General features: G+C 36.6%; 1 protein-coding gene across 2 annotated transcripts; it reads left to right on the top strand.

The window, feature by feature from the left end:
* The first annotated feature begins 609 nt into the window (after positions 1 to 609).
* LRIF1 (ligand dependent nuclear receptor interacting factor 1) lies at positions 610 to 37438 on the top strand. 2 transcript variants are annotated; one of them, XM_082365949.1, is made up of 4 exons: positions 610 to 7861; positions 18652 to 20161; positions 21395 to 21667; positions 22482 to 37438. In XM_082365949.1, exons 1-4 carry the CDS (start codon positions 7794 to 7796, stop codon positions 22917 to 22919), a joined length of 2289 nt encoding a protein of 762 aa, XP_082222075.1. In that variant the 5' UTR covers positions 610 to 7793; the 3' UTR covers positions 22920 to 37438. The 2 variants fall into 2 exon arrangements, with proteins under 2 accessions (XP_082222075.1, XP_082222076.1); XM_082365950.1 differs by lacking the exon at positions 18652 to 20161 and having other exon boundaries at positions 2221 to 7861.
* The last annotated feature ends 34651 nt before the right edge of the window (positions 37439 to 72089 follow it).

Raw genomic sequence — 72089 nt, forward strand, 5'->3', positions numbered from 1 at the left:
TGTTAAACATTTCTTGCATCTTCTTGATCTTTGCCTCCATTCTTTTTCCGAGGTCCTTGATCATCTTCACTATCATTATTCTGAATTCTTTTTCTGGAAGGTTGCCTATCTCCATTTCATTTAGTCGTTTGTCTGTGGTTTTATCTTGTTCCTTCATCTGGTATATAGCCCTCTGCATTTTCATCTTGTCTATCTTTCTGTGAATGTGGTTTTTATTCCATAGGTTGCAAGATTGTCATTTTTCTTGCTTCTGCTGTCTGCCCTCTGGTGGTTGAGGCTATGTAAGAGGCTTGATGGGAGGCTCTGGTGGTGGGTAGAGCTGACTGTTGCTGTTGTGGTCAGAGCTCAGTACAACTTCAATCCACTTGACTGTTGATGTGTGGGGCTGGGTTCCCTCCCTGTTGGTTGTTTTGCCTGAGGCAACCCAACACTGGAGCCTACCTGGGCTCTTTGTTGGGGCTAATGACAGACTCTGGGAGGGCTCACACCAAGGAGTACTTCCCAGAAATTCTGCTGCCAGTGTCCTTGTCCCCATGGTGAAACAGAGCCACCTTCCACCTCTGCAGGAGACCTTCCAACCCTAGCAGGTAGGTCTGGTTCAGTCTCCCCCGGGGTCACTGCTCCTTCCCCTGGGTCCCAATGCGCACACTATTTTGTGTGCACCCTCCAAGAGTGGGGTCTCTGTTTCCCCCAGTCCTGTCGAAGTCCTGCAATCAATTCCCACTAGGCTTCAAAGTCTGATTCTCTATGAATTCCTCCTCCCATTGCCGGACCCCCAGGTTGGGAAGCCTGACATGGGGCTCAGAACCTTCACTGCAGTGGGTGGACTTCCGTGGTATAAGTGTTCACCAGTCTGTGAGTCACCCACCCACCAGTTATGGGATTTGATTTTACTCTGATTGCGCCGCTCCTACGATCTCATTGTGGCTTCTCCTTTGTCTTTGGATGTGGGGTATCTTTTTTGGTGAGTTCTGGTGTCTTCCTGTCGATGATTGTCCAGCAGCTAGTTGTGATTCTGGTGTTCTCGCAAGAGGGACTGAGAGCACGTCCTTCTACTCCGCCATCTTGGTTCCTCCCCAAAATTTCTTTTTTTAAAAATTTATTTATTTATTTATTTATTTATTTATTTATTTATCTGGCTGCACCGGGTCTTAGTTGCAGCATGTGGGATGTTTTTAGTTGCATCATGTGAGATCTTTTTAGTTGTGGCATGTGGGATATTAGTTCCCCAACCACGGATCAAACCTGGTACCCCTGCATTGGGAGTGTGGAGTCTTAACGACTGGATGACCAGGGAAGTCCCAGAAAATTTTTATTTCTAATTTCTTTTTTTTTAACATGTAGCAGTCCAGTTTTCCTGGCACCATATATTGAAAAGATTGTCTTTTCCCCACTGTATATTCTTGCCTCCTTTTTCTATTAATTGACCATGTGTGTGTTATTTCTGGCTCTGTATTCTGTTCCATTGATATATGTGTCTGTTTTTGTGCCAATACATACACTTGATTCCTGTAGCTTTGTAGTATAGTCTGAAGTCAGGAAGTTTGATACCTCCAGCTCTGTTCTTCTTTCTTAATATTGTTTTAGCTATTCAGGGTCTTTTGTGTTTCCATACAAATTTTAGAATTTTTGGTCTAGATCTGTGAAAAATGCCATTGGCATTTTAATTGGTATCATGTTAAATTTATATATTGCCTTGGGTAGTATGGTCATTTTAACATTATGTATTCTCCTAAATCAGGAATGTGGCATATCTTTCCATCTGTTTGTGTCATCTTTAGTTTCTTTTATCAGTGTCTTATAGTTTTCTGAGTACAGGTCTTCTACTGCCTTAGGTAGGTTTATTCCTAGCCAGCACTAGCCTCAGGACCTGGCTTCACCCAACAGTTGTTGGGCACCAGCCCCAGAGTCTCCTGGACCCTGACTCCACTCACCATTGAGTGAGGACTAGCCCAGGGGCCCGCCGGGATTCCACAGCCAACCACCTCTTGACCTGGCCCCACCAACCAGTGGTCAGCAGCCTCTACACAAGACAACTAACCAAGCCTACCAGAGCACTCATAGAAATCATCCTGCAGCAACAGAAGGAAACATGCAGCCCACATGAGGGGCACCCCTATAATATAGAGCACTGGTGACAAGAGGGGAGTGTGCTGCTGGGACACATAGGACTCTCCTACAAAAGGCCACTTCTCTAAAATTGGGAAACTTAACCAACCTTCCAGATAAATAGAAATAAAAACAGCAAGTTAGGCAAAATGAGGCTACAAAGGAACATGTTCAAAATGAAGGAACAAGATAAAACCCAAAAAAAGAACTAAATGAAGTTGAGGTAGGCAATATACCTGAGAAAGAGTTCAGGGTAATATCCAGAATCAAGCACACAGAATAAAAGATAGGAAATATTGAATAGAGCATAAGAGACATATGAGATACTGATAAATGGTCTAACATATGTGTAATTGGATACAGTAAGGTGTGTGGGAGAGAGAGGGGAGGGGGGATTGAGAAGCAATATTTGAAGAAATACTGGTGAGCAATTTTTGAAAATTAAATTATCAAAATACAGATTAAAGAAGGCCTATAAATCCTAAAGAAGATAAATACAAAGAAAACCATACCTAGGAACTAACATCTTACATCTAGTTTTGCTTGATTGATTATTTTCATTACAGATCATATTTTATTACCTCTTTGTATGCCTGATAATCTTGAATTGGATTCTAACGTTGTCACTATTACCTTATTGAGTGTTGGATATTTTTGTATTGCTAAACATTTTCTTGAGTTTTGCTCTGGGATACAGTTATTTTATTTGGAAACAGTTTGATACTTTCAGGTCTTGTTTGTATGGTGCATTAGGTGGATCTGGAGTGTAGAGATACTATATTCAGCACCCATGAAATATGAATTTTTCCAGTCCAGATGTGAGAACGGGTACTGATTCCAGCCCTGTGTGTGTGTTAGATAGTTTCCCTCTATTCTTTTTGGATGGTTCTTTCCCCAGTTTTGGATTGTTTCCTTACCATTATGTGCTTATTAGTACTCTGCCAAATACTCAAGAGGGACTGTACAGATCTCTGGGATTCTCTTTCTATGCAATTATTTCCTCTAATAGTCTATCTTATCAACTCTAGCTGCCTTGTATCCTGGACCATCAGCTTCATCTTCACAACTTAGCTAGGCTGACATGTTCTTCCTCAGTTTCCCCTCCCTGAGCTGTTGTATGGAAACTCTCTCAAAGCAGTAATCTGAGGCATTTGTAAGATTTACCTCATTTGTTTCCCATCTTTCAGGGATCGCTGTCTGATGGGAATTTTTGCATCCCCCTAAATGTTTATGTTGAAACCCTACCCACCCCCCATGTGATGATATTTGGAGATGGGCTTTTGGAAAGTAATTAGGAGAAGGCATGAGAGTGGAGTCCTCTTGAATGACTAGTGCCCTTTTAAGAGTCAAGAGAGAGCTTGTTTCCTTTCTCTGTTCTCTTTCATGTGAGGATACAATGAGAAGTTGATAGTCTGCAACCCAGAAGAGGGCCCTCAGCAGAATCTGACCACACTGGCACCCTGATCTTAGACTTCCAGCCTGCAGAACTGTAAGAAATAAATTTCTGTTGTTTATAAGCCACCCATTTTATGGTACTTTGTTATGGCAGCCCAAGCTGACTAAGACATTGTTCATTATTTGATTGTCTTGAAAAGTGTTGTTTCATGCATTCTTGTCTTGTGTTGTTATTGTCATTGCTTCAGGTAGGAGGGTAAATCCAGTCCCTGTTACTCTGTCTTGTCCAGAAGTGGCTTTAAAAAGTTTTTGACTATTTTTGTAGTCAGTTCTGATATAACATGACATATACATTCCTAAAAATCACCACACTATGCAAAATTATGCAATAAAAACCCATTTTACTCAAGGGAAAATGAGATTATGAGCACAACACCAAAAATTTCTGACATATTAAACAAAAGACAAGAACTAAATAAAAATGGAAGTACAGTTTCTTAACATGTTAAATGACTAATAAATACATAAATACTATAGTAAACGTGGCAGTTTACCTTGTGAAAAACCTGACATTTACTTGTGGAAGGGCATGCCCTTCCTGCCAGCCTGCCCACCTCCCACTCCCACCATGCTGTATTTGTGAGGAAGAGAACAAAAGAGATTTTTAAAAAGTGAAAGAAATTGGAGATTAAAAAGAAAAATAACAAGTCTGGACTGTTCCTTAACTTTCTTCTGAGTGGACATTGATAATCCCAGGGCAATGTGGGAGAGAGACAACAGAAATAACTTAAACCTGTCTTTTTCCGACCTATTCTTTCCCTGTTTTCTGTGCTTGGACTGCAGCTACTTTCTTCCCTACACATTCATTTTAAGACAGCCTTCAGCTCCCTCAGGAGTTTTCAAAATTTCTCTTAGTTCTTAGAATATATGTTTCCCTTTTATAATTTAGAGAAAGGAACCAGCAGCTCATAGTATTTCATCATCGTAGCAGGATTCAGCAAATGTTGTATTACAATTGTTATGTATAATACTTGCAAAGAAAAATCTCTGCTGTATTTGTAGTTATTTCTCCTTTTCATTCTGTATTTTGCTTACTTGCATCTTTCCTCTTTTTTTGCTTGATTAATCTCGCTAAAGGTCTATTTCTATTATTGATTTTATCAAAGAATCAGCTTATGGTTTTGTTAATTTACTACATTATTTTTGTTGTTATATACTTCACTTACTTATTCTTGTTTCCTTTGGTATTCTCTCTTGCTTTTTAAAATACTTCTAAATTGGATGCTTAACTCATGTGTTTAAACATTCTTATTTTATGACAAATGTGTTTAAATCACTTAATTTCCATTATGATTTCATCTTTAACCCAAGGATAATTTAGTAATAGGTTATTCAGTTTCTAAATATGTCTTAAAGCTATTCTTAATTATCTGGATAGCTAATTTTAATCAATTTATGGTTGGAAAACCTAGTATGTATAGAATTAATCCTTCAGCACGAGTAGATCTTCCTTTGTAGCCTATCACATTATTTTTATACATATTCTATATGTGCTCAAAAATAATGTGAACTATCCAATGAGTGGATTATTTACACATCTGATGTCTCAACCTGGTTTACTGTATTGTTTAAAATTTTGATATCTATGCCTATCTTTCCTCTGCTTCAACTATTAATTTCTCAGAGATGTACGTGTGTAAAATAATCCTCTACATTTGTTGACTTATTAATCTATTCATTTCTGTCAGTTGTTGCTTAAATTTGTCACTCTTTTAGCTAACAAGAACTCTATTTTAATATGCTCTAATTTCTTTTTGGTCTCTTGTCCCTTTATCTGTGCTGTTATGCTATTCTCTGTGCATCAGTTTCTTCATCTGAATGTAATATTTTTTACTAGTTGTTAAGAGTAAACAAGTTAATATTTGTAAAGCACTTAGAATAGTACTTGGCATGTAGTATTACGTGTTTGGTTAGTATAAAAATGGCTAGAGGTGGTCATTGAAACCACAGGCATGGTTGAAATCACTTGAGGAGACAGGATAGTTTGAGAAAATAAGAGGATCAATCATCAAGATTTAAGGAACTCTTCTGTTTAATGGCCAAGTGAGGCATAAACCTTCAAAAGAAACTGAAAAGGAGTACATAAAAAAGTAGGAGGAAATCCAAGAAAGTATATTACCAATGGCATCAAGAGTGAAGAATTAATTAACAGCGCTGCTGAATAAAGATTTGAACAAATCTTTATACTATTTGTGATAAATAGCATCAATTGAAACAGCTAAATGAGTGGTTTAATGAGTACAGTGGACACTCTGATGCATCTCCCAGACCTCCCTTGAGAAATGAAGGTCTTATTCTGCCAGTTACTGGGAGTGCTGCCAGCAGACATGCCTCAGCTATCAGCCTCCTTGAGGAATTACTTTGGCTAAGGAGATCATCCTTGCCTAAGGTCATGCACCCTTCCTTGGCAAAGCCTGCATCCTACTGGGGAAAACTTCAAAAGTTCATCTTAAAAAAAAAAAAAAGGTCATCTTAATTTTAGAGCTCTATGTGGGATAGTCTAACGCCTTTGTTGAGACTGGGCATCACAACCCAACATCTTCCTCTGCCCAGTTTTGCTCCTTTTTCTTCCCTTCTACAGATACTGATCCCTAATAAACTTCCTGCACACCAAAGTCCATCTCAAGAGTCTGCTTCCCAGGGAACCCAATCTGTGACAATGAGTTTCATTTATTAGAAGTGCTGATGGATATGAGGAGAAGCCAAACTGCAAAGTTAAGAAATGAATGGTGAGAAAATGTAACAAGCCAAGAATAGGCAACTCTTTCAAGTAGTTTTGCTTTCACAGATAGGATGATGATCAGAACCAAGACAGTATTAAGGGTTCACCACTCTGCCCCCTCTTTAGTATGGGAAGTATTTGACTGAAAGATAAATGTCAGTTACACACACAGGATTCGACATCGCTAAAATTTACCTTTAACAAAGGGTGAACAGTAGTTTAAAAGTATTACTTTCTGTATCAGAATATCAAGATCTTTCATCAGTACTAGCTGATTAAGGAGTTAGGAGAATGAGTACCCAGCATTTTTTTAAAAACAAAATAAACCGTTTAACTTGGCTACCATACATCAATCTCCTAAATTTGAGCCAGTTTACATTTTTACTGCCTCTAGCTGATAAAACTGGATCTCCTAAACCACTCCTCCCGCAACTTCCTTCTAGTCCCAGCTGAAGCCAGAGACTTAACCTGTTCCTCCGATAAGAGATTTTAACAGCAGGAATCAAGAGACTTCTGCAAAGTTTTTCTCTGGAGATCCAGATAAAGATGCCAAAAAGTTAAGTCTATATGGGGAATTAAACTTTTAGAGAATCAAGTAGTTAACTATATGACAAAAAGTAATTTCGAGCGAGGATTAAGGGTGGGGTGGAGAGAGAGATTAGGTTAAATCTCGAAGCAAACCTTCAAGAAAGGAAAAAAACCAAGAAACCCTCAGGAAGTAGCAATAATACAGGCGCTTGCCACAGGCAGGCGTCTAAAATTTTCTCACGCCAGGAGTGCATATGGCTTCAAAAGAGCCCTCCGATGTCTTTTAAAGCACTGGCGGGAGAGGAAACTTACACTTACACTTACAGCGGCGAATACAAAGGAAGAAACTTTGCGATTGACCCCGGAAACATTTTATTTTCGTAGGTATCTGAAGAATTTTCTTTTGCGATTCGTTACTTGATCCGGAAGAAGAGACAGCAAACGTCACCTGCGATTGGATCGCAGCATAAGGGCGGGGCGTTAGCGAGCCATTCACCTTGGCGACCGGATGTGACGATACCGGAAGCTGCTAGGCTGAGCTTTGCTCTCGCTGGCGGCTTTGGTGGGCGGGGTCGGCCGAGCCCGTCTGGCTTGGTCTTCACCACTGACCCGGCACCGGTAGGGGCGGCGCCATTAAGGCCACGCCTCCCGCGCTGATTCCCGGTGACTCTGGAGCGATGTGCTAGGCGCTGAGGAGGCGGAGACTCAGGGCTGTTTTCTCAGAGGTTAGGGACGGACCCGCCCCGTCAGCCTCTTCGACTCTTCCGGTTTCTGGCGGCTGCGCCGCCTCCCTCCGAAGCCTGAGGATACGCCCTCTCGAGAGCCCGCCGTCGCTCTCCTTTCAGCTTCTAACCCCTCTGAGCTGCTACGGGGCAACTCCAGCCCTACATTCTCTCGCTCTGGTTCTCGCCACTTGGAGGACCTCGGCCCCGACACTGCCCCCTTTCCTGGATGTACTGGCCCCTCCCACTCCTCTAAAATGTCCAATAACCTACAGAGGGTCTTCCTGAAACCTACAGAGGAAAAGTCAGGCAACGCCTCGCACTGGTAAGTACCGGTTTCGAATCTCCCTCGACATGGCCGCTCCTCGCCCGTCTCTTAGCAGGATGTCGAGTCGGCCGTCGTTTCCTGACGTTCTGCAATTCAGATGCCTTTGATCCCGCTGGGTGAGCACTCCAGGGGAAGTGCGCGGCAGTTTGGCACTTAGAGCCCTTAGAGCACGTCCCTTTCGGAAACGTAAAACCTCTTCAGAGCCTGACGCAGTCAGCCTCTGCCCTGGCTCCGCAGGACTCCAGCGTCTGAAGTTTCATAGGCTGACAGAGTAGATCTCCACGGGAGAGGAAAATCAACATGGCCGGCGCGCCTGTGTGAGCAAAATCTTCTGGAAGATTCTCGCGCACTCGCAGAAAAACACGCAGCAATCCGCGCGGATTAGCAAGTGCAGCTCAGGTGGCGCTGGACCTTCAGGGAAAATAGCTGTAATTTAAGAGAGTTAGTGAGAAGGAAAGGACATACTTTTGTGTAATTGATAAGAGTATATGAATATAGAAACTGAAAAATTATTCTGGATAAGGGAATCGATTTTTTTTTTTAAATTTCGAATAATAGCTTTATTTGAAGATAAAGAAAAGTGAAAATAGAGAAATTATCATGTAAAATTAATCCCTTCGAACAGCATATTTGAAGCAGGTGTAATGAGAATGTCGTCTCGAATTGGATGTATATGTAGAGGAACTACATTTGTCAGGGGGAGATTCTAGTATTTCTTAGACAATTATTTGTAAATTTAGACAATAGTTTATCACTAACTCAGTGGTTTTTTTAAGCTCATATTAATCAAGAAGAAATAAAACTGGAACAAAATTATTAGCTAAGGTAGAATATTCTAAGGTGTACTCTCCATGGTTTGTGGGTATATAATAAGTGGCGAGAAGAAAGTTAACGAGTCCCTGCAGAAGGAAAATGTGAAGAAGAAAGCATGGAAATGGAGATGTAAAAATCATGGAAGAGCATTTATGATTGAAGAAAATCGGGCTCACTAGGTTTAATGCTAGCTTTGCTAGTTACTATTTGTGAGGCCAAGTGACCTGGTTTCCAGTCTGTAAATAAGAGCACCTAGAGGTATTTTAAGGATTAAAAGAATGAATATACTAAAATACTTAATGTAGGAAAAATAGAAAAGCATTATTTAAATGTTAGCTATTATTATTATCGTAAGGATACAACTTTACTTCTGTACAAATTTTAGCCCAGGAAGTAGGTAGTTACAAGTGGATATAAAACCTAATTGTAATAAACACTCTAAAAAAGTATGCATAATATTCTAGAGAGAAATGGTCACCAAAAGTGTTGAGCTAAAACCATATGGAAGAACTGCCAAGAAAGAACCATTGTATTTCAGATCTTAACAAGAGCCAGCTTTTGTGCGTGTATGTTTTTTGTTGGCTTCTTTTTGGTGGAAGTTGAGGGGGAAGGCAGAGGTAGTGCCCTGTATAGATATGCAAAAATAGAATTAGTCTTTAATGATTGTTCATTTCTTCTATCTTGTTTTAGTACCTGGATATTTGATAACATCTGATTTACCCTAATTTAACACAATTTGTTTCAGGATTGCATTCTTTTTCAATATCAGAAATTAGATAGAGTAAGAACCTTACTTTTTGTGTATTGTGTAATTTAACTCTATTATCCAGTTTCTACTTCTTTTGGCTATCTATATTTTTAAAACATTACAAGTTGAATTCTGTTTTAGTTACATTCATCAGTTATCTGGAGTTCATTAACTTATTGGTTTATGCATTATTTTTATCATTTTTGAATGCATTTATTTCTTCAAATCCTCTAGATTTTAAATCACATACTTCGGACATTTACAAGATGCCTTTCTGAAACTATTTGACATTTACTTTGGTTATTGATTGCATATTTGATTCTATTCTTTTTTATAAGTAATAGTCTGCATGATGTCCAAATATACTTTTGCAAATAGTTGGATTAATGTCATCTATTTAGTTTATTGGAAGCCTCATTTTTTAATATTTCTTATATTTTGATGGTACAAAATCATTTTTTTCATAAGTGTAAAATGACTATATGATTTTATTATTTTCTGTAGATACTTGAATTTTTCTTGAGTTACTTCTTTCCTGCTGTAAAGTTTTTCAGTACTGTGATACAGAATGTTTATTGTTTAAAAAGTATCTCTTCATCAGTGCATAAAATGTAAAACCCAAATTTAATCTTATAGTACAAAGGAAAAATCTGGAAGATATTTGTGACAGTAAACATTAAGTTTATTTAGATTTGGACTTCATATGCAAAGAGCAAAGCAGAAGTCAGAATGGTACAGTAGAGTTACAAAGACCTTGGTAGAGTTATAGAGACCTAGGTTCATATTCTAGGTCACCACTTATTATCTGTATCGTTCAAACATTTGGTTAAAAAATGTTCACTGAGTGCCTGCTATGTGACAGACTGTGCTAAATTGAGAGACTGACTAAAGAGTAGGATATGGGCCATGCCCATGAAAAACCTTAAGTCTAGAGGTGGATATGATGTAATACAGTTTTTAATAGTGTTATGCACAGGATGATGCTGTGAGGGCATACAGAAAGGGAATTGTAGGAAAGGTTTCTGGAGTGGCTGAGTTGGGGAATGTAAGTCTCAGCTATCCAATTAAAGATGAATGCAGGCTATGCCCAGGAAGAGGGAATTGATTAAAAAAAAAAAAAGCAGCAGTATGACTTATTACTAGTAATAAGTAGGATAAATAGAGAGCTCTTAAGGGTTTGCTGAAAAGATTAGACTTCATCTGTTGGAGAGGCTTCAGAGGATTTTAAGAAAAGAACTGTCATAGTCAGGTGTCGTTTTAGGTAACTGATGGCAGTGTGGATTTGGGGGTGAGGGGTCTGGCATATAAGGATTCTATTTCAGTTGTCCTTTCAGATATTCTGAGAGCCTGCACTAACTAATGTAGAGCAAGGGTTGGATTCAAAGAAATATAGAAAGGAAAATAGGCAGACCTTGTCAGTGAATTGGCATGAAGAAAAGTGGATCAATTATGATGCCAATTTTCTGGGTAGATATTGGTAAATTAATTGAGGTGAGGAATACACCAAGAAAGCAATCAGCGAGATATTTGAATCTGAAACTCAGGCAGGGTCAGAGCTGAAAATAGAGAGTGATAGGCTGTTGGCTTCTATCTGCCTTTGACCCTTTGTTCTTAAATAGGGAGCTAAAATGGGTGTCTTCAGCAGGGGGCTTGGTTTGGTTAGACAGATAATGTTTCATTGTCAGTTTAGTGTGCATTTAGTTTTGTACAGTGTGAGTGTTATTATCTTTGCTTTTGTGATTTTTGTGTGTGTGTGTGCGTGTACGAGAGGGAGAGAGAGAGAAAGACACACATACCATATGGCTAACTGAAATCTATTTCTCATTAATCTCTCAGTTTATTCATGAATTTTTGGGACTCTGTTATATTGGGGTTATGCTAAAATAAATACAAGAAAATGGATGGGATTGCCCAAGAAAGCATGTCTCTGAATAAGTTATTTAATATTACTAAATCTTCGTTTACTCAACTATAAAATAGGAATGGCAATACCTACCTTGTTGGACTGTTTATTAGGGTTAGAGTTAATGACAACTGTTTACAATAACATTTATTATGTATATAATATTATATGGTAAATATTATCATATATATTGTTACATTATGTACTTGTGTATGTTATGTATGTACATAATGTTGAATCAGAGAGAGTAAGATGGAAAAAAGTCTCTTAGTTGAAAATTTTGCAAAATTATCTACGAAATGTTTAGTAACCTGCAAAATTTTTATCATTCCATATCTAATCTGTAAATGCTTCACTCAAAATTAGAATAGTCAAAAATGTCAGAAGTTATATAATATTATAAGTATGTTTAATATATCTTTTATTAAATTTCTCACATTTTCAAAGGATCACTTGATTCATTTACAAGTTCTTGGACACCAATTATATATTTTAGTGAAAGATGATATCTAAAATATATTGGGAGCTTATTAAAATCCCAACCAGTTATAGCAAACCTTTACAAATGAAGAAAGATTCAAAGAGGTTAAGTAAATTTACCAAAGTCAATCAACTAATAATTGGAAGAGCCAGGATTAGAAGCCCATAATCTTTCTAATGTATTCCTGTGTTCTCTTTTAAAGCCTTAAACTGTATTAGTTTTCCAGTGTAGTTTCTCAGTTCAAATCCTAGTTGGTTTAAAATAATTAATATGTTGATTACTCTTCTTTTTAAGTGACTTAACCAGAGCATGGGATGCAAAGTCTGGTTCTAGTTTTAGTTCTAACCTTAGCTAACAGAATATGATCTTTAAGAAAACAGAATCTTTATAGGGTTTTAGTATGTTAAGTGGAAGGTCTCTTCTATAGCTGAAAAAAAATATATATTGATTGAAGAAGTATGAATTTCACCCTGATTTTATCACTTCTTTCCTTAGCATTCTGCATTTCAGTTTAATTTTTAGAACTCATTCCATTTGTTACTAGGAAATCACAGATTTTTAAAAAAATTAGAGCTTGTAGGATTCAATTCAGCTAATATTGTCTACAGTGTGCCAGTCGCTCTATTAGGTTTAGAGAATATAGATATGAATAGGATAACCTACCCTTAAGGAATTTATGGGCTCTGGTAGATTGTATGAATCTCTACTGATATACTGACATAGAAGAAACTATTTTCCTTCCCTTTTATGGAGGGGAAATGGAGAAGAGAGGAAAAATCCGTGATTAGATTTGAAAAGAGTTTGTGCAATATAAATGTTTTTTATAAAGCGGAAATATAGGGGCCATATAATAAAGTATGTGAATGACGTATCAGAAGCCTGTGTGATTTGTTTAACTAATATGCCAATTACAATGTGTTTGCCCCATGCAAATAATTAATTATAAAAGCGTGTGTTCTGCTCTGTTGAAGCTTCTAATCTGTTAGCCAGGTGTTACTGACAAATGAAGTACATAAACTAAATGAGACTAAACAATAAAGGTATTGAGACATTTCAATATGTTTGAAATATTTGAAAGAGCTGCCTTATTTTTTATATAATTTTTTGAGGGCCTACTGTGCTTGGTATTGGAAGAACAGTTACAGAATAAATGATATAGTCTCTGACCATAAGGGGTTTCAATCTCACTGAGAAAAAAAATACTTTACTCATTTTTTTAAATTAGCTAATAGATCAAAGGCCATATAGAAGGCATTATATAACTCATTATATATAATGCTATATATAGCATTAGTGGCACCAATGAGAGTGCTTTAGGGATTCCAAGTTGGAAGAAATTAATATGAGTTTGAGTGACTAGCAGATATTTCATGGAGAAGATAGATTGATCCTCAATTTATAACTATGTTTTAAATTGTTAGAGAAGAAAAAAAAAACTTAAAGAATACTTAGAGTAAATAATGTACATGAGACAATCCAGAATAGTAGAGACCTTTCTGGTAAGACCAGAGATTTTATGCTGAGACGTTCTAGGCAGTACTGTTGTAGAGATTGGTTGGGGCTAGATTGTAGATGATTTTCATGTCAGGCTGAATTGGCAATGATGAATTACTGAAACTTTGAGGAAGGAGGTAACAGGATGAAAACAATGATTTAGTCTGCCAGAGATACATAATAATAATGGCCACAGTCAGAAAAACTAGTTTAAAAGTCAGAGCCAAACATAGGGATGAGATAATGAGGACTAGATACAAGGTGATGCAGGTCTGATCTAGGAAGTAGAAGTGGCAAAGGTAAAGAAAGAGAATATGAGTAAGAGCTGTAAAAAAGAAAAAAAACTTTATAGACTTGGTGATTCATTCAGTATACATTTATTGAATGTTTATCCTTTGTAAGCATCTATACAAAGTACTGTGGGTGAATTAAAGGTGAATAAAGAGGGTGGTAAAGATAGAGATTACTAGGTGATTTAAGACCTAAGTGACCTGGAAAACAGTAGTGCTGACACATGACTGGATGGTAAGATAGAGTAGTAGTTTTCAGTACAGAGTAATTTTAACTTTAAAGTAATGGTATTAAAAGTGAAAATGTTTGGTCAGACATCACAAATATGGAATTGAGGTCAATATTAGGGGATAGAATAAAAGGATATAACATGAGAGTCATTATTGCAGAAGAGATAGTTGAAGGTAATAGTTGAAGGTTTGAACTGTTACCTTGGTGCAGTCTTTAAGGAAGAATGCCTTTTTTAAATTTTATTTTTTTATTGAAGTATGGTTGATTTACAAAGGAAGAATGTGTTAAAGGAAAAACAGGGTCAAGAACTGTACTTTGGGGAGAAGTCATAGTTGGATACTTAAAATGCAGAAAATGAATAAGAAAGGGAACATTGAGAAAGACAAGAAATATTGTACACAATGGAAATCGTGGTAGGAAGAGGTTCAAGATGGAGGGATAATTAGCTACCAGTGTTAATTTCAGCAGAGAGCACCTAGGGAATGAGTATAAAGCCAGATTTAACTGTGAGGACATATTTTGTAATCTTTGAGAATAAGGTGTCGTAGAATAATGGGAAAGAAAATAGATTGCAGAAGACAGTGGGCTTCAAGACAACTTTTTGGCATATCAGTGACAGGAAGTTGGTAGGTGGTCCTAATTATGGTTCATTAACACCATCTACCAACTTTCTGTCACTGAACTTGGCACCCACATCCCAATCTTCTCTCTAATCCTACATGACTTTAGCATCTGTATGGATAACCTCTTTGTCACCTGGTCTTTCAGTACAAAGATCTTTTTCCTCAGTTTTTTCTCCATTCTATCACCAGCTATCCAATTCTGTAGTTCTTGTTATCAGATGAAATTGCTGCATCTACAAAATTCTTGATTTAGGCATCCTGCTTTCCAAACACCAGCTCCTATATTTTAGCTTAGTTGTTTAAGTATTCCCACTCTGACTGTTCTTTATCTGGCCCTCAGTCCATTCCCTTTATTTTCTCCCTATACATTAGCCTTTTATGTTCTCATTTCCTTCCCATCTAGTATAGATTCTGCATTTCATCATCTGATAATTTTTTTCAGTACCCTAAAATCTTTTGCTCCTCTTTGATTTTTGTTATACCCTTCTGAAGCCACCCCAATCTTGGATGAACTCAGTGATTTACTTTCTCTGCCTATACCTAGTGAAACAAGGAGGCTCTCATGAGCACAGGTTGGTATTACTATGAATTCATGATCATTACCTATCTCCCTGGGCCATCAACACTGCCTGATGACTGATATTTTCTGAGGTCAGCTTATTTTTTCACAAAGACTGTTTCAAATCTTTTTGATTGTCCTCAAATCTCTCCCTGTTCTTGCTCTTCTTAGCAAATGATGTCATGTCCTTATTTCATAGTGCAAGTAAGAGCCACTAGATCAGAATTACCTCAACCTTCTAACGCCAAAGCTTTAAACTTACCTGCAAATGCATCTAACCTCTCTTCCAGTTCTGATGAAAAGAGATACTTCTCCAGCTCTCTTTAAGGTTCAGTCCCTTCAACTGTCTTATGGTCTCAATTTCCTACCTCCTTTTCAAACTTTACATTATTAATTACCCCTCTTTCTCCTTTATTACCAGTCTCTTCCTTTCATTGGCTCACGTGAGTATTTATGCTCTAGTTCACCTAACATTAAAAAAAAAAGAAAGAAGAAAAGATCTTTTCTTTGACCCCATTTAATTTCCAGCTGCTTGCCAGTTTTTCTCTTCCTCTTACAGTCAAAGTTCATAAAAGAGTTGTCTGTCCTTGCTGTCTTCATATTCTTTCTTCATATTCACTCCTACCAACTTCTTTCCCCACCAAACTGCTCTTTTAAAGCCATCAATGATCCTCATGCAATTCATTCCAGTATACATTTTTAACCTGCATCCTACTTGGCCTCTCAGAAACTTTCAATAGAATTGCCCAATTTTTTTGAAATTCTCTCTTCCTTTGGCTTCCATTGCACCAGAATCTCTTGGTTTTCTTTCTACCACTCAAAGAAGGTGGGAAGCTGATGAAATGTTTTAAGCAAGGAAGGGCTAGGGTTAGAGTGCTGAGTAATTTGAAGAGGAGATGGTAGACTGAGGAAAAGACCAGTTATGAAGCTACCATAATAGACCAAGCCAGAGATGGACTAGAGTGAGAACAATTGATTTGGAAACGATTGAATAGATCAAGAGAAATTTAGGAGTTAATATCAACAGGATTTTGTGATAGGTTGAATACAGATGATAAGAAAGCTAGAATTACTTGTGCAGATTTAGGCATCTAAGATAGTTTGGATGCCATTTACTGAAGGAAAAACACTGGAAAAGACCATGTTGAGTTTTAGGTGCATTTGAGGTTCTGAATGGAAATGTCAAGAGGGAAGTTGGACATATAAGCCTGAATCTCAAAAGAGCTAAGATATAACTATTTGAATTGTTGATAAATAAATGGAAATTTAATTGAAGTCATGCATATAAAATAAATCATCTGGGGGAAAGCTTACAGAATAAGAAGAGAAGAATTTACTCTAAGCTTTGGTGAATTCCAACATTTTAAGGTTGATTCAAGCAGGATGAGTTGGCAAAGAAGACTGAGGAGTCACTACAGGGATAGAAGTATGTCATATCTAGGAAACCTTGGGAAGGAAATGTTTAAAGAAAAGGAGTGAGCATTTTTGTACTCTTCCAAATACATCATTTATCTCAATAAAAATTGCCTATTTACATGTCCATGTACCTAGCATTTTAAGTTCTTTTAGGGATTGTGGGTTGAACTAGCTTACAGGCTAGCAAACATTTTCTGTAAAGGACCAGATAGTAAATATTTAGGCTTTATAGGCCATGTGATCTTTGCTGCAACTACTTAACTCTGTTGTTGCAGCAGAATGCAGCCATGTACAATACATCAAAAATGGGTGTGACTGTGTACTAATAAAACTTTATTTATGGATACAGAGTTTTGAAACAATTTTCATATATCACAAAATGTTATTTTTGTGATTTTTAAAAATTAAAATATAAAGACCATTCATAGCTTGTGTACTATACAAAAACAGGGAGGGGGCCAGACTTGGCCCCAGGCTGTAGCTTACTGAGCTACATAACTGAGTCTGGTGCCTAAACCATAACAGACACTCAGTAAATTTTGGTTTAATTAAGTTCTGATCCAGTTTTTATTTGCTTTTTGGGGGATAGGGAGAAGGTGAAGGTGGGTTTTCTTCTTCAAGCTGTCAAAGCAAGAATTCATACTTTTCTTTATGTTCATACTTCTTTAGAGATTAACTTTTAATTTATTGAAAGTAAATATAACATTTTGAAGTGCTATCAAAGGGCCAGAAAACTTTTAAATATTTATAAGGATATAATTATGTTATTTGGGGTTGCAGAAAGGTAAAACTGAATCCAGTGCTTCCTAGGATACATAGAATTTTTGGCTTTGATTTGTATTAATACCTGAGGCTTTAAAAACACCTATAGGCAGTAAAACACACCTTTACACTACTGAGAATTCTAATTATTATTATTTTTCATTCTTAAATTTTTTTCATTTAATCTTAGTCATGTAAGGCCATATTGGGTCTAAAGGACATGGACTCTGTACCCATATTGCTGGAATTTAGTATGAGAGAGAATATGTAGACCAGTGGAAAAAAAACATTAATATATGATGACAACTTGTGATATGTACCATGAAGGAAATTAACAGATGTAATATTATTACCTGTGAAGGAAGAGCAAGGGTAGTTAAGATGGCCAGAAAATGTATCTTCTGGGAAGTATCATTTATGTTGAGAGTTGAGTATATGGGTAGGTGAAGAATAACTAAGTAGCATGTGTAGTCACCCTGAGTCCCATGAGGGTTTAGTATTTTCCAAGAACTGAAGGATGGTTTCGGGTATGTATAACTTGAGATGTCTGCATTTAAGTAATCTACAAATAATTGATTATACAAACAGATACAGATTATATTGGATTTTTTTAAAAAAATTCAGACAATCTGTACTAAGTAATAGCTGATAACTACTAATAGAACCAAAGTAGGCTAAGTTAAAAAAATTATTGACTTTCAGTGTATGCCACATTCACTGAAAACCATTCAGCTGAAATGATGTTGCTATTATAAATATGGGTTGACCGACAATTGGAACTAACATGAGTAATTGCCATACCAAGAGCTGTTTAACACCAAACATCAAACATGCTGGAACAATAAATCAAAGAAGAAACTGGTTCCTACATGAGTAACTCAGTTTAGTCTCCAGAAATGTGGCAAACTAAGGTATCATCTTAAGAGATGCCTTAAGCACAAGAATAGCTGACAGTAGAACTTGTCATTATCAGTGGGAAGAATACAGAACAGATTGGGTAGGGGGAGAAAAGAGCGAGGGAAATAGAATAAGCATACATGGAGGTAAAATAAGAATCCTGGTCAATAATAGTAAAGGAGAAGGACTAGAGGAAAGAATTTAAGGAAAAGAAGGAAGGATGCTAATAGTTTAAGAGGAGCATATTCTAGTAGCTGAAATTTTATACAGGGTAAAACTTAGAAAAGTCTACTTTTAGGAATAAATGCTGATATCTTATACCCATTGCCTAATCATGTGAGGAGATCTAAATCAAAGCTGACCATATCTTTGATTATCTATTCTACTTCTTCAAAATCTTTCTTTTGCAGTATTTCACTTTGAAAACTCAAAGTGACAAATTACATACTTACGTTATTATATTTTATAAATTTTTATTTTTAAAACATAGTATTTGCAAATACTTGTTTTTAAATAAAATGTATATACCGTGTAGTATGTTGTATTTATTTACGCAATGTTCTTTTAAGTGTTTCAGGCTGCATGTACCAAGTAGTTCAGACGATTGGCTCGGATGGAAAAAATCTTCTGCAATTACTTCCAATTCCTAATTCCTCTGGAAATCTTATACCACTAGTTCAATCTACAGTCATGTCTGATGCTTTGAAAGGGAATACAGGAAATCCAGTTCAAGTTACTTTTCAGACTCAGATTTCCAGCTCTTCCACAAGTGCATCAGTTCAATTGCCCATTTTTCAGCCAGCCAGTTCTTCAAACTATTTTCTTACAAGAACAGTAGACACAGCAGAAAAAGTTAGAGTTACTTCTGTGGGAACTGAAAATTTTACCTCATCAGTTTCTAAAGTTCAGAGTCATGGTGTGAAAATTGATGGACTCACCATGCAAACGTTTGCTGTTTCTCCCTCCTCAACACAAAATGATTCATCTTATATTTTAGTAAATACCCAGAGTCTTCCAATGACTGTGAAGTCTCCGGTTTTGCCTTCTGGGCATCATTTACAGATTCCAGCCCATGCTGAAGTGAAATCTGTACCAGCGTCTTCATTGCCTCCTTCAGTTCGGCAAAAGATACTTGCAACTGCAACCACAAGTACCTCAGGAACAGTTGAGGCCTCCCAAATACCAACTGTTATTTATGTATCTCCTGTAAATACAGTGAAAAATGTAGTTACCAAGAACTTTCAAAACATTTACCCAAAACGTGTTACAGAAATAGCAAAGCCAATGATACTAAATACCACACAGATTCCAATGAATGTTGCTAAAGAGACACAATTAAAAGGTGGTCAGCATTCTCAAGCTGCTCCAGTGAAATGGATTTTTCAAGAAAATCTACAGCCTTGCACTCCATCTCTTGTTCCTGTTAAATCTTCAAATAATGTGGCTTCAAAGATTTTAAAAACTTTTGTAGATAGGAAAAGTTTGGGAGATAATACTGTGAATATGCCACCATTGAGTACCATCAGTCCTGGTGGGACACAATCCAAAAGTATGCCTATTAAAGATAATGCTTTGGTTATGTTTAATGGGAAAGTCTATCTATTGGCTAAAAAGGGGACAGATGTTTTGCCATCACAAATTGACCAAGAGAATTCTGTTTCTCCTGATATTCCACCAAGAAAAGATACATCACAGATAGTAAGTTCAAGTCCAGTCACAGAAATATCCAGAGAGGTTGTAAATATTGTTTTGGCTAAAAGTAAATCTTCCCAGATGGAGACAAAATCACTTTCAAATACCCAGCTTGCTTCCATGGCCAATCTAAGTGCAGAGAAGAATAAGAAAGTGGAGAAACCATCTCTTTCTACCCCAAACCCACATAGTATGAACCAATCCATTAACTACTTAAAGCAGAGTAAGACTTTATTCTCAAAGCCAGACTTTCCAGATGGATTTAGTACAGGACAAAATTCCCCCAGAAAAGGAAATATCATCCACAGCATAGAGAAAATAAGTTCCTCTGTTGATGCAACAACTGTTACTTCACAACAGTGTGTTTTCAGAGACCAAGAACCAAAGGTAATTTTCCCATGTTAGGGTGTTCTTTTTATCTATGTATATAGAAAATTTTTCTATCTTAATTCTCAAAGTTAGTTATCTATGATACCTCTCTGTCCCTCCTCTCCCATCCTCCTCTTCATCACACACATACCATATGCACATGAATGCTTAATTAAGTCAAAGCTTTCATCTGAAGGAAATGTTTGAGGAGTGTAATAGAGCTGAAGCAGTATTTTTCTCTAGAATCATTTGGCATGCCAAGTCTTCAAAGCAAAATTAAACAAACAAATCACAGAGCAACAAGACTTAGAAGAGTTGGAGAAGGATAATGTGAATTCAAAGCTCAGTAAAATTGTGTGTGTGTGTAGATATATATATATATATATATACATGCATACATATATTTGTATACATAAATACATATACATGCATACATATATACTTAAGAGCTTACTTTTAGTATATGAAGAGATTAATATTATGCACAGAGCAGAGCTGGGATTTGTTTGTTTGTTTTGTGGTGGTAGGGAGATATCTGGCAACTTTTTTAGGTAGATGGTAGAAGGGGCAGTATATGGCTAATTAATACCCTTCAGTCATTTGTGGAAAAAGAATTTATCAACATCTTGATTGGATTGTTTGGTTGTTTTTTGTTTTTTTAGTATAAAAGTCTCCTGTTCCTCTTTTTAGCCCTTCTTTCTGACTCATTCAATTACTCAACATATCCACATAGTTATCCTTCTGTTCTACTTAAGATATGTGTATGTGTAATCACTAAATATTTGTACCCACCTTTTCCTTCTTAGAGGTCTACTTAATAATATTCAGTATTTCTCCCCTTCAGTACAGAATTCAATGAACTCCAGAGATGTAAGGAGGTAAATTCTGATTAAGTAAAAGATTGATTAAAGCTATGAGTTTTCCAAAAGATGACAATTTCCAACATAATGTTATATTGATTATTTTTAACTTATCATTAGTCTGTATTCTCATTTCATTTGTTTGAGAATTAACTACCTGTTACTTTCCTAGTACAAGAAAGTAAAATTGTAGGAGAAACATTTTGGTTTTGCTCAGTTAAGTTCAGCTTTTCAAATGTGGGTGGTAAGGCAAGAATAATACAATCCAATCATTTAGGACTTTAAAGCATAGCAATTTAAGTAAGATGAGGTAATCACTTAGTTGCTAGTCCGATAAAATAGCTTAAGTAATTGGCAGTATTGTTTGTGTGTTTTCTTTTCCTATTTCCAGATCCAGAATGAGATGGCATCAACATTAGAAAAAGTTACTCAAGAAAGAAATGACAAGAACAATTCCCAAGGAAGAAGCAATAAGGCCTCATATCTGAACAATGATGCTGAACTTAGAAAGATATTTGGTCTCACTAAAGATTTGAGAGTGTGCCTTACTCGGATTCCTCACCATTTGGGCTCTGGAGGAGGTTTTGATTCCTTTAGCTGTTTGGTGAAAAGTGATACTTACAAAGAGACAGAGTTTATAGTGAAGGAGGAAGGCAGAAAACAGGTAATAGATTTTAAAGTGTCCTTTGTAGGTACTCCAAAGATATATGAATGTATTAATTTTCTTGATTTTTTTTTAGTCTTGTGCATTAATATGAATGATAGTTGTTACCAAATTTGCACATATATGTATTATACTAAAACAATGTTAAGAAGAACCATACATGCACAGGTAAAAATGCATCCCCAGTTAATTAAAAATGTTGCTTTAGGGAATTCCCTACCAGTCCAGTGGTTAGGACTCCAAGCTCTCACTGCTGAGGGTCCCAGTTCAATTCCTGGTCAGGGAACTAAGATCCTGCAAGCCACATGGCACAGCCAAAAAAAATAAAAAAGAAAAAGAAAAGAAAAGAAATGACAGAAATGCAGGGAAAATATAAGCATGCAGATACTCACTGCATTATTACTTTAATTTAAACATCTTAAGAAATCTACACAATAATGATGAAAATAAAATCTCTATAACTTTGCTTACTGTCATTCTACTTATAAATATTTCATTATTGTATAATATCCTGAACTTCAGATATGAAACCAGTCAACCTTTCTCAGTGATAATCTTCCCTATGTGCCTACTCTGCAGAGGAAAAATAAATAAATTCTGTTTCTTATGCTCTTCACAAATGGTTGTTAGGTTTTCATAGTAGATCAATATAGCTTCTAATATTTGACTTAAGCAGGAATATGTGAATTATATTTTGTTGAGTTGAATTTAATGGCTAAATATTTGTATCTGCAAACTTTGTTAAATTCGAGAGCACACTATTCAGCAATAATATTTTGTTTTTCTTTTGGAATCTTACTCAACATTGCAACAGGGTTTTGATAAGAAAAGAAAAGCAAAAACCAATAAGAAGATGGATCACACAAAGAAGAGAAGAACTGAGAGTGTTTATAACACAACTGTAAATGGAGGAACTAATGTCACCAGTTCCCAACTCGTTAGCAGTATTTTACCAACTTCAAATGTATCACACCATAACATTCTCAGAGGCCGCAACAAAACCAGGGAAGAAAAGAGATCTGAGGTAGAACACTGTACCCATGGGAACCAAGAGAAAGGCACATTGACTTCAAATACAGCTTTTGAGCAAAGCCATTCCTTCAATAAAAATTATACTGAAGATATTTTCCCCATGACACCACCAGAGTTAGAAGAAACCATTAGAGATGAAAAAATAAGAAGACTTAAGCAGGTGCTGAGAGAAAAAGAAGCAGCTCTTGAAGAAATGCGTAAGAAGATGCACCAAAAATAATAAAATGTTGCTATACGTAAAGACTTCAGTGAAATAGCTGTGTTTTTTCATATACTTTAGCACTGAGTTAATTATAGATGCATTCTGAAAGTGTCTTTGAATATGAAACTTGTCTTTTCATCAGTTGATTATAAAATTTTATTTAAGGAATACAGAAAAGGTTGATTATATGACTTTTGTGAATAATCTCATGGGGTATCTGAATCTTTGTCTAGATACCTTTTTTTGGAAGGAAAAGTTTTCTATTTTTCTATTACTTTAACTTGAATTCCCCAAGTTTGAATATTTGTTATTGTTTGTACATTTAGCTAAATTGCTCAGATGTTATTCCAACAATAGGTAATTATTGTGTACTTTTTAAATTATACAATCGAACAGAGGAAATCAGCTCTAAACTTAGCTTTTCCAATGGGCTTGTATATGTATATGTCTCTTTACCCATAACATGATACATTCTACTCACCATTGTTGTAAGTTTTTTAAAAATTTCATGAAAGAAAATGTATTATAGCAGCATTATTTAAAAATTCAAACATTTCTCAAGAGTGAGGGACATTTGTTTTGTAACTTTTACAAAATAGTTTCATACAATACAAAATGGGTTTTAGAATTCAGGCTATATAGCGTATTGTTTGCTTAAAGTGATATGTTATTATTCCTAGGCAAATGCTTCCTTTTTTGGTGGGGTGGGGGAATATGTACATATGTGACTTGGATTGTGTGAAAAGTAAATCTGAACATGGCCACATTAAAAACTTTTTAAAATTGTAAAGTGTAGTTTTTCATAATAGAGGCAGACATTTTCCTATCTGGTTATCTTTGATTTGGCGAGTTGGAGAATGGTGTAAAGATGGGGATTAAGGGGGAGGAAAAGGTTATTTTTTTAAAATGATTAACAAATTCCTGGAAGTAGGGTCAAATAAAACCTGGACCTTGGCAACAAAATAGAAAACAGTAAGTCAAAAAATACTGAGAGGGAGTAGAACAAATGCAAACTGAGCATCAGCTAGATTCTCTTCCCTTTTTGGGTTTTTGTAACAGCTTTGTTAAGATAATTTGTATATCATAAAGTTCACTCTTTTGAAGTGTACAACTCGGTGGTTATATTCACAGAGTTGTGCAACCATCAACATGATCTAATTTTAGAACATTTTCATTACCCCCAAAAAACCTCCTACCCATTAGCAGTCACTCCCCAGACCCTCCTTTCCCCAGCCTTTGGCAACCACCAACACTTTCTGTCTCTATAAATTTGCCTGTTTGGGATATTCATATGCATGGAATGAATCATTCAATATATGTCCCTTTGTGACTGGTTTCTTTCACTTAGCTTAATGTTTTAAAGTTTCATCTGTGTTGTGGCATGTATTAGTACTTAATTCTTTTTTTAATTGCCGAGTAATATTCCACTGTATGGATATAACACACTTTGTTTATCATTCATTTGTTTATGGACATTTGGGTTGTGTACACATTTGGCTACTAGGATGTTATGTTGCTGTGTTGCTCTGAATGTTTGGGTACATGTTTTGGTGTGGACATAATGTTTTCAAGTCTCTTGGGTATATACCTAGGAGTGTAATTGCTGGTCATACCCTAACCCATTGAGGAACTGCCAAACTATTCCAGGCAGATTTTTCTCCCCCTACTCCACCAAAATGGATCTTGTTAAGGACACCAGTGACTTCCATGTTGCTAGATGCAGTGGTCAATTGTCAGTCTTAATTTATCTATCAGTGTGAATATAATTTCATGAATTATTACCTCCTTTGAAGAAATTTTAAACATTTTATAAAAGAAGCAGTACATGTTCCATTGTGGGAGAATTGAAAATACAAGCTAAAATATTAAAAATTAAAAATTCACTTTCCCATCAAGCTAAAACATTAAATTTGGGGGCTAGGCAATACATAGTTAAAGGCTATCAGTAAATAGATATTATTGAAGTCATAGGTCTGGAAAACTTCACTTAGGGAAACAGTATAAACAGAGAAGGAGATAAAATTGTGGGCTCATGTCAGAGTACATTTAAAGGTTGGAAAAAGGGCAATCTCAAATGAATTTTGAGAATTGGAAGATTATTGATTGAATTGTATTTATAAATCCTTGAATAGTGCTTGACACATAGCAATGTATCAGTGTTTGTTAAATAAAATAAATTCAACTAAAATCATCCTAATAGACATGTTGCATCCATTTTCATTTCATTTTCTTACCTTCTTCTTTTGATGTTTTCTGCTTCTTTTACTCTTAAGGCTTTGCTGCTCAGGGAATCATCAAGCACCACATTTCTTCTGATAATAAATTCCATGGTATGGAAATGTGGCTTGAATTCTTTATAGCAAAATTCTCAAAATTTGTTTATACTGATGGTCTCAAACTCCTACTTCTCATTCTGAAATTCTCTCAAATTACGGTTTTGTCTTTACCACTCCACTAAACCTGTTTTTCTCAAGGTCTTCAACAATCAACATATTGCTAAATCTAATGGTCAGTTCTTAGTCTTTATCTTATTTGACCTGTCAGTAGCACTTGACACTTTTTATAAGTCTGTCATTGAAATTTGTTCTTCACTCTGCTACCAAGACACCATATTCTTGATTTCCTACTACCTTATTGGTTGCTCCTTAGTCTCTCTGGTTGATTCCTTCCCTTCTCCATGATCCATAATATTGAAGTTACATATAGCTCAGTCCTTGTATGTCTTTTATTTTATACCTATATTCAGTCATGATAGTCTCATCTAGTTCTCATGGATCAAATTACCATCCATAGTCAGAAAATCTCTGAACTTCAACATCGTGTATCCAACCACCTTCTTGACATTTCTATTTAGAAGTCCAATGGGCATCTCAAAATTAACACAGGCCAAACCTAGGTTCTAATTATCCACACCCACAATTTGCCTCAACCAAGATCTTCTCTATCTCAGTTAATGACAAATCCAGGCTTCCACTTGTTCAAGTGTACACACTTGGATTAAACCTTAATTTTTCTTTTTCTCATACCCTAGTCTGTTAGGAAATTTTCTCCATTTACCTGGAATCTGATCATTATTTACCACCTCTACTGTGACAACCTTGCATTATGTCTCATTTGGATTATTGAAACCACCAACTAACTTGTCTCCCTGCTTCCATCTGTGTCCTCCTACAACCTTTATTTATCACAATAGCCAAGTAATTTTGTTAAAAGTATAAGTAATGAGGGGGAAAGGACAAAAAACAGAATAGAAAAATGGGGAAAATATATGAACAATTTATGATAAAAGATATAATAATGACCTTCAAACATGAAAAATATTCAAATTCACTGGAAATTAGGTAAATGCAAATTAAGACCACTCAGATAGCATTTTTCACTGGTCAGAATGGAAAATATTTATGAATGTAGAAACATTATTTTGGCAAGGCTGTGAAGAAATAGACTTGTTTATATGTACCAATTTGTGAATACAAATTGGTATGATTTTTCTGGAGGGAAATTTGATGGTGTCTAACAAAATTACATATGTATTTACCTTTCAACCAATGGAGCCAGCAATTCTTTTTCTAAGAATCTATCCTGAAGATATACCTCCAACAATATTAAAATATATATACAAAAATATATTAATTACAATATTGTTTTTAATTGCAAAGTATTGGAAACAACCTAAATACCCATTCATAGGAAAGTGGTTGAAAAAACCATGGTATGTCTACACAGTGGAATGAGGAAGAGTTTTATGAACTGATATGAAGTGATTTCTAAGACATACTATAAAATGAAAAAAAGCAAAGCACAAAAGAGTATTTATAGCATGCTACCCTTCATATAAGAAAGAAGAGCTATAAGAAAATACACAAACATCTGTTCATTTGTACAAAAAAATACAGGAAGGATAAACCAAAACCTAACAAGACTGATACCTAAAGGAAAGGGATAGAAAGAAGAGGGGAATGGCAATAGGTTAGCATGGATGAAGTAGAGTAACATTTCTCTGATGATATCTTTTTGTAGAGCTCTTAGAATCATAGTAATGTCTTGCATACTCTTCACATACCCCTAAATAAGCAAATGATTAAAACCAAGCAGGAAATGATGACAGCACAAACTGGAATGCAAATACTAACAAATGAAAGTAAATGTATTGTGAAAGAATAATTTCACATAAATGTATTGTGAAAGAATAATGATCATACTTAAGGGGATGGAAAAGAAACAACTAACCTAAGTAACTTAGAAGCAGTATCTTCAGTGAGCACAAAGCTAAAGACTTAAGCACTGTAAGCTAGTTAGTAAATTTTTTTTCACAGGGATATGAGTTAGCAATCCTGAAACTACATTTGTGTGTATACTGGAATTGAAAAGTAAGTACATATATTGTAGATAGTGCGAGCCAGTCTTCTCACAGTTGGAGAAAGACATAAGGAAAGGAAGAAGGCTAAAATAAACCCTGTGGTATTGGATTACAATAAGAGGCATCAGTATAAATTCATGGTTTTTAATATATATTCAGACAGATAAAGAAATATATATATATGGGGGGGCGGTTAGTATACATTCATATATTTCCTAACTCATTCAATGAGAAGGCCTAGAGGCAATGACACTCCAGAACAATGAGCACACCTAGCACCAGATCTTGGTTTCCAAACACGATTCTCTAACATAAGGAACCAGGGTTCCTTGGATAATTTGATTTCAGGGCAGGCTGGAGCAAAGAAAATACAAGGTGAACCTAAAACATTTTGTGATGTCAGAAGGTAAGGAAATTCTCCCCCAAAAGATGAAGGTTTATCAAAAACAGAGGAGTTAATCTGAAGGAGCATCTTATGGCCAAAACTGTAATAATGTGAATAACAACAATAGTGTTTGAGTTTAACCCCTAGGATAATATATACCCAGTGAGTCTATGCAAATATAAAAATCAAATGCATAAATGAAGGAGAAGGGACAGCTTTTCCTCGCAATTGAATTTCAATTAATAAATGTAGATGGAAAGGGGAAATAGAGAATCATCATTGTAAGTGCCCTAGTAATACCCGTTGCAGACAAGATTCACCAATGGATGCTAAAATTAGCGAGCAGGGCTTCCCTGGTGGCGTAGTGGTTGAGAATCTGCCTGCCAGTGCAGGGAACACGGGTTCGAGCCCTGGTCTGGGAAGATCCCACATGCCACGGAGCATCTAGGCCCGTGAGCCACGATTACTGAGCCTGCGCGTCTGGAGCCTGTGCTCCGCAACAAGAGAGGCCGCGATAGTGAGAGGCCCGTGCACCGCGATGAAGAGTGGCCCCCGCTTGCCGCAACTGGAGAAAGCCCTCGCACAGAAACGAAGACCCAACACAGCCAAAAATAAATAAATAAATAAAGGAGTTCCTTTAAAAAAAACAAACAAAACAAAAAAATAAAATAAAATTAGGGAGCAAAAGTTTGAGGAGAAACAGGATTTGCAGTCTCAAAGCATCTCCCCAAAGATACTTATTAACTATAAACGGAAATAAAGTAACTTTATAGAGGAGAAGCCTAGCAGACACCAACCTATCCAAATGATCAAGATAAATATCACCAGTAATAAGACATATCAATATCATGAATCCCTTGATATGATGCATAAAGATATTTTTGTAGGTGGTAGTCTTTCCAAAAATACAAAACCTGTTATAGACTGAATGTTTGTGTCCCTTCTAAAATTCATACATTGAGGCCCTAACCCCCAGTGTGGAGATGGGGCCTCTAAGGAAGTAATTATGGTTAAATGAAGTCATAAGGATGGGACTTTGATCCAATAGGATTAGTGTCCTTATGAGACTTCAGAATGATCCCCTACAACCACCCCTGCCAACAAAATGCGCTACGCCAGCATGCTCACACTGAAGAAGATCAAATGAGGACATAGTGAGAATGCTGCCATCTGCAAACCAGGAAGAGAGCTAACACTAGAAACTGAATTGGCTGGAACCTTGCTCTTGGACTTTGAACCTCCAAAACTGAGAGAAATAGATATCTGTAATTGAAGCCACCCAGTCTGTGGTATTTCGTTATGGCAGCCTGAGCTAATACTCTTTCCAACGATGAGAAAATAAGAGATAAACCCAATTTGAGGGGCATTCTACAAAATTACTGATTAGTATTCTTCCAAAGTGTCAGGGTCATGAAAGACAAGGGAAAGAGTGAAAAACAGTTGCCGACTGGAAGAGACTAAGAAGGAAAAACCAAAACAAAACTGCATGCAATATGGGACCCGGAGCAGGATTCTGGAACAGAAAAAGGACACAGTGAAGGAAAAAATATGAAATTTGAATAAGACCTGTAGCTTAGTTAATAAAATTGCACTAGTATTAATTTCCCATTTTTGATGTAAAATGTTAACATAGGGGAAGTGGGATAAGGGATATAAGGGAACTCTTTGTACTATTTTTACAAGTTTTCTGTAAGTCTAAAATTAGATCAAAACAAAAAGTTTATAAACAAGACAAAATATTTTAAAAATGTAAATCAGAACATTCCCTCCTCTGTTCAAAATCCTCTAGTGGCTTTCTATCTCACTCAAATTAGATGCCAAATTCTGCACAATGGTGGAAAAGCCCTACACTAATTGTTCCCCTGCTTCCTCTCTAATTTCATCTCCTACTAGTCTCCCCATCCCCAGTGAACTTTAGCCAAACTAACTTTTTGTTGTCCCTTAGATATAGCAGGTACATTCCTGGCTCAGGTCTTTGCATTGGTTTATTCCCAGATACCACTGGTTGTTCTTCCTCTAGCTAACTTCATGGCCTGCTCTTTCACATTTTTTGTCTTTACTCAAATGTCATCTTAACAGTGAAACTTTCCTCACCACCCTATTTTATTTTGCACCCACCAGCCTCCTGGAGTTCTATATTCTGATATTATTTTTCCCATAGCCCTTATTATCATCATCAATATTCTGCATATTTTACTTATTTAATTTTATTATTATACATTGATATACAGCAGAGTTTAAGCTGCACCTAAGTTAAAGTTAGGGAGAGGTCTGACTATTTTGTTCACTGATGTATTGCCAGTGAACATGAAGAGAGAATGAATAGTCATGTGGAGGCTGCTTCATTTCCAATGTCTTATTCCAGTTTCAAGAGCAGAAAAAAACAGGCAAAGAAGAAGAGATGTATTAGGAAAGCAAAACCTCTCTTCATGTGTTATTGGATCACTGGCCAAACTACGTTACATGACCACCTCTAACTGCAATGAAGGCTAGGAATTTTTTTTTTTTTTGGCTGGGAACATTACTGCGTATCTACCACATTTTGACAAAAGGTTTAGGTTAGAAGGACAATGAATGAATACTATAAACTATTCAGACAAAAAATGAATATTGCTTAAAAGATAGCCAAAAACTTTCTTAAATTTCTGATTTTGTTTCAGGAATATTAAGGGAAAAATAAAAACAGCACAAATTTTACAGTTCTGAGGGAAAAAATTGTAAATGAAGAATTTTCTACATACCTAAGTTCTGAATGAAATATGATATCAAGAAAAAGATATTCTCAAATATTTAGCAGCCCAGAAAATATACTTCTCATCTTTCCTTCTTGAATAAAACTACTTTTAACATGTGCTATTACAGCTTATTTTGTCTTTTTTTTTTTGGCCCCACAGCTTGCAGGATCTTAGTTTCCTGACCAGGGGGTCGAACCCAGGCCCCCTGCATTGGAAGCACAGGGTCCTAACCACTGGACTGCCAGGGAATTCCCTGCTCATTGTGTCTTAAGAAAACTATTTCCACCTCTGGTGGCTTTATACTATGTCAGCTTGGGTAGGCTAAACTACATTTCCCAGAATTCCCTTTTGTATATAATATTTCTAGTTAGGGTAGACTACAAGAGAGACAGACTCCTGTAGGAGACTTGGAGGGCAAAAGCAAAGCAGCAGCCACTTTGTAGCTCACACACATTGTCTCTGATCTACTGGTGCATCTCATTGACATGAGGTGTGGCCCGATCTGGAAGTACTTCATCTTACCCTGGATTTCTCTTCAGCTTCTCTTATTTGTTGGCCAAGTAACTGTGTTTAGCTCTGTGACAAAGAGGACATGTGTAGCATCAGGGGCTTCCCTTGTGGTGCAGTGATTGAGAATCCGCCTGCCAATACAGGGGACACGGGTTCGAGCCCTCGTCTGGGAAGATCCCACATGCAGCAGAGCAACTGGGCCCGTGAGCCACAGTTACTGAGCCTGCGCGTCTGGAGCCTGTGCTCCGCAACAAGAGAGGCCGCGATAGTGAGAGACCCGCGCACCGCGATGAAGAGTGGCCCCGCTCGCCGCAACTAGAGAAAGCCCTCGCACAGAAACGAAGACCCAACACAGCCAAAAATAAATAAATTAATTAATTAAAAAAAAAAAAAAAAGAGGACGTGTAGCATCAAGGTCAGAAACAACAAGAACTGACACAGGTTTCAATCTGTCCTGTGTCCCTCAGCTTGTCCCTGGGTGTTCCAGCTTGTTCTTCCTCTCCCTCATGCCACATTCATCTTTTCTTCCTGATTTCCTGCCCTGTGGACTTGAGGATTCAGGATCAGATAGGGAGACAGTAGCTCCTCACAAGGAGGCAAGAAGGTCAGATTCCTGGAACAAATTATTTTACACATACACAAACACAAACATATTCCACATTCTAGTGGTTCTGCTTCTCTGACTGAACTCTGACTTATGCACTACCCTGAATTTATTTTTAAAATTCTCTAATAATTTCTGCTAAGAGTTTTAGAATTTTTCCTTTCAAAGACTCGTCTTTAATTCACTTCATATTGATTATCGTGTATGTATAGTGTGAATAAGGAGTTCAATTCCATTTCTTTCCAAATGATTAACAAATTGTTTCAAGATTCTTAATTGAAAAGTTCATCTTTTCTTGACTAACATAATACCAACTTCATCATATAGCAAGTGTCCATATATGTATGGGTTTATTTTCTGGTCTTTCTCTTAGTATACTTATGTATATATCTTAGTATATCTATAAGCTGTACCTAAGTTTAAGTTAGGGGATATCTATGTCTTAGTGAGTACTTGTGTCTTAATTATAATAGCTTTAATATAAATCTTGGCAAGTACCCTATCTTAATCTTCTTCATTGAGAGTATTTTGGCATTTTTGATCCTTTGCATTTTTATATAAATTTTAGAAATATCTTGTCAAATTCCATAATGTAATCTGTTGGACATGTATTCAGGTTGAATGAAATCAATAAAATGGAGATAATTAACATGTATACAATGTTAATAGATACAATCTCTAAGCATGGTACCTTTCTCCATTTATTTAAGTCTTCTGTAATGCCTTTCATTTGAGTTTTAATATATTTTCCAAGAAGCTCTTGCATAACTTTTTAGAAATTTATTTCTAGATACTTATATTTTTGATATATTAAAAATGATAATTAACAAATTTCAGTGTAAAATATGACATATAACTCTATAGGTGCTTAATAGAAATATACTATATTTATTTATCAGAGTGCTGTTTTTTTCATCCAATATTACATTTTAAAGACTCATCCTTTAGTTCATTTATTTTCATTGTCATATAGTATTTCATTGCATGAATAATCACAATTTATCCATTCTATTGTTGATAGACATTAAGAATTTTCCCAGTGTTTAACTGTTATAGACAATGCTTCTATAAAACCAATTTATACTATGTCCCTGTGCATGTAACTATGCATTTCTGTAGGATGCTTATCTAACAGTGGAATTACTGCATCACAGAAAGTGTCACACTGTTGTACAAGGGGTTGTATTAATTTATGTACTCATCAGCAGTGTATGAGTTCCCAATATTCCATATCCTATCTAACACAGGAATTAGTCAGCTCTATTATTTATTTACTTAGCCAAAATGATATGTATGCAGTGGTATCTTATTTCCCTGATTCCTAATGAGTCTGAGTAATTTATCATGTTTACCAGTCATTTGAATTTCCTCTTTTGTGAAGTGCCATGTCAAGTCTTTTGTCCATTTTCTCTATATTGTACCTTCCTTGTCCATTTGTAGGAATTCTTTATCCATTCTGAATAGAAGATTTTTGTTGATTATCTGTGATGCAGATATTTTCTCCCCCTCTGTGGTTTGTCTGTTCATTATTTGGGGATGTTTTTTGATATGTGGAAAGTAATCAAATTCATCAGTCTTTTCTTTCTGTGATTATTGTCATGTTTTTGGAAAATTCCTTATCTACCCCAAGATAAAGAAGAAACTTTCCTATATTATCTTCTAAAAACTTTATGTTTTTCTAAATTTCATAGTTAGGTATTTATTTCACCTGGAATTGATTTTTTTTAAATAATTTTTAAAAGTTAGTATAATATTTATTTATGTATTATGTGTGTGCTCATTTATTTTTTTATTTTTAAACCATTTTTTATTGACGTGTAATTTGCAATGTTGTATTTGTTTCAAGAGTACAGCCAAGTGATTCAGTTATATATATATATATATATATTTTTTTTTTTCTTCTTCAGATTCTTTTCCCTTATAGGTTATTAAAAGATATTGAATATAGTTCCCTGTACTATACAGTAGGTCCTTGTTGTTTATCTATTTTATATATAGTAGTGTGTATATGTTAATCCAAATTCCTAATTTATCTCCCCCCCACCCCCGCTATCCTCTTTGGTAACCATAAGTTTGTTTTCCATGTCGAAGTGTCTATTTCTCTTTTGTAAATATGTTCATTTGTATCATTTTTTAGATCCTACATATAAGTGATATCATATGTTGTTTATCTTTATCTGACTTATTTCACTTAATATTATAATTTCTAGGTCCATGCATGTTGCTGCAAAAGACATTATTTCATTCTTTTTTATGACTGAGTAATAGTCCATTGTATATATACACCACATATTCTTTATCCATTAATCTGTCAATGGACATTTAGGTTGCTTCCATGTCTTGACTATTGTCAGTAGTGCTGCTATGAACACCGGGGTGCATGTAGCTTTTTGAATTAGAGTTTTCTCTGGATACGTACCCAGTAGTGGAGTTGCAGGATCATATGGGAACTCCATTTTCAATGTTTTAAGGAACCTCCATACTGTTCTCCATAGTGACTGCACCAATTTACATTCCTGCCAACATTGTAGGAGGGTTCCTTTTTCTCCACACCTTCTGCAGCACTTATTATTTGTAGACATTTCATGATGGCCATTCTGACTGGTGTGAGGTGATACCTCATTGTAGTTTTGATTTGCGTTTCTCTAATAATTTGCAATATCAAGCATCTTTTCATGTGCCTGTTGGCCATCTCTATATCTTCTTTGGAGAAATTTCTATTTAGGGCTTCTGCCCATTTTTTTGATTGGGTTTTTTGTTTTTTTGGATTTTAAGCTGTATGAGCTGTTTGTATATTTTGAAAATTAATCTCTTGTTGGTAGCATTCTTTGCTAATATTTTCTCCCAGTTTGTAGGTTGTATTTTCGTTTTGTTTATGGTTTCTCTTGCGTGCAAAAGCTTTTACATTTTTTTTGTTTTTTTTTTAAATAAATTTATTTATTTATTTTTGGCTGCACTGGGTCTTTGTTGCTGCGTGCGGGCTTTCTCTAGTTGCCGTGAGCAAGGGGTACTCTTCGTTGCGGTGCTTGAGCTTCTCACTGCGGTGGCTTCTCTTGTTGTGGAGCACGGGCTCTAGGCACACGGGCTTCAGTAGTTGCAGCACGCGGGCTCAGTAGTTGTGGCACATGGGCTCAGTTGCTCCACGGCATGTGGGATCCTCCCAGACCAGGACTCGAACCCGTGTCCCCTGAATTGGCAGGCAGACTCCCAACCACTGCGCCACCAGGGAAGCCCAGCTTTTAAGTTTAATTAAGTCCCATTTGCTTATTTTTGTCTTTATTTGAATTACTCTAGGAGACAGATCCAAAAAAATATTGCTGCAATTTATGTCAAAGAGGGTTCGGCCTATCTTTTTCTCTAGGAGTTTTAGAATATCCAGTCTTACATTTAGGTCTTTAATACATTTTGAGTTTATTTTTGTATATGGTGTTAGAGAATGTTCTAATTTCATTCTTTTACATGTACCTGTCCAGTTTTCCCAGCACTGCTTATTGAAGAGACTGTCTTTTCTCCATTGTATATTCTTGCCTCCTTTGTCACAGATTAATTGATCATAAGTGTGTGGGTTTATTTCTGGGCTTTCTATCCTGTTCCATTGATGTATGTGTATGTTTTGGTGCCAGAACCATACTGTTTTGATTACTGTAGCTTTGTTGTATAGTCTGAAGTCAGGGAGCATAATTCCTCCACCTCCATTCCTCTTTCTCAAGATTATTTTGGCTATATGGGGTCTTTTGTGGTTTCATACAGATTTAAAAATTTTTTGTTATAGTTCTGTGAAAAATGCCATTGGTGATTTGATATTGCTTGGAATCTGTAGATTGCCTTGAGTAGTATGGTCATTTAAACAACACTAATTCTGGAACTGATTTTTGTAGGAGTACAATTATTTATTTCCATATTGGTACACAAATGTCACAGCACCATATATTAAGAAATCCATCACTTCTCCAGTGCTCTCTAGTGCCACATCTGTCATATATCAAGTTTTCATATACGCATGAGTGTGTTTCCATATTTTGTCTTCTATTCCATTGGTTGAACTATTTATCCTATGCCAATATTATCTTCATTACCTTAGCTTAATAATGTGTGTATTTCATAGATCAAGTCTCCTACCTTATATCAATAGTTCTTCAAGAGTATCTTGACTATTTCTAGTTCTGTCAACTTCCATTTAAATTTTAGAATCATTGTCAGCTTTTGTCTTACACATACTCATACATTATTGTGCTTTTGATTGCATTTTTGATAATGTTTGATAATATTTAAATTATAAATCAATTTTTGGGGAAATCACATTTTTATCAGTCTTTTCAATCCATGAAATGGGGTATCCATTTATTTAAATCTACCTTAATTTCTCTCAGTAAAGTTTTTTGGTTTTCTCCATATAATTCTTCACATCTATTATTAGATTTGTCCTTTGATTTACTTAATTAAAAAAATTTTTATGATATCTGATTACAATTTCCTCTTCTACCAGACACTATTGGTATATCAAGATACATTTTTTTTATATTGATGGTATATCTTATTAGTTCTAATAGTTTATAAGTAGATGCTTTAGATTTCCTACATACACAGTCACATATCATATGTAAATAATGGTGGTTTTATTTCTTCCTTTTTCATCCATTTATTTTCTTTGCCTTATTCTCTTGCTCCAGAATCTCTGGTTTAACATGAAATAATTATTTTTTCTCAATATAAAAGGGAAGAAACTCAAAATTTCCCCATGCAGGATAATGTTCGTTGTTGGTTTTTGTTTGTTTTTTGGTTTTTTTGGTAAATACTCTTTTGTAGGTATATCAGTCAGGGGTCTTAAGAGAAATCAATAGGGTGTGTATATGTGTACATATACATATATGTCTATATATACAGCTGACCCTTGAAGACATGGGTTTGAACTGTGAGGGCCCACTTATGAGTGGATTTTATCCAATAAATATATATTCATCCTCTGTATTTACCAGTCTCACATCCATAGATTCAACCAACCACAGATTGAAATTTCCATCTCTAGTTCTTGAATCTGCAGATGCATAACCTTCAGATACTGAGGGCTATGAGACTTGAACTATGAGACTTGAATGTCTGGGTATTTTTGTGTACATAGTGGCTCCTGGAACCAATCCCCTGCAGATACAAAGGGAGGATTGGAGAAACAAAGAGGTAGAAGAGGGACAGAGAGAAAGAGATTTCTTTTAAGAAATTGGCTCATGCAACTGAGGAGGTTGGAAAATCCACAGAGTAAGTTGGCAAGTGCGAGACCTAGGGGAGGTTTTCCATTTAAGTCTGAAGGCAGTCTGCTGGCAGAATTCCCTCTTCTTTGAAGGAGGTCAGTTTTCTTAAGACCTTCAACTAATTGAGTGAGCCCCACCCACATTACATAGGGCATTCTGCTTTACTCAAAACATGCTAATTTAAATCTTAATTCCATGCAAAAATGCCTTCACAGAAACATCTAGAATAGTGTTCTACCAAATATCTGGGTCCTGTGACTTAGCGAAGGTCACATAACATTATCCATCAAAATAGGTTATGAAAATTCCCTTCTAATACTAGTTTATTACAAGGTATTTCGTTTTTGTTTTAATACTTAGTGATATAGTTAAATTTTATGAAATGCTTTTTCTACGTCTATTGAGGGGATAATGTTTTTCTCCTTTACTTGGTCAGTATGGTGAGTTACATTGATTTTATCATTCCTAAGATAAACCTAACATGATCATGATGTTTTATCCAGAAATTTATTCCAAAATTAATTCTGTTAATATTTTGTTTAAGATTTTTGCATGTAAATTTATGACTAAGAATGTTTATTAATTTCCTTTCTCATATTGTTCTTTTAGGTTTTGTTATCAAGTTTACCTTGAGGAGTATTCCATCTTTTTCTATATCCTGGGTTTAAAAATTTTTTTTTTTGGTTTTTTTTTTTTTTGGAAATTAAAATAATTTCTTACTTAAATATTTGGTAAAACTCACCAGTGAAGCCATCTTGGCCTAGATTTTCTTTATGAGAGTATTTTTGACTATTGATTCAATTTTATAAACAGTTATTGACTATTCATGTTTTCTACTTGAAATTGTTTTGATAAATTATTTTCTTAAGACTTTTCCCAGGGAATTCCCTGGTGGTCCAGTGGTTAGAACTTGGCACTTTCACTGCCGTGGGCCTGGGTTCAATCTCTAGTGGGGGAACTAAGATCCCATGAGCCGAGTGGTGTGGCAAAAAAAAAAAAAGTGTCTAAGACTTTTCGCAGTTCAACTAGTTTTTTAAAATGTATCATCATAAATTATTCACAGTACTTTTACTTCCTCTTAATCTCTCTGGAATTTCTAGGGATAGCTCTTCTCATTCTTCATATTTTTCATTTATGCCTTTTTCTTTTTTTTCCCAGCACAATCTTACCGGAAGTTTTTCATTTATACTAGATTTTTTCTTTGGGGGGGCATGGGCCCTGCACCATGCAGCATGCGAGATCTTAGTTTCCTGGCCAGGAATGAGCCCATACCTCCTGCAGTGGAAGCACTGAGTCTTAAATGCTGAACTGCCAGGGAAGTTCCGATTTATACCAGATTTTTAAAAAGAGTATTTCTAGTACTATTGATCCTACCTACTACATATTATTGCATAACTAATTCTTGCTTATTTTTTATTATTTATTTTGCTTTACTTTCAGGTTATTTTTCCATTCTGTTTTGACTTCCCAAGGTGAATACTCAGATCTTAAATGTTCAATCTTTTTTATCTTCTAATATATGAATTTGGAAATTAAATCTCAGTGTAGCACTGTTTTAGCTCCATCTTGTACATTTCATCTATTTTGAAAAATTCTCAACCACTATCCCTTAAGAGTATGTATTTTTTATTTTCAGTTTAAAAGTTTTCTAATTGTCATTGTTTATTTCTCTAATGCATGGCAGTTTAGGAGTCTACTTCTTAATTCCCAAATATATGGAGATCTTCTGGTTATCTTTTGTTATTGATTTCTAGCAAAATTGCATTATGGTAAAAGAATACCCTGTATGATTTTAATCTCTTGATATTTTTGCGACTTGATTTATGATCATTTATATAGTCAAATTTGGTAAATGTTTATTTATGTGGTAGACTAAATAATGCCCCCCTAAATGTTGATGTCTAAATGCCCAGTACCTCTAAGTTACCTTAACAATAAAAGGGACTTGGCAGATGTGATAAGAATCTTGAGATGGAGAATTAATCCTGGATTATCCCTGTAGGTCCAATGTAATCACAAGAAGGAGGGAAGGGCAGATTTGACTGTAGAGGGAATAAGGCAATGTGACGATGGAAGCAGAGTTTGGAGCGATGTGGCCAGGAGCAAAGGAATGCCATAGGCTCTAGAAGTTAAAAGAGGAACGTATTCTCTCCTAGAGCCTCCAGAAGGACTCTGGATACCTGATGGCATCTTGACTTTAGTCCCTTAAGATCCATTTTAGACATCGGATATCCAGAACTGTAAGAGAATAAATTTATGTTGTTTTAAGCCACTAAATTTGTGAAATAGATATAATAAACTAATATTATGTGTGTTTGAAAACAATCTGTATTGTTCAGATTGTTCTATCCTGTATTGTTCAGGAAAATGCTGTTTTCCTTAAAATACTTTTTGCCTGATATAAAGACAGTTTTTGTTGTTATTATTGTTAGGTTAACTTTGTTTTTATCCAATTTAATGATTTTTTTAAAAATTGGACCTTTAATAATTTTACATTTAGATTTTCTATTGAAATAGTTGGGCTTATATTTGCCATTTTATTTGGTGCTTTCTGTTAGTTCCACTAGTAGAAAGGTTCTTTCTTGATATTTTTGGATTGAATAAGTATTCTTTTTTAAATATTTTATTTTTTACCTCTACTAATTTGGCAGCTATTTGTGTTATTTCTGTACTTTCAGTGGTAACCTAACCAATGACAACATGCAAACTTAACTTACCAAAGTCTTAATTTAATTGAAATCTTTACTCATCTCCCAGATTACACAAAGACTTCAGAACACTTTAACTTCATATATATACCTCTCATAATTTAAATTTTATTGAGTAAACAATTGACAATTGTATTGACAATTTGAGTATATCTTTTAAGTAAAATTTTAAAATTCCAATAAACACTAATATTATTGTTTCATACATGTTCACTTACATTTGCCCACTTTCTTTTCTCATTATTAATTTGTACATCTCAGATCTTCTGTCTAGCACCACTTTGTACTTGCTTTAAGCAAATACATCTTTAGAATTTCTTTTTTTTCAGCTTTATTGAGGTATAAATGACAAATAAAATTGTAAAATATTTAAAGTGTACAATGATGATATGATATTAATATACATTGTGAAAGAATTACCCCCATCAAGTTAAGTAACACATCCAGTACCTCACATATTTACTTTTTCCCCTTTTAGTGAGAATATTTAAGTTTTACTTTCTTAGCAGTTTTCAATTATACAATACAGTGTAATCAACTATAGATACCATGTTACACATTAGATCCTCAGAACTTATTGATCTTATAACTGAAAGTTGGTATTCTTTTACCAACCTCTCCCTAATTCCCCAGCCTCCCAGCCCCTGGCAACCACTTTTATACTCTGTGTTTCAATGAGTTTGACATTTAAAAAAAAAAGATTTCACATATAAGTGATATCATACAGTATTTATCTTTTTCTTTCTGTCTTATTACGCTTAACATAATGCCTTCCAGGTTCATCCATCTTGTTGTAAATGACAGGATTCCCTTCTTTTGAGACTTCAGTAATATTCCAATCTGTGTGTGTGTATCACATTTTCTTCATCTATTCATTCATAATGAACACTTAGGACCTAGGTTATTTATATGCTTTTGCTATTGTAAATAATGCTGCAATGAACATGAGAGTACAGATATTTTTCCAAGAGAGTGGTTTTGTTCCGTTTGCACATAGACTCAGAAGAGGTATTGCTGAGTCATATGATAACTCTATTTTTAATTTATTGAGGAACCTCCATACTGTTTTCCACCATAGCTCTACCAGTCTACATTCTCACCAACAGTGCACAAAGGTTCCCTTTTCTCTACATCTTCATCAATATTTTTGTCTCTTGTCTTTTGATAATAGACATCCTAACAGACTTGAGGTGATAGATCATTGTGGGTTTTTTCTGTTTTGTTTTGTTTTGTTTTTTAAACAGCTTTATTGAGTATAATTGCTTTACAAAGGTGTGTTAGTTTCTGCTTTATAGCAAAGTGAATCAGCTTTACATATACATATATCCCCATATCTCCTCTCTCTGTGTCTCCCTACCACCTTCCACATCCCACCCCTCTAGGTGGTCACCAAACACCGAGCTGATCTCCCTGTGCTAAATGGCTGCTTCCCATTACCTATCTATTTTACATTTGCTAGTGTATGTATGTCCATGCCATTCTCTCACTTCGTCCCAGTGAATCAGTCATATGCATACATATGTCACCATATCTGCTCCCTCTTGAGCCTCCCTCCCATCCTCCTTATCTCACCCCTCTAGGTCATGGCAAAGCACCAAGTTGATCTCCCTGTGATATGCTGCTGCTTCCCACTAGCTAACTATTTTACATTCGGTAGTGTGTATATGTCGATGCTACTCTCACTTCGCCACAGCTTCTGACTCCCACCCTGTGTCCTCAAGTCCATTCTCTATGTCTACATCTTTATTCCTGTCCTGCAACTAGGTTCATCAGTACCATTTTTTTTTGATTCCATATATATATGTTAACATATAATATTTGTTTTTCTGACTTACTTCACTCTGTATGACAGACTCTAACTCCATCCACCTCACTACAAATAACTCCATTTTGTTTCTTTTTATGCCTGAGAAATATTCCATGTATATATGTGCCACATCTTCTTTATCCATTCATCTGTCAATGGACACTTAGGTTGCTTCCATGTCCTGGCTATTGTAAATAGAGCTGCAATGAACATTTTGGTACATTACTCTTTTTGAATTATGGTTTTCTCAGGGTATATGCCCAGTAGTGGGATTGCTGGGTCGTATGGTAGTTCTATTTTTAGTTTGTTTTTTTTTTCTATTCACTAAAGATTTTTTTTAACATCTTTATTGAAGTATAATTGCTTTACAATGGTGTATTAGTTTCTGCTTTATAACAAAGTGAATCAGTTATACATATACATATGTTCCCATATCTCTTCCCTCTTGCATCTCCCTCCCTCCCACCCTCCCTATCCCACCCCTCTAGGTGCTCACAAAGCACCGAGCTGATTTCCCTGTGCTATGTGGCTGCTTCCCACTAGCTATCTATTTTACATTTGGTAGTGTATATATGTCCATGACACTCTCTCACCCTGTCACATCTCACCCCTCCCCCTCCCCATATCCTCAAGTCCATTCTTTAGTAGGTCTGTGTCTTTATTCCCATATTGCCACTAGGTTCTTCATGAACTTTTTTTTCCCCTTAGATTCCATATATATGTGTTAGCATACTGTATTTGTTTTTCTCTTTCTGACTTACTTCACTCTGTATGACAGACTCTAACTGCATCCACCTCATTACAAATACCTCCATTTCATTTCTTTTTATGCCTGAGAAATATTCCATGTATATATGTGCCACATCTTCTTTATCCATTCATCTGTCAATGGACACTTAGGTTGCTTCCATGTCCTGGCTATTGTAAATAGAGCTGCAATGAACATTTTGGTACATGACTCTTTTTGACCTATGGTTTTCTCAGGGTATATGCCCAGTAGTGGGATTGCTGGGTCGTATGGTAGTTCTATTTTTAGTTTTTTAAGGAACCTCCATACTGTTCTCCATAGTGGCTGTATCAATTTACATTCCCACCAACAGTGCAAGAGTGTTCCCTTTTCTCCACACCCTCTCCAGCATTTATTGTTTCTAGATTTTTTGATGATAGCCATTCTGACCGGTGTGAGATGATACCTCATTGTAGTTTTGATTTGCATTTCTCTCATGATTAAGGATGTTGAGCATTCTTTCGTGTGTCTGTTGGCCATCTGTATATCTTCTTTGGAGAATGTCTATTTAGGTCTTCTGCCCATTTTTGGATTGGGTTGTTTGTTTTTTTGTTATTGAGCTGCATGAGCTGCTTGTAAATCTTGGAGATTAATCCTTTGTCAGTTGCTTCATTTGCAAATATTTTCTCCCATTCTGAGGGTTGTCTTTTGGTCTTGTTTATGGTTTCCTTTGCTGTGCAAAAGCTTTTAAGTTTCATTAGGTCCCATTTGTTTATTTGTGTTCTTATTTCCATTTCTCTAGGAGGTGGGTCAAAAAGGATATTGCTGCGATTTATGTCATAGAGTGTTCTGCCTATGTTTTCCTCTAAGAGTTTGATAGTGTCTGGCTTTACACTTAGGTCTTTAATCCATTTTGAGTTTATTTCTCTGTATGGTGTCAGGGAGTGTTCTAATTTCATACTTTTACATGTACCTGTCCAATTTTCCCAGCACCACTTATTGAAGAGGCTGTCTTTTCTCCACTGTATATGCTTGCCTCCTTTATCAAAGATAAGGTGACCATATGTGCGTGGGTTTATGTCTGGGCTTTCTATCCTGTTCCATTGATCTATATTTCTGTTTTTGTGCCAGTACCAAAGTGTCTTGATTACTATAGCTTTGTAATATACTCTGAAGTCAGGGAGCCTGATTCCTCCAGCTCCATTTTTCGTTCTCAAGATTGCTTTGGCTATTCGGGGTCTTTTGTGTCTGCATACAAATTGTGAAATTTTTTGTTCTAGTTCTGTGAAAAATGCCTGTGGTAGTTTGATAGCAATTGCATTGAATCTGTAGATTGCTTTGGGTAGTAGAGTCATTTTCACAATGTTGATTCTTCCAATCCAAGAACATGGTATATCTCTCCATCTATTTGTATCATCTTTAATTTCTTTCATCAGTGTCCTATAATTTTCTGCATACAGGTCTTTTGTCTCCTTAGGTAGGTTTATTCCTAGATATTTTATTCTTTTTGTTGCAATGGTAAACGGGAGTGTTTTCTTAATTTCACTTTCAGATTTTTCATCATTAGTATATAGGAATGCAAGAGATTTCTGTGCATTAATTTTGTATACTGCTACTTTACCAAATTCATTGATTAGCTCTAGGAGTTTTCTGGTGGCAGTTTTAGGATTCTCTATGTATAGTATCATGTTATCTGCAAACAGTGACAGCTTTACTTCTTCTTTTCCGATTTGGATTCCTTTTATTTCTTTTTCTTCTCTGATTGCTGTGGCTAACACTTCCAAAACTATGTTGAATAATAGTGGTGAGAGTGGGCAACCTTGTCTTGTTCCTGATCTTAGTGGAAATGGTTTCAGTTTTTCACCATTGAGGACAATTTTGGCTGTAGGTTTGTCATATATGGCCTTTATTATGTTGAGGAAAGTTCCCTCTATGCCTACTTTCTGCAGGGCTTTTTTTATAAATGGGTGTTGAATTTTGTCGAAAGCTTTCTCTGCATCTATTGAGATGATCATATGGTTTTTGTCCTTCAATTTGTTAATATGGTGTATCACGTTGATTGATTTGCGTATATTGAAGAATCCTTGCATTCCTGGAATAAACCCCACTTGATCATGGTGTATAATCCTTTTAATGTGCTGTTGGATTCTGTTTGCTAGTATTCTGTTGAGGACTTTTGCATCTATGTTCATCAGTGATATTGGCCTGTAGTTTTCTTTCTTTGTGACATCTTTGTCTGGTTTTGGTATCAGGGTGATGGTGGCCTCGTAGAATGAGTTTGGGAATGTTCCTCCCTCTGCAATATTTTGGAAGAGTTTGAGAAGGATAGGTGTTAGCTCTTCTCTAAATGTTTGATAGAATTCGCCAGTGAAGCCATCTGGTCCTGGGCTTTTGTTTGTTGGAAGATTTTTAATCACAGTTTCAATTTCAGTGCTTCTGATTGGTCTGTTCATATTTTCTATTTCTTCCTGGTTCAGTCTCGGTAGGTTGTGCATTTCTAAGAATCTGTCCATTTCTTCCAAGTTGTCCATTTTATTGGCATAGAGTTACTTGTAGTAATCTCTCATGATCTTTTGTATTTCTGCAGTGTCAGTGGTTACTTCTCCTTTTTCATTTTTAATTCTATTGATTTGAGTCTTCTCCCTTTTTCTCTTGATGAGTCTGGCTAATGGCTTATCAATTTTGTTTATTTTCTCGAAGAACCAGCTTTTAGTTTCATTGATTTTTGCTATTGTTTCCTTCATTTCTTTTTCATTTATTTCTGATCTGATCTTTATGATTTCTTTCCTTCTGCTAGCTTTGGGGTTTTTTTGCTCTTCTTTCTCTAATTGCTTTAGGTGCAAGGTTAGGTTGTTTATTCGAGATGTTTCCTGTTTCTTGATGTAGGCTTGTATTGCTATAAACTTCCCTCTTAGAACTGCTTTTGCTACATCCCATATGTTTTGGGTCGTTGTGTCTCCATTGTCATTTGTTTCTAGGTATTTTTTGATTTCCCCTTTGATTTCTTCAGTGATCACTTCGTTATTAAGTAGTGTATTGTGTAGCCTCCATGTGTTTGTATTTTTTACAGATCTTTTCCTATAATTGATATCTAGTCTCATAGCATGCTCGGAAAAGATACTTGATACGATTTCAATGTTCTTAAATTTACCAAGGCTTGATTTGTGACCCAAGATATGATCTATCCTGGAGAATGTTCCATGAGCACTTGAGAAAAATGTGTATTCTGTTGTTTTTGGGGGGAATGTCCTATAAATATCAATTAAGTCCATCTTGTTTAATGTATCATTTAAAGCTTGTGTTTCCTTATTTATTTTCATTTTGGATGATCTGTCCATTGGTGAAAGTGGGGTGTTAAAGTCCCCTACTATGATTGTGTTACTGTCAATTTCCCCTTTTATGGCTGTTAGTTTTGCTTCATGTATTGAGGTGCTCCTATGTTGGGTGCATAAATATTTACAATTGTTATACCTTCCTCTTGGATTGATCCCTTGATCATTATATAGTGTCCTTCTTTGTCTCTTGTAATAGTCTTTATTTTAAAGTCTATTTTGTCTGATAGGAGAATTGCTACTCCAGCTTTCTTTTGATTTCCATTTGCATGGAATATCTTTTTCCATCCCCTCACTTTCAGTCTGTATGTGTCTCTAGGTCTAAAGTGGGTCTCTTGTAGACAGCATATATATGGGTCTTGTTTTTGTATCCATTCAGCCAGCCTGTGTCTTTTGGTGGGAGCATTTAATCCATTTACATTTAAGGTAATTATTGATATATATGTTCCTATTCCCATTTTCTTAAATATTTTGTGTTTGTTACTGTAGGTGTTTTCCTTCTCTTGTGTTTCTTGCCTAGAGAAGTTCCTTTAGCATTTGTTGTAAAGCTGGTTTGGTGGTGCTGAACTCTCTCAGCTTTTGCTTGTCTGTAAAGGTTTTAATTTCTCCATCAAATCTGAATGAGATTCTTGCTGGGTAGAGTAACCTTGGTTGTAGGTTTTTCTCCTTCATGACTTTAAGTATATCCTGCCACTCCCTTCTGGCTTGCAGAGTTTCTGCTGAAAGATCAGCTGTTAACCTTATGGGGATTCCCTTGTGTGTTATTTGTTGTTTTTCCCTTGCTGCTTTTAATATGTTTTCTTTATATTTAATTTTTGATAGTTTGATTAATATGTGTCTTGGCGTGTTTTTCCTTGGATTTATCCTGTATGGGACTCTTTGTGCTTCCAGGACGTGATTAACTATTTCCTTTCCCATATTAGGGAAGTGTTCAACTATAATCTCTTCAAATATTTTCTCAGTCCCTTTCTTTTTCTCTTCTTCTTCTGGGACCCCTATAATTCGAATGTTGGTGTGTTTAATGTTGTCCCAGAGGTCTCTGAGACTGTCCTCAGTTCTTTTCATTCTTTTTTCTTTATTCTGCTCTGCAGTAATTATTTCCACTATTTTATCTTCCAGGTTACTTATCCGTTCTTCTGCCTCAGTTATTCTGCTATTGATCCCATCTAGAGTATTTTTAATTTCATTTATTGTGTTTTTCATCCTTGCTTGGTTCCTCTTTAGTTCTTCTACATCCTTGTTAAATGTTTCTTGCATTTTGTCTATTCTATTTCCAAGATTTTGTATCATCTTTACTATCAATACTCTGAATTCTTTTTCAGGTAGACTGCCTATTTCCTCTTCATTTGTTAGGTCTGGTGTGTTTTGACCCTGCTCCTTCACCTGCTGTGTGTTTTTTTGTCTTCTCATTTTGCTTATCTTACTGTGTTTGGGGTCTCCTTTTCACAGGCTGCAGGTTCGTAGTTCCCGTTGTTTTTGGTATCTGTCCCCAGTGGCTAAGGTTGGTTCAGTGGGTTTTGTAGGCTTCCTGGTGGAGGGGACTAGTGCTTGTGTTCTGGTGGATGAGGTTGGATCTTGTCTTTCTGGTGGGCATGTCCATGTCTGGTGGTGTGTTTTGGGGTGTCTGTGGCATTATTATGATTTTAGGCAGCCTCTCTGCTAATGGATGGGGCTGTGTTCCTGTCTTGCTAGTTGTTTGGCATAGGGTGTCCAGCACTGTAGCTTGCTAGTCGTTGAGTGAAGCTGGGTCTTGATGTTGAGATGGAGATCTCTGAGAGATTTTCGCCATTTGGTATTACATGGAGCTGGGAGGTCTCTTATGGACCAGTGTCCTGAAGTTGGCTCTCCCACCTCAGAGGCACAGCCCTGATGCCTGGCTGGAGCACCAATAGCCTTTCATCCACATGGCTCAGAATAAAAGGGAGAAAAAAATAGAAAGAAAGAAAGAAAGAGGATAAAATAAAATAAAATAAAGCTATTATAATAAAAATAGGAAAAAAATTATTAAGAATAAATGTATTCAGAAAAATTTTTTTTAATTTTTAAAAATAGATTTATTAATTTTTTGTAATAAAAAATAAGAAGAAAAATTATTTTAAAAAAATTTATTAAGAAAAAATTTTTTAAAATTTTTTAAAATAAAAAATATGAAAAAACTTATTAAAAATTTTTTTAATTTCTAAAAATAGAAAATAAGGAAAAAATTATTAAGAAAACATTTATTAGGAAAAGAAAATTTTTTTAAGTAAAAAAAAACGGACAGACCTAACCCTAGGACTAATGGTGAAAGCAAAGCTATACAGACAAAATCTCACCCAGAAGCATACACATATACACTCACAAAAAAAAAGGGGGGGAAATTAATATATCCTGCTCCCAAAGTTGACCTCTTGAATTTGGGATGATTCGTTGTCTATTCAGGCATTCAACAGATACAGGCACATCAAGTTGTTTGTGGAGCTTTAATCCGCTGCTTCTGAGGCTGCTGGGAGAGATTTCCCTTTCTCTTATTTGTTCGTACAGCTCCCGGGGTTCAGCTTTGGATTTGGACCCGCCTCTGAATATAGGTCGCCTGAGGGCGTCTGTTCCCCGCCCAGACAGAACGGGGTTAAAGGAGCAGCTGCTTCCGGGGCTCTGGCTCACTCAGGACGGGGGGGAGGGAGGGGTACGGATGCAGGACGAGCCTGCGGCGTCAGTGGCGTCGTGATGTTGCACCAGCCTGAGGCCCACTGTGCGTTCTCCCGGGGAAGTTGTCCCCGGATCACGGGAGCCTGGCAGTGGTGGGCTGCACAGGCTCCCAGGAGGGGCGGTGTGGAGACTGACCTGTGCTCACACACAGGCTTCTTGGTGGTGGCAGCAGCAGCCTTAGCGTCTCCTGCCCGCCTCTGGGGTCCGCACTGATAGTCGCGGCTCGCGCCCGTCTCTGGAGTTCGTTTAGGCGGTGCTCTGAATCCCCTCTACTTGTGCGCTGTGAAACAAATAGGCAAGAAAAAGTCTCTTGCTTCTTCGGCAGCTGCAGACTTTTTCCCGGACTCCCTCCTGGCTAGCACCGAAGCCCGAGCCTCAGCTCCCAGCCCCCGCCCGCCCCGGCGGCTGAGCAGACAAGTCTCTCGGGCTGGTGAGTGCTACTCAGCACCGATCGTCTGTGCGGGAATCTCTCCGCTTTGCCCTCCGCACCCCTGTGGCTGCGCTCTCCTCCGTGGCTCCAAAGCATCCCCCCTCTGCCACCCACAGTCTCTGCCCACGAAGGGGCTTCCTAGTGTGTGGAAACCTTTCCTCCTTCACAGCTCCCTCCCACTGGTGCAGGTCCCGTCCCTATTCTTTTGTCTCTGTTATTTCTTTTTTCTTTTGCCCTAACCAAGTACGTGGGGATTTTCTTGCCTTTTGGGAAGTCTGACGTCTTCTGCCAGCATTCAGTGGGTGTTCTGTAGGAGCAGTTCCACGTGTAGATGTATTTCTACTGTATCTGTGGGAAGGAAGGTGATCTCCACGTCTTACTCTTCCACCATCTTGCCCCCTCTATTTTTAGTTTTTTAAGGAACCTCCATACTGTTCTCCATAGTGCCTGTATCAATTTACATTCCCACCTAAGTGCAAGAGGGTTCCCTTTTCTCCACACTCTCTCCAGCATTGATTATAGATTTTTTGATGATGACCATTCTGACTGGTCTGAGGTGATAGCTCATTGTAGTTTTGATTTGCATTTCTCTAATGATTAGTGGTGTTGAGCATTCTTTCATGTGTTTGTTGACAATCTTTATACCTTCTTTGGAGAAATGTCTATTTAGGTCTGTCTACCATTTTTGGATTCAGTTGTTTGTGTTTATGATATTGAGCTGCATGAGCTGCTTGTAAATTTTGGAGATTAATCCTTTGTCAGTTGCTTCATTTGCAAATATTTTCTCCCATTCTGAGAGATGTCTTTTCATCTTGTTTATGGTTTCCTTTACTGTTCAAAAGCTTTTAAGTTTCATTAGGTCCCATTTGTTTATTTTTGTTTTTATTTCCATTTCTCTAGGAGGTGGATCAAAAAGGATCTTGCTGTGATTTATGTCATAGATTGTTCTGCCTATATTTTCCTCTAAGAGTTTGAAAGTGTCTGGCCTTACATTTAGGTCTTTAATCCATTTTGAGTTTATTTTTGAGTATGGTGTTAGGGAGTGTTCTAATTTCATTCTTTTACATGTAGCTGTCCAGTTTTCCCAGCACCACTTATTGAAGAGGCTGTCTTTTCTCCACTGTATATTCTTGCCTCCTCTATCAAAGATAAGGTGACCATATATGTGCGGGTTTATCTCTGGGCTTTCTATCCTGTTTCATTGATCTATATTTCTGTTTTTGTGCCAGTACCATACTGTCTTGATTACTGCAGCTTTGTAGTATAGTCTGAAGTCTGGGAGCCTGATTCCTCCAGCTCCGTTTTTCTTTCTCAAGATTGTGTTGGCTATTTGGGGTCTTTTGTGTTTCCATACAAATTGTGAAATTTTTTGTTCTAGTTCTGTGAAAAATGCCAGTGGTAGTTTGATAGAGATTGCATTGAACCTGTACATTGCTTTGGATAGTATAGTCATTTTCACAATGTTGATTCTTCCAATCCAAGAATATGGTATATCTCTCCATCTATTTGTATCATCTTTATTTTCTTTCATCAGTGTCTTATAATTTTCTGAATACAGGTCTTTTGTCTCCTTAGGTAGGTTTATTCCTAGATATTTTATTCTTTTTGTTGCAATGGTAAATGTGAAGGTTTCCTTAATTTCTCTTTCAGATTTTTCATCATTAGTGTATAGGATTACAAGAGATTTCTGTGCATTAATTTTGTATCCTGCTACTTTACCAAATTCATTGATTAGCTCTAATAGTTTTCTGGTAGCATCTTTAGAATTCTCTATGTATAGTATCATGTCATCTGCAAACAGTGACAGCTTTACTTCATCTTTCCGATTTTGATTCCTTTTATTTCTTTTTCTTCTCTGATTGCTGTGGCTAAAACTTCCAAAACAATGTTGAATAATAGTGGTGGGAGCGGACAACCTTGTCTTCGTTCTGATCTTAGTGGAAATGGTTTTAGTTTTTCACCATTGAGAATGATGTTGGCTGTGGGTTTGTCATATATGGCCCTTATTATGTTGAGGTAAGTTCCCTCTATGCCTAATTTCTGGAGGATTTTTGTCATAAATCGGTGTTAAATTTTGTCAAAAGCTTTTTCTGCATCTATTGAGATTATCATATGGTTTTTATCCTTCAGTTTGTTAATATGGTGTATCACATTGATTGATTGCATATATTGAAGAATCCTTGCATTCCTGGGAAAAACCGCACTTGATCATGGAGTATGATCCTTTTAATGTGTTGTTGGATTCTGTTTGCTCGTATTTTATTGAGGATTTTTGCATCTATGTTCATCAGTGATATTGGCCTGTAGTTTTCTTTCTTTGTGACATCTTTGTCTGGTTATGGTATCAGGGTGATGGTGGCCTTATAGAATGAGTTTGGGAGTGTTCCTCCCTTTGATATATTTTGGAAGAGTTTGAGAAGAATAGGTTTTAGCTCTTCTTTAAATGTTTGATAGAATTTGGCTGTGAAGCCATCTGGTCCTGGGCTTTAGTTTGTTGGAAGATTTTTAATCACAGTTTCAATTTCAGTGCTTGTGATTGGTCTGTTTATATTTTCTATTTCTTCCTGCTTCAGTCTCGGAAGGTTGTGAGTTTGTCCATTTCTAAGAATTTCTCCATTTCTTTCAGGTTGTCCATTTTATTGGCATATATTTGCTTGTAGTAATTGTTCATGATCCTTTGTATTTCTGAAGTTTCAGTTGTTACTTCTCCCTTTTCATTTCTAATTCTATTGATTTGAGTCTTCTCCCTTTTTTTTTTGATGAGTCTGTCTAATGGTTTATCAATTTTGTTTATCTTCTAAAAGAACCAGCTTTTAGTTTTATTTATCTTTGCTATCATTTCCTTCATTTCTTTTTCATTTATTTCTGATCTGATCTTTATAATTTCTTTCCTTCTGCTAACTTTGGGGTTTTTTTTGTTTTTCTTTTCTTTTTCTATTTGCTTTAGGTGTAAGGTTACGTTGTTTATTTGAGATGTTTCTTGTTTCTTGAAGTAGGATTGTATTGCTATAAAGCTCCCTTTAGAACTGCTTTTGCTGCCTCCCATAAGTTTTGGGTCGTCTTGTTTTCACTGTCATTTGTTTCTAGGTATTTTTTGATTTCCTCTTTGATTTCTTCAGTGATCTCTTGGTTATTAAGTATTGTATTGTTTAGCCTCCATGTATTTGTATTTTTTACACATTTTTCCCTGTAATTGATATCTAGTCTCATAGTGTTATGGTCGGAAGAGGTACTTGATACGATTTCAATTTTCTTAAATTTACCAAGGCTTTGGTAAATTTAAGAAAATTGAAATCGTATCAAGTATCTTTTCCGACCACAAAGCTATGAGACTAGATATCAATTACAGGAAAAGATCTGTAAAAAATACAAACACATGGAGGCTACACAATACATTACTTAATAACGAAGTGATTACTGAAGAAATCAAAGGGGAAATCAAAAAATACCTAGAAACAAATGACAATGGAGATACGACGACCTAAAACCTATGGGATGCAGCAAAAGCAGTGCTAAGAGGGAAGTTTATAGCAATACAAGCCTACCTCAAGAAACAAGAAACATCTCGAATAAACAACCTAACCTTGCACCTAAAGCAATTATAGAAAGAAGAACAAAAAAACCCCAAAGCCAGCAGAAGGAAAGAAATTATAAAGATCAGGTCAGAAATAAATGAAAAAGAAATGAAGGAAACAATAGCAAAAATCAATGAAACTAAAAGCTGGTTCTTTGAGAAGATAAACAAAATTGATAAACCATTAGCCAGACTCATCAAGAGAAAAAGGGAGAAGACTCAGATCAATAGAATTAGAAATGAAAAAGGAGAAGTAACCACTGACACTGCAGAAATACAAAAGATCATGAGAGATTACTACAAGCAACTCTATGCCAATAAAATGGACAACCTGGAAGAAATGGACAGATTCTTAGAAATGCACAACCTACCGAGACTGAACCAGGAAGAAATAGAAAATATGAACAGACCAATCAGAAGCACTGAAATTGAAACTGTGATTAAAAACCTTCCAACAAACAAAAGCCCAGGACCAGATGGCTTCACAGGTGAATTCTATCAAACATTTAGAGAAGAGCTAACACCTATCCTTCTCAAACTCTTCCAAAATATTGCAGAGGGAGGAACACTCCCAAACTCATTCTACGAGGCCACCATCACCCTGATACCAAAACCAGACAAAGATGTCACAAAGAAAGAAAACTACAGGCCAATATCACTGATGAACATAGATGCAAAAATCCTCAACAAAATACTAGCAAACAGAATCCAACAGCACATTAAAAGGATCATACAACATGATCAAGTGGGGTTCTTCCCAGGAATGCAAGGATTCTTCAATATACGCAAATCAATCAATGTGATACACCATATTAACAAATTGAAGAAGAAAAACCATATGATCATCTCAATAGATGCAGAGAAAGCTTTCGACAAAATTCAACACCCATTTATAAAAAAAGCCCTGCAGAAAGTAGGCATAGAGGGAACTTTCCTCAACATAATAAAGGCCATATATGACAAACCCACAGCCAACATTGTCTTCAATGGTGAAAAACTGAAACCGTTTCCACTAAGATCAGGAACAAGACAAGGTTGCCCACTCTCACCACTATTATTCAACATAGTTTTGGAAATGTTACCCACAGCAATCAGAGAAGACAAAGAAATAAAAGGAATCCAAATCGGAAAAGAAGAAGTAAAGCTGTCACTATTTGCAGATGACATGATACTATACATAGAGAATCCTAAAGATGCTACCAGAAAACTCCTAGAGCTAATCAATGAATTTGGTAAAGTAGCAGGATACAAAATTAATGCACAGAAATCTCTTGCATTTCTATACACTAATGACGAAAAATCTGAAAGTGAAATTAAGAAAACACTCCCATTTACCATTGCAACAAAAAGAATAAAATATCTAGGAATAAACCTACCTAAGGAGACAAAAGACCTGTATTCAGAAAATTATAAGACACTGATGAAAGAAATTAAAGATGATACAAATAGATGGAGAGATATACCATGTTCCTGGATTGGAAGAATCAACATTGTGAAAATGACTCTACTACCCAAAGCAATGTACAGGTTCAATGCAATCTCTATCAAACTACCACTGGCATTTTTCACAGAACTAGAACAAAAAATTTCACAATTTGTATGGAAACACAAAGGACCCCGAATAGCCAAAGCAATCTTGAGAACGAAAAATGGAGCTGGGGGAATCAGGCTCCCTGACTTCAGACTATATTACAAAGCTTCAGTAATCAAGACAGTTTGGTACTGGCACAAAAACAGAAATATAGATCAATGGAACAGGATAGAAAGCCCAGACATAAACCCACGCACATATGGTCACCTTATCTTTGATAAAGGAGGCAAGCATATACAGTGGAGAAAAGACAGCCTCTTCAATAAGTGGTGCTGGGAAAATTGGACAGGTACATGTAAAAGTATGAAATTAGAACACTCCCTGACACCATACAGAGAAATAAACTCAAAATGGATTAAAGACCTAAGTGTAAGGGCAGACACTATCAAACTCTTAGAGGAAAACATAGGCAGAACACTCTATGACATACATCACAACAAGATTCTTTTTGACCCAGCTCCCAGAGAAATGGAAATAAGAACACAAATAAACAAATGGGACCTAATGAAACTTAAAAGCTTTTGCACAGCAAAGGAAACCATAAACAAGACCAAAAGACAACCATCAGAATGGGAGAAAATATTTGCAAATGAAGCAACTGACAAAGGATTAATCTCCAAGATTTACAAGCAGCTCATGCAGCTCAATAACAAAAAAACGAACAACCCAATCCAAAAATGGGCAGAAGACCTAAATAGACATTTCTCCAAAGAAGGTATACAGATGGCCTACAGACACATGAAAGAATGCTCAACATCATTAATCATTAGAGAAATGCAAATCAAAACTACAATGAGATATCATCTCACACCGGTCAGAATGGCCATCATCAAAAAATCTAGAAACAATAAATGCTGGAGAGGATGTGGAGGAAAGGGAACACTCTTGCACTGTTGGTGGGAATGTAAATTGATACAGCCACTATGGAGAACAGTACGGAGGTTCCTTAAAAAACTACAAATAGAACTACCATACGACCCAGCAATCCCACTACTGGGCATATACCCTGAGAAAACCATAGGTCAAAAAGAGTCATGTACCAAAATGTTCATTGCAGCTCTATTTACAATAGCCAGGACATGGAAGCAACCTAAATGTCCATCGACAGATGAATGGATAAAGAAGATGTGGCACATATATACAATGGAATATTACTCAGCCATAAAAAGAAATGAAATGGAGGTATTTGTAATGAGGTGGATGGAGTTAGAGTCTGTCATACAGAGTGAAGTAAGTCAGAAAGAGAAAAACAAATACAGTATGCTAACACATATATACGGAATCTAAGGAAAAAAAAAAAGGCCATGAAGAACCTAGTGGCAAGACGGAATAAAGACACAGACCTACTAGAGAATGGACTTGAGGATATGGGGAAGGGGTGGGGTGAGATGTGACAGGGTAAGAGAGTGTCATGGACATATATACACTACCATATGTAAAATAGATAGCTAGTGGGAAGCAGCCACATAGCACAGGGAGATCAGCTCGGTGCTTTGTGGCCACCTAGAGGGGTGGGATGGGGAGGGTGGGAGGGAGGGAGATGCAAGAGGGAAGAGAAATGGGAACATATTGTATATGTATAACTGATTCACTTTGTTATAAAGCAGAAGCTAACACACCATTGTAAGGCAATTATACTTCAATAAAGATGTTTAAAAAAAAACATAACAAAAAAACAAAAACAAAAACAAATTTACCAAGACTTGATTTGTGACCTAAGATATGATCTATTCTGGGGAGTGTTCCATGAGAAATTGAGAAGAAAGTGTATTCTGTTGTTTTGGGATGGAATGTCCTATAAATATCAATTAAGTCCATCTTGTTTAATGTATCATTTAAAGCTAGTGTTTCCTTATTTATTGTCATTTTGGATGATATGTCCATTGATGAAATTGGGGTGTTAAAGTCCCCTACTATGATTGTGTTACCTTCGATTTCCCCTTTTATGGCTGTTAGTATTTGCCTTATGTATTGAGGTGCTCCTATGTTGAGTGCATAAATATTTACAGTTGTTATATCTTCTTCTTGGATTGATCCCTTGATCATTATGTAGTGTCCTTCTTTGTCTCTTATAATAGTCTTTATTTTAAAGTCTATTTTGTCTGATATGAGAATTGTTACTCCAGCTTTCTTTTGATTTTCTTTTGCATGGAATATCTTTTTCCATCCCCTCACTTTCACTTCTGTATGTGTCCCTAGGCCTGAAGTGAGTCTCTGGTAGACAGCATATATCTGGGTCTTATTTTTGTATCCATTCAGCCAGTCTGTATCTTTTGGTTGGAGCATTTAATCCATTTACATTTAAGGTAGTTATTGATATGTATGTTCCTATTACCATTTTCTTAATTGTTTTGGGTTTGTTATTGTAGGTCTTTTCCTTCTTTTGTTTTTCCTGCCAGAGAAGTTCCTTTAGCATTTGTTGTAGAGCTGGTTTTGTGGTGCTGAATTCTCTTAGCTTTTGCTTCTCTATAAAGATTTTAATTTCTCCATCAAATCTGAATGAGGTCCTTGCTGGGTAGAGTAATCTTAGTTGTAGGATTTTCCCTTTCATCACTTTAAATATGTCCTGCCCCTCCCTCCTGGCTTGCAGAGCTTCTGCTGAAAGATCAGCTGTTAGCCTTATGGGAATTCCCTTGTATGTTATTTCTTGTTTTTCCCTTGCTACTTTTAATATTTTTTCTTTGTATTTAATTTTTGATAGTTTGATTAATACGTGTCTTTGGTGTATCTCCTTGGATTTATCCTGTATGGGACTCTCTGCACTTCCTGGACTTGATTATCTATTTCCTTTCCCATATTAGGGAAGTTTTCAACTATAATCTCTTCAAATATTTTCTCAGTCCCTTTCTTTTTCTCTTCTTCTTCTGGGACCCCTATAATTCGAATGTTGGTGCATTTAATCTTGTCCCAGAAGTCTCTGAGACTGTCCTCAAGTCTTTTCATTCTTTTTTCTTTATTCTGCTCTACAGTAGTTATTTCCACTATTTTATCTTCCAGGTTACTTATCCGTTCTTCTGCCTCAGTTATTCTGCTTTTGATTCCTTCCAGAGAAGTTTTAATTAATTTCATTTATTGTGTTGGTCATCATTGTTTGTTTGCTCTTTAGTTCTTATAAGTTCTTGTTAAACGTTTCTTGTATTTTTTCCATTGTATTTCCAATATTTTGGATCATCTTTACTATCATTACTGTGAATTCTTTTTCAGGTAGACTGCCTATTGCCTCTTCATTTGTTTCATCTGGTGGGATTTTACCTTGCTCCTTCATCTGCTGTATGTTTCCCTGTCTTCTCATTTTGCTTCACTTACTGTGTTTGGGGTCTCCTTTTTGCAGTCTGCAGGTTCATAGTTCCTGTTGTTTTTGGTGTCTGCCCCCAGTGGCTAAGGTTGGTTCAGTGGCTTTTGTAGGCTTCCTGGTGGAGGAGACTAGTGCCTGTGTTCTGGAAGATGAGGCTGTATCTTGTCTTTCTGGTGGGCAGGACCACGTCTGGTGGTGTGTTTGGGGATGTCTCTGACCTTATTATGATTTTAGGCAGCCTCTCTGCTAATGGGTGGGGCTGTGTTCCTCTCTTGCTAGTTGTTTGGCATGGGGTGTCCAGCACTGTAGCTTGCCGGTCATTGAGTGGAGCTGGGCCTTAGTGTTGAGATGGAAATCTCTGGGAGAGCTTTTGCTGTTTGATATTACATGGAGCCGGGAGGTCTCTAGTGGACCAATGTCCTGAACTCAGCTCTCCCACCTCAAAGGCACAGGCCTGACAGCCGGCTGTAGTACCAAGTCCCTGTCAGTCACATGGCTCAGAAGAAAAGGGAGAAAAAAAGAAAGCAAGAACTAAATAAAATAAAGTAAAATAAAGTTATGGAAATAAAATTTTAAAATAATTTTAAAAATAAAAAAATTTTAAAGTAATAAAAAAAAAGAAAAAAAAGAAAAAAAGAAAGAAGAGAGCAACCAAACCAAAAAACAAATCCACCAATGACAACAAGCACTAAAAACTATACTAAAAAACAAACAAACAAACAAACAAACAAAAAACAGACAGACAGAACCCTAGGACAAATGGTAAAAGCAAAGTTATACAGACAAAATCACACAAAGAAGTATACACATACGTACTCACAAAATGAGAAAAAGGAAAAATATATATATATTGTTGCTCCCAAAGTCCACCGCTTCAATTTTGGGATGATTCATTGTTTATTCAGGTATTCCAGTGATGCAGGGTACATCAAGTTGATGGTGGAGATTTAACCTGCTGCTCCTGAGGCTGCTGGGAGAGATCTCCCTTTCTCTTCTTTGTTCGCACAGCTCCTGGGTTTCAGCTTTAGATTTCGCCCTGCCTCTGCATGTAGGTCACCTGAGGGTGTCTCTTCTTCACTCAGAGAGGACAGGATTAAAGTAGCAGCTGATTAGGGGGCTCTGGCTCACTCAGGCAGGGGAGGGGAAGGGATACGGAATGTGGGGCGAGCCTGCAGAGGCAGAGGCTGGTGTGATGTTGCAACAGCCTGAGGTGCCGTGTGTTCTCCCAGGGAATTTGTCCCTACATCACGGGACCCTGGCAGTGGCGGGCTGCACAGGCTTCTGTGAGGGGAGGTGTGGATAGTGACCTGTGCTTGCACACAGGCTTCTTGGTGGTTGCAGCAGCAGCCTTAGCGTTTCATACCCATCTCTGGTGTCCACACTGATAGCCGCGGCTCGTGCCTGTCTCTGGAGCTCATTTAGGCAGTGCTCTGAATCCCCTCTCCTCTCGCACCCCGAAACAATGGTCTCTTGCCTCTTAGGCAGGTCCAGACTTTTTCCTGGACACCCTGCCGGCTAGCTATGGCACACTAGCCCCCTTCAGGCTGTGTTCAAGCAGCCAACCCCAGTCCTCTCCCTGGGATCCAACCTCAGAAGCCCGAGCCTCAGCTCCCATCCCCCACCTGCCACAGCAGGTGAGCAAACAAGCCTCTCAGGCTAGTGAGTGCTGGTCGCCCTGATCCTCTGTGCGGGAATCTCTCCACTTTGCCCTCTACACCACAGTTGCTGCGCTCTCCTCCGTGGCTCCGAAGCTTCCCTCTCACCACCACTGCCCCACATCCCCACCCCAGTCTCCACCAGTGAAGGGGCTTCCTCGTGTATGGAAACTTTTCCTCCTTCACAGCTCCCTCCCTGTGGTGCAGGTCCTGTCTCTATTCTTTTGTCTCTGTTTTTCCTTTTTTTCTTTTGCCCTACCCAGGTACATGGGGAGTTTCTTGCCTTTTGGGAAGTCTGAGGTCTTCTGCCAGTGTTCAGTAGATGTTCTGTAGAAGTTGTTCCACATGTAGATGTATTTCTGATGTATTTGTGGGAAGGAAGGCTATCTCCATGTCTCACTCCTCTGCCATCTTGAAGGTCTCTCTTGATCACTGTGGTTTTGATTTGAATTTCCCTGATGATTACTGATGTTAGGCACTTTTTTCATGTACCTGTTGTATTTGTATTTCTTCTTGGGAAAAAATGTCTGTTCAGGTCCTTTGTCCCCTCTTTAATTTTTTTTTCTGAGTTGTATGAGTTCCTTGCATATTTTGGAGATGAGCCTATTTTCTAATATGTGGTTTACAAATATTTTCTCCCATTCCATAGGTTGCCTTTCTCTTTTTTGATGGTTTCCCTTGCTGAGAAGAAGCTTTTTAGTTTGATGTAGTACTACTTGTTTATTTTTGCTTTTGTTTGTTCTTTTTGTGTCAAATCCAAAAAGAATAATTATCAAAGCCAATGTCAAGGAGCTTACAGTCTCTGTTTTCATCTAAGAGTTTTACGGTTTCAGATCTTATGTTCAACTCTTTAATCCATTTTTAGTTCAATTTTTTGTATGGTGTAAGCCAGGGGTCAAATTCTTCTCTTTTGCATGTAGCTGACCAGTTTTCTCAACACAATTTACTGAAGAGACTGTTGTTCCTCCTTTGCATATTTTTGGCTCCTTTGTTGTAAGTTAATTGACCACATATCCATAGGTTTATTTCTGGGCTCTCTATTCTGATCCATTGGTCTATATGTATTTTTTATGCCAAAATCATTCTGTTTTGATGACCATGCTTTGTAAAATAGTTTTTTTTTTAATATTTATTTATTTTTATTTTGCCTACACTTGGTCTTAGTTGAGATGTGCGGGATATTTGTTGCGGCATGTGGACCCCTTAAGTGCAGCATGCAAACTCTTAGCTGCAGCATGCATGTGGGATCTAGTTCCCCAACCAGAGATTGAACCTGAGCCTGCTGCATTGGGAGTGTGGAGTCTTACCCACTGGAACACCAGGGAAGTCCCTGTAAAATAGTTTGAAATCAGGAAATGTGATGCCTCCAGCTTTGTTCTTCTTTCTCAAGATTGCTTTGGCTATTTGGGGTATTTTGTGGTTCCATATAAATTTTAGGGTTGTTTTTCTTATTTATGAGAAAAATGTCATTGGAATTTATAGGGACTATGTTGAATCTGTAGATTGCTTTGGGCAATATGGACTTTTTCTTTTTTTTTTTTTGGCTACGTTGGGTCTTTGTTGCTGTGCACGGGCTTTCTCTAGTTGCGGTGAGTGGGGGCTACTCTTCGTTGTGGTGCACGGGCTTCTCATTGTGGTGGCTTCTCTTGTTGTTGAGCACGGACTCTAAGGTGTGCAGGCTTCAGTAGTTGTGGCAGGTGGGCTCTAGAGAGCAGGGTCAGTAGTTGTTGTGCATGGGCTTAGTTGTTCCACAGCATGTGAGATCTTCCAGACCATGGCTCGAACCCCCATCCCCTGCATTGGCAGGTGGATTCTTAACCACTGCACCACCAGGGAAGTCCCCAGTATGGACATTTAACGATATTCTTCCAATCCGTGAACAAGAACATCTTTCCATTACTTTGGGTTTTCTTCAGTTTCTTTTAGCTTTCAGTATATAGAACTTAGGACTCCTTGGTTAAATATATTTCTAAGTATTTTATTCTTTCTGATGCTATGGTAAATAGGATTGTTCTCAGTTTCTCTTTCTGATAGTTCAATGTTGGTGTATAGAAACAATTTACTTTTTTATATTAATTTTTATCCCGCAACTTTACTGAACTCGTTTATTAGTTCTAACATGTTTTTGGTGGGGTTTTCAGAGTTTTCTATACATAATATTATGTCATCTGCAGATAGAAATAATTTTATGTGCTCTTTTCTTATTTAGATGTCCTTTATTTCTTTTTCTTGCCTGATTGCTCTGGCTAGGAATTTCACTACTATGTTGAGTAAAAGTAGCAAGAGTGGGCATCCTCGTCTTGTTCCAGATCTTAGAGGAAACGAATTCAACATTTCACTGTTGAGTATGATGTTAGCTGTGGGCTTGTAATATATGGACTTTATTACTTTGTGATACATTCCCCTATAGTCAATTCGTTAAGAGTTTTATCATGAAATGTTGCTGAGTTTCGTCAAATGCTTTTTCTGCATCTGTTAAGATGATCATATAATTTTTATTTTTCAGTTTGTTAATGCGGTATATCACATTGATTTATTTGCAGATGTTAAATCATCCTTGTTTCCCTGGAATAAATCCCACTTGGTTATGGTGTATGATCTTTTTAATGTAGTGTTGAATTTGATTTGTTAATATTTTGTTGAGGATATTTGCATCGACGTTTGTCAGGGATTTTGGACTATAATTCTCTTTTCTTGTAGTGTCCTTGCCTAGCTTAGGTATCAGGGTAATGATGACCTCATAAAAAGAGTTTGGAAGTGTCCCTCCCTCTTTTATTTTTTGGAAAAGTTTGAGAAGGATGTATATTAGTTCTTCAAATGTTTGGTAGGGTTTATCAGTGAAGGCTTCTGATTATAAACTTTTCTTTCTTGGGATTTTTTGATTACTGGCTCAAGCTCTTTACTAGTAATTGGACTGCCCAGATTTTCAAATTCTTCATGATTCAATCTTTGAAGGTTTTATGTTTCTAGGAATTTATCACTTTCTTCTAGATTGTTCAATAAACAAGCATATACTTGTTTTTATGCTTCTTTGTATTTCTGTGGTCTCAGTTGTAATGACTCTTCTTCCATTTCCAATTTTATTTATTTGAATCCTTTCTCTTTTTTTCTTGGTAAATATAACTAAAGGTTTGTATATTTTCTTTTTCTTTTAAAAGAAACAGCTCTTGGTTTCATTGATGTTTTATTCTATTTTCTTTTTAGTCTCTATTTATTTCCACTCTGATCTTTTATTTCTTTCCTTCTACTAACTTGGGGTTTAGTTTCTTCTTATTATTCTAGTTCCTCGAGGTTTACAGTTAGTTTATGTCAGATCATCCTTTTTTCTTAATGTAGGCATTTATCGCTCTAAACTTTCCCCTTAGAACTGCTTTTGCGCCATCCCATAAGTTTTGGTATGTTGTGTTTCCATTTTTATTTGTCTCAAGTCTTTTTTAAAATTTTTATTTCGATTTCTTCTTTGACCCTTGGTTGTTCAGGAGCATGTTGTTTATTCTCCACATATTTGTGAATTTTCTAGTTTTCTTTTTGTATTTGATTTCTAATTTCATACCATTGTGGTAGGAACAGATGCTGGATATAATATCAATATTCTTAAATTTATTAAGACTTTTGTGGCCTAAATTATGATCTGTCTTGGAGAATGTTTCATGTGAGCTTGAGAAAAATGTGTATTGTACTACTGTTGGATGGAATGTTCTTTAAGTGTCTGATATGACCATCTGATCTAATGTGTAGTTAAAATTGAATATTTCTGTATGGATTTTCTGTCAGGATGATCTATCCATTATTGAACTGTGGTATTTAAGTTCTCTACTATTATTGTATTGCTGTCAATTTATCTCTTCAGATCTGTTAATATTTTCTTTATATATTTAGGTGCTTCTATATTTGGTTCAGAAATATTTACTACTTTTATATACCCTTTGGTGAATTGATCCCTTTTTCATTATAGAAAAACCTTCTGTGTCTCCTGTTACAGTCATTAGCTTAAAGTGTATTTTGTCTGATATAAGTATAGCTATGCCTGATTTCTTTTGATTTCCATTTGCATCAAATATCTTTTTTCCATCCCTTCACTTTCAGTTATGTGTGCCCTTAAAGCTGAGGTACATCTCTGGTACACAGCATATAGTTGGGTCTTGGTTTTTGTTTTTCGGGTTTTTTGAATCCATGTAGTCACTCTGTGTGTTTTGATTGGAAAATTTAGTCCATTTACGTTTAAAGTAATTATTGATAGGCGTGGACTTACTATTGCCATTTTTTTGTAGTGGTATTTTTTGATTCCTTTCTCTTTATCTTCTGTGTATCTACTATAAGTTTTAACTTTGTGGTTATTTTGAGACATATAAAATATATTATATTTATAACAGTCTCTTTTAAGCTGATCACTTGTCTTTGAATGCATACAAATGCTCTACATTTTTACACTCCCTCTCTCCACACTTGGTTTTGATATCACTAATTTATATCTTTTTACAATGTGTATCCATTAACAAATTGATGTAATTATAGCTGTTTTTAATACTGTTGTTTTATACTTTCATATATTTTTCTGTTATTAATTAGAGCCCTTTTGTTTCAACTTGGAGGTGTTCTTTAACATTTCTTGTTAGGTCAGTCTAATGGTAATTAATTTCATAAGCTTTTGCTTGTCTGGAAAACTCTTTATCTTTCCTTCAGTTCTAAAGGCACACTTTGCCAGGTAGTGTATTCTTGGTTGGCAGATTTTTGTTCAACACTTTGAATACATCTTCCTGCCTGCAAAGTTTCTGCTTAAATATTTGCTGAAAGTTTATGGGGGTTCCCCTGTAAATTATAAGTTGCTTTTCTCTGGTTGTTTAAGATTCTCTCCTTGGTTTTTTTTTTTTTTTTAATTATTATTTATTTATTTATTTTGGCTGTGTTGGGTCTTCGTTTCTGTGCGAGGGCTTCCTCTAATTGCGGCAAGTGGGGACCACTCTTCATCGCAGTGTGCGGGCCTCTCACTTTCGTGGCCTCTCTTGTTGCGGCGCACAGGCTCCAGGCACGCAGGCTCAGTAGTTGTGGCTCACGGGCCCAGTTGCTCCGCGGCATGTGGGATCTTCCCAGACCAGGGCTCGAACCCGCGTCCCCTGCATTAGCAGGCAGATTCTTAACCACTGCGCCACCAGGGAAGCCCTCTCTCCTTGTTTTTAACTTTTGACAAGTTAATTATAATGTTTCTTGGTATGGTTCTTTGGGTTTATTTATTTGGGTCCCTCTCTGGGATTCCTGAACTTGGATATCTTTATCTTTCTCCAGGTTAAGGCAGTTTTCAGCCATTATTTTTTGAAAATAAGCTTTCTGCTCCCTTTCTCTCTCTTGTCTCCTTGTGGGACCTCTATAATGCATATATTGGTTGACTTGATGATGTCTTCTATCATCATCAGGCTATATTCACTTTTTTTCATTCTTTTTTATTTACTCATCTGATTGGATGAATTCCACTGCCTTAGAATTCTTTCTTCTACTTGGTCTAGTCTGCTATTGAACCCTTCTAGTGAAATTTTCAGTTTAGTTATATTTTTCATCTCTATGGTTTCTTTTTGGTGCTTTGTAATATTTTCCATCTCTTCATTAAAATTCTCCCTTTGTTCTTGCATTACTCTTCTGATATCACTGAGCATCTTTATGACTATTATTTTGAACTCTCTATCAGGTAAGTCACTTATCTCCAATTCATTAAGATCTGTTTCTGGAGATTTATCTTGCTTTTTTGTTTGGTACTTACTCCTCTGTTTCTTCATCTTCCTTGACTGTGTTGGTTTCTGTGCATTAGATAAAACAGCCACCACTCCCCATCTTTTTTTTTTTTTTTAAACTTTTTCAATTTTTTTTTTAAGAATTTCACTTATTTATTTATTTATTTATTGGCTGTGTTGGGTCTTCGTTTCTGTGTGAGGGCTTTCTCTAGTTGCGGCAAGCGAGGGCCACTCTTCATCACGGTGCGCGGGCCTCTCGCTATCGCAGCCTCTCTTGTTGCGGTGCACAGGCTCCAGACGCGCAGGCTCAGTAGTTGTGGCACACGGGCTTAGTTGCTCCGCGGCATGTGGGATCTTCCCAGACCAGGGCTCGAACCCGTGTCCCCTGCCTTGGCAGGCAGATTCTCAACCAGTGCACCACCAGGGAAGCCCTCCCCATCTTGATAGAGTGGCCTTTTATAGGAGATTGAACCTCATTGATGGTTTGGCCTGAGCTCCTAGCTGTCTTTCAAACTTCTGTGACTGTCCAAGTTTCCTTCTTCATTTTCAGTGGCTCCCAGTAGTTTAGGGTATGCCAAGACATCTCAGTGTCCCAAAAGGGAGGATTTCAATCAGCACCTATATGCAGGTTGATTAGAACCTGGATCCTCAGGTAGCAGCTGGGACAGTATGCATTTAAGCTCCTCCAAGGGAGAAACTGGGAGATGGTCATTTTGCCTGTTCCTTCTGTACTGATCCTTGGTGTATAGCCATGGAGAAGGAGATGCTCCTACACCTGTTAAGAAAGTGTTTCTATATTTGTTACAGTCCTGTGAGACTCATGAATGCAAGCACCACTGGCTATAGAGCCAAGTGATCCAGTGACCCATCCCTCATATGGGACCTGCAAATCCTGGGGCACTATATGTGTGTACAAGCTCCTTTCAGGAAGACACTGTCAACTTAATCTTGTTATTGGATCAGGGTGTACATAAGCTTTCTTGGTCTCTGGGGAAGATTGCAGTGAGTCCCTAGCGCCTGCTAAATTAGAAGTCTGGCCTTCAGACAGTAGTTTTTAAAGTATGCAAATAAACCTCTTTCAGGGAAAGACTTGGAGATGTATGATTTTGCCTGCTCCCTTTGCACTAAGCCTTGGGGGATAGCCTGTTAAGAATTGTTTCTTTATATGCTGTATGAGTCCTGTGGGACTTTTGAAGGAAATATCTTTGGTTATTAGAGCCAGGCAATCTGGAGACATACCACTTTTGTGGAAGCTCTAAAAACTGGGTTGCACACATGTGTACAATTTCCTTCCAGTCAGATACTAATAATTTGGAATGGGCTGAAAGGAGAAGGTAGGATGGATGTCTGCCATCTTCCCTGGTCTTTGGGGAGAATTGCAGCCAGTCCCTAGTACCTGCAAAACTGGAAGGCTGGCCCTCAGATAGTAGATTTCAAAGTATTCTGATAACCTTATTTCAAGGAAATACTGGGAGATGGGTGATTTTACCTGCTTCCTCTGTGCTGAGCCCTGGAGGGAGAGGCATGGTGAGTTCTCATGCACCCATTAGGAATTGCTTTTTTTGGTTTGCCATTGTATCGTGGGTCTCTTGGACACAAGCCCCACTGGGTTTCAGAGCTAGGTGTTTTGGGAACCTGTCCCTGTGATGGGAGTCTCAAAAGTTGGGGTCCAAGCTTTTGTGGGGTCCAAACTCTTCACTCTTTGAAAAGAATCTGGGAGTTGGGTGTTCCCTCCAAACTGTATGGCACTGTGCTAAAGGTGGGGTTTATGGTGTAAGAGAGTGTCTCAGTCTTTCCTACCCATTTCAGTGTCAGTATTTTCTCATTCGTCTGTTGTGTAGAAATCACTCAGCTAGTTTCTGGATCTCTTTCAGAGGGAACTTTTATGTGTGTAACTGTACATTCATTGCACCGTGGGAGGAGGGAAACTCAGGAGCATCCTATATCACCATCTTGTTGACTCCCAATCTAGAATTTCTTTTAATGAGGTTTTTCTGGTGATAAATGCCTGTATTATTTTTGCCTCAAATTGTCTGTATTTCACTTTCATTTTTTAGCTTGCAAACTTTATTTTTTAGAGCAGTTTTAGATTCACAGAAAAATTTAGCAGAAAGTACAGAGTTTCCATATACCTCATGTCCCCATACATACACATCCTCCCCCCACTGTCGGCATCCTTCTCCACAGTTGTACATTTGTTAAACTTGATGCACCTACATTGACAAATCATGATCATCCAAAGCCCATAATTTACATAAGTGTTCACTTTGGTGAACATTCTATGGGTTTTGGCAAATGTATAATGACATGTATCAGCCATTATAGTATCATACATAATGGTTTCACTGACCTAAAAATACTCTTTGCCTATTCATCCTCCTTCCCCCCAACCCCTGGTGATCACTAATCTTTTTTATTGTCTCCATAGATTTTCCTTCTCCAGAATGCCATATAGTTGGAATCATATAATATGTAGCTTTCAGATTGGCTTCTTTCACTTTGTAATATGCATGTAAGATTCCCCCATGTCTTTTCATGACTTGATAGCTAATTTCTTTTTAGCATTGAGTAATATTCTAATTTCTTTTTAGCACTGAATAATATTCTATTGCCTGGATTTACCACAGTGTGTTTATCCATTCACCTACTGAAGGGCATCTTGCTTGCTTCCAAGTTTTTGCAATTATGAATAAAATTGCTATAAACTTGTGCACAGGTTTTTTTGTGGGCATAAATTTCAACTCCATTAACCCCATTAGCCAGGGTGTCTGAGTGACTTCAGTGAGAAGTGGCCCTCTCCCAACAATAAATATGTAACACAAGCAAGAAATAAATCTGTGTTGTTTTCTGCTACTGTAGAATTATCTAGCTTATTCTAATAGATGATGCTCTTATTATCTGTTTAATGTCATTGAAGCATCTGTAATGATGTCCCCCATTCCATTCCTGGTATTTGCTTTTTCTCTCTGGTTTTCTCTCTCTCTCTCTCTCCCCACCCCCACCTCTCTTTCTCCTTTCTCCCCACCCCACCCCTAAGTCTCACCTCCAGAAGTTTTTCTTTTCAAAGAACATACTTTGGACTTTGTTTATGCTTGTTTTTTATTTTTTAACTTCTGCTCCTTTGTTTAATTTTCTTCCTTCTGCTTTAAAAAAATGTTTACGTTTAATTATTTTGCTTCTCTTTTTCCAACTTCTTGAGATGTTAGCTCATTAATTCTCATCTTTTCTTTTTTTCTAATATATGCATTTAAGGCTGTAAATTCTCTCCAAATTGCAGTGTCTTCCCATAGATCATGATATATAGTATTAGTGTTATCATTCAGTTCAAAATATATTCTAATTTATATTAGAAAAATTATATTTAATTTATATTTCTTCTCTGTTCCATGGGTTTCTAGGAAGTGTACTTCTTAAATTCTAAATGAATGGAAGTGCTTTTTTGTCTTTCTTTAGGAGATTTCCAGTCTAAATGGATTATGAGCAAAGGACATATCTTACATATTTTCATTCCTTTGAAATTTTAGATATTTCTCTTGTAAACAATATATAGTTTAATGTTAAAAAAATTCAGTATGATAATTTGTCCTTTGACTAGTTAATATCATTTATATACATTCAATTTAATTACTTATAAATTAGGGTTTCTTTCTACCCTCTTATTTTGTTCTTTACATTTATCATATATGTTCACTCTGCTTTATTTTTTTTCTTGACTTTGCTTTAATTGACTAAATATTATTTTATCATTATTATATTCACTTGGAAGTTTTAAAATGTTATTTCTCTTCTTATGGTGCCTACCCTAGAAATTATAACATGCACACTTTACTTTTCAAAGTCTGAATTTAAAAAATATTTATCTACCTCCTAGATATACAATGAACATTTTAACTCCATTTATCCTCTTCTTGACTTGTTGTTGTCTAGTGTTTTAAATCTATCTCTTTTTCCACCCCAACAATACATTATTATAATTATTCTACAGAATCAATGGTCATTTACATTTGCCCACATATTTACTACTATTTTTCTCTCCTTGATTCTATTTGTATTTCAGATCTTCCATCTAGGATCACTTTCTTTATGCCTGAAATTTATCCTTTAGAATTTTCTTTAGTGAACATCTGCTGATGACAAATTCTCTTGACTGTTATTTCTCTAAGAATATTCTTATTTCAAACTCAGCACTTTGAAGTCCACTGTCTTCGGAGAGATTTACTACTGATCAATGGTCAATCTGTCATTTCTTCAGAAATAATCTTTCTTTGGCTACTGTCAAGATTTTTCTGTCTTTGGTTTTCTTCAGTTTTCATATGATAGTCATGACTGTGGATTTATTTTTACTTATCCTTGAAATTAAATGGACGTTTTCAATCTATACATTGGAGCCTTTCATCAATTCTTAGATATATTCTCTTCAAATATTTCCTTTGGCTCATTTCTCTCTATTCATTCCAGGACTAAAATCAAATGAACTCAAACTGTATTTTATGTATCTCTTGTCCTCTGTACGTTTTCTATATTTATATATATCTATGCTGCATTCTCAATATATTTTTCTCTTCTATCTTCCTGGTCACAAATTCTGTCTTTTGTTTGTATTCAATCTGTTACCACCTACATCTGTTGAGGTTTTTAATTTCAGTTATTGCTTTTTTCATTTCTAGATGTTATTTGGTTCTTTTTAAAGTCTGTGATTTTTTCATAGTTTCTTATTTCTGGTAGAAATTTTAACATTTGTGACTTTTTTTTTAAACGTCTTTATTGGAGTATAATTGCTTTACAATGGTGTGCCAGCCTCTGCCCTATAACAAAGTGAATCAGCTACTCACATACATATGTTCCCATATCTCCTCCCTCTTGCATCTCCCTCCCTCCCACCCTCCCTATCCCACCCCTCCAGATGGTCACAAAGCACCGAGCTGATCTTCCTGTGCTATGCGGTTGCTTCCCACTAGCTATCCATTCCACGTTTGGTAGTGAATATATGTCCATGCCACTCTCCCACTTTGTCACAGCTTACCCTTCCCCCTCCCCGTGTCCTCAAGTCCATTCTCTACATCTGCATTTTTATTCCTGTCCTGCCCCTAGGTTCTTCAGAACCATTTTTTTTTAATTTAGATTCCATATATATGTGTTAGCATACGGTATTTGTTTTTCTCTTTCTGACTTACTTCACTCTGTATGACAGACTCTAACTCCATCCACCTCACTACAAATAACTCCATTTTGTTTCCTTTTATTGCTGAGTAATATTCCATTGTATATATGTGCCACATCTTCTTTATCCATTCATCCGATGATGGACACTTAGGTTGCTTCCATGTACTGGCTATTGTAAATAGAGCTGCAATGAACATTTTGGTACATGACTCTTTTTGAATTATGGTTTTCTCAGGGTATATGCCCAGGAGTGGCATTGCTGGGTCGTATGGTAGTTCTATTTTTAGTTTTATAAGAAACCTCCATACTGTTCTCCATAGTGGCTGTATCAATTTACATTCCCACCAACAGTGCAAGAGGGTTCGCTTTTCTCCACACCCTCTCCAGCATTTATTGTTTCTAGATTTTTTGATGATAGCCATTCTGACCGGTGTGAGATGATACCTCATTGTAGTTTTGATTTCCATTTCTCTAATGATTAATGATGTTCAGCATTCTTTCATGTGTTTGTTGGCAATCTGTATATCTTCTTTGGAGAATGTCTATTGAGGTCTTCTGCCCATTTTTGGATTGGGTTGTTTGTTTTTTTGTTATTGAGCTGCATGAGCTGCTTGTAAATTTAGGAGATTAATCCTTGGTCAGTTGCTTCATTTGCAAATATTTTCTCCCATTCTGAGGGTTGTCTTTTGGTCTTGTTTATGGTTTCCTTTGTTGTGCAAAAGCTTTTAAGTTTCATTAGGTCCCATTTGTTTATTTTTGTTTTTATTTCCATTTCTCTAGGAGCTGGGTCAAAAAGGATCTTGCTTTGATTTATGTCATAGAGTGCTCTGCATATGTTTTCCTCTAAGAGTTTGATAGTGTCTGTCCTTATGTTTAGGTCTTTAATCCATTTTGAGTTTATTTTTGTGTATGGTGTCAGGGAGTGTTCTAATTTCATACTCTTACATGTACCTGTCCAGTTTTCCCAGCACCACTTATTGAAGAGGCTGTCTTTTCTCCACTGTATATGCTTGCCTCCTTTATCAAAGATAAGGTGGCCATGTGTGCATGGGTTTATCTCTGGGCTTTCTATCCTGTTCTATTGATCTATATTTCTGTTTTGTTCCAGTACCAAACTGTCTTGATTACTGTAGCTTTGTACTCCCCAACTCATTCTACGAGGCCACCATCACCCTGATACCAAAACCAGACAAAGATGTCACAAAGAAAGAAAACTACAGGCCAATATCACTGATGAACATAGATGCAAAAATCCTCAACAGAATACTAGCAAACAGAATCCAACAGCACATTAAAAGGATCATACAACATGATCAAGTGGGGTTTATTCCAGGAATGCAAGGATTCTTCAATATACGCAAATCAATCAACGTGATACACCATATTAACAAATTGAAGGACAAAAACCATATGATCATCTCAATAGATGCAGAGAAAGCTTTTGACAAAATTCAACACCAATTTATGATAAAAGTCCTCCAGAAAGTAGGCATAGAGGGAACTTTCCTCAACATAATAAAGGCCATATATGACAAACCCACAGCCAACATTGTCCTCAATCTTGAAAAAGTGAAACCATTTCCACTAAGATCAGGAACAAGACAAGGTTGCCCACTCTCACCACTATTATTCAACATAGTTTGGGAAGTTTAGCCACAGCAATCGAGAAGAAAAAGAAATAAAAGGAATCCAAATTGGAAAAGAAGAAGTAAAGCTGTCACTGTTTGCTGATGACATGATACTATACATAGGGAATCCTAAAGGTGCTGCCAGAAAACTACTAGAGCTAATCAATGAATTTGGTAAAGTAGCAGGATACAAAATTAATGCACAGAAATCTCTTGCCTTCCTATACACTAATGATGAAAAATCTGAAAGTGAAATTAAGAAAACACTCTCATTCACCATTGCAAGAAAAAGAATAAAATATCTAGGAATAAACCTGCCTAAGGAGACAAAAGACCTGTATGCAGAAAATTATAAGACACTGATGAAAGAAATTAAAGATGACACAAATAGATGGAGAGAAATACCATGTTCTTGGATTGGAAGAATCAACATTGTGAAAATGACTCTACTACCCAAAGCAATCTACAGATTCGATGCAATCGCTATCAAACTACCACAGGCATTTTTCACAGAACTAGAACAAAAAATTTCACAATTTGTATGGAAACACATAAGACACCGAATAGCCAAAGCAATCTTGAGAACGAAAAATGGAGCTGGAGGAATCAGGCTCCCTGACTTCAGATTTACTTTTACAACACGGTAAACACAGTTGATTTAAAACATGTGTCTAAAAATTTCAGCATCTGAACTCTGTCTCTGCTGACTCTGGTTTATGTTGGTTCTTGCTCATGTTATATTGTTGCTCTCTTTTTTGGCTCAGAAACTTTGATTGCTTGCTAGCCATTGTCCTTGAAAAATTATTTTGGGACATTTCCTGAGGCATAAGATGGATTTTCCCTCCTCAATATAGGTTTTTGATTCACCTCTCTTAGGTCTCTGGGCATGTTTAGTTGGGACAACTTCAAACCAAATTTAAGTTCTGCGAGTCATTAGTTCACTTAGACCTTGCTTTCTTAGTGTGCAACAACATGAGAGACTTGATCTGCTGTTATAACCACACAAGTATGTTTCTTTTTGTTTTTC

Source organism: Balaenoptera borealis, assembly GCF_965194805.1.
Source record: "Balaenoptera borealis genome assembly, chromosome: 1".
NCBI classification, from domain to species: domain Eukaryota; kingdom Metazoa; phylum Chordata; class Mammalia; order Artiodactyla; family Balaenopteridae; genus Balaenoptera; species Balaenoptera borealis.

What these genes read in the sequence shown, in the direction of transcription:
- LRIF1 (XM_082365949.1), top strand. Translation starts at nt 7,794, where the DNA reads ATGTCCAATAACCTACAGAGGGTCTTCCTGAAACCTACAGAGGAAAAG. An exon ending in TCAGGCAACGCCTCGCACTG is followed by an intron (nt 7,862 to 18,651) that starts GTAAGTACCGGT and finishes TGTTCTTTTAAG; the next exon opens with TGTTTCAGGCTGCATGTACC. An exon ending in AGGAGGAAGGCAGAAAACAG is followed by an intron (nt 21,668 to 22,481) that starts GTAATAGATTTT and finishes ACATTGCAACAG; the next exon opens with GGTTTTGATAAGAAAAGAAA.